At 46.0% G+C, this 60948-nt stretch overlaps 1 protein-coding gene across 1 annotated transcript; it reads left to right on the plus strand.

Annotated features, from left to right (window-relative positions):
• Nucleotides 1–18258: 18258 nt before the first annotated feature.
• On the plus strand, nucleotides 18259–57095 carry tfpil (tissue factor pathway inhibitor-like). Its single transcript, XM_067993785.1, has 7 exons — nucleotides 18259–18456; nucleotides 34449–34542; nucleotides 41995–42198; nucleotides 44309–44470; nucleotides 49761–49826; nucleotides 51903–51981; nucleotides 55131–57095. Exons 2-7 carry the CDS (start codon nucleotides 34470–34472, stop codon nucleotides 55189–55191), a joined length of 645 nt encoding a protein of 214 aa, XP_067849886.1. The 5' UTR covers nucleotides 18259–18456; nucleotides 34449–34469; the 3' UTR covers nucleotides 55192–57095.
• Nucleotides 57096–60948: the final 3853 nt, after the last annotated feature.

The following is a 60948-nucleotide window of genomic DNA, read 5'->3' on the forward strand; positions in this document are numbered from 1 at the left end:
AGTAGAGTCCCAATCTACTCAACCTCTCCTCATATGTCCGCCCCCTCATCCCCGGGATTAACCGAGTGAACCTTCTTTGTACTGCCTCGAGAGCAAGTATGTCTTTTCTTAAGTATGGAGACCAAAACTGTATGCAGTATTCCAGGTGCGGTCTCACCAATACCTTATATAACTGCAGCAATACCTCCTTGTTTTTATATTCTATCCCCCTAGCAATAAAAGCCAACATTCCGTTGGCTTTCTTGATCACCTGCTGCACCTGCATACCAACTTTTTGATTTTCTTGCACTAGGACCCCCAGATCCCTTTGTACTGCAGTACTTTCCAGTCTCTCGCCATTAAGAAAATAACTTGCTCTCTGATTTTTCCTGCCAAAGTGCATAACCTCACATTTTCCAATATTATATTGCATCTGCCAAATCTCCGCCCACTCACCCAGCCTGTCTATATCCCCTTGCAGGTTTTTTATGTCCTCCTCACTCTCTACTTTCCCTCCCATAACATGATGAGGGACCATCAAAAGCCATCAAGGATTCTTAAGGACTTTGTAAGAACTGTTTAAACAGACATGGAAGTGCCTCATTTAAGTGATGAAGACCATTGTAAGAGAGGGATATATTAGTGGAAGCTCGAAACCCCTCTCTCTCTTGCTTTTGCTCTTGTTCTGCCCTCTTGATTTGCAGCCTTGCTTTTGCTCTCTCTTGTTCTGCTCCTCTTGTTCTGCTCTCCTGCTTTTGCTGTCTCTAGTTCTTGCTTCTTATCTCTTTCCCAGCTCTCTCTCTCTCTCTTCCTCTTAGTTCCTTCTCTTTTTTTTTCTCACCCGAGCTCTCGAGGGAGGAGAGCAGCTTCCAGCGAAACCAACGATCCCTACGTGAGAGAACCGGTCAGCCAGACCTGCAAGTGCAAAGGATTGGTGAGCCTCGACCGTAGGTGTGTGTGTGTGATAGGTGTCTCCAGGGTCCCCACCATCCTCTTAGTTTAGCGGGATAAAGTACTGTAGTGGGTGTGTGTAACTCAATGTACTGTGTAGGACTGTTTTTATCGTTACTTTCTTCATGTTGACAGTATAATAAAACCAACATTCCAATTCAATTCAAACATTGAGTTTGTGTGTTCTCTGTGCTATCCGGCTAGGTGATCCATCACCGGGTGCGTTAGCATAAGTCCCGTTTTCCTGAACCCCCGATCCGTGAGGTATAAGTGTTCCTTGGCTAGATTGGGGACCAGATATCTGCACCAATCAATAGGGTGAGAACAACCCCAAAACACCCTACAGTGTGTTTCACTTTCTTTGTGTCATTCTCTCTGACTGTATAGGGTAAATTTTAACCTCAAGAATGGGTGGGTTGGGGAAGGGGTGGGAGGTTAAAATAACAACTTTTTGGAGCAGGACCGCATCTCAGCTCCAACTCGCCCACTTCGGGTTTAACCCAGACAGGTTTGTCTGTGTGTGGACAGAAGACACTAGGAAGTCCGGCCCCTACTTAAAGCCGGTGGGCTGATACTTAAAAGGACAATGTACCGCATTGAGATACTTGAGATACTTAATATTTAGTGTATTGGAAAATTGAAACGAATTTAACCGTACCTGTTTGGGTCTCTCATCGTTTCCAATTCACGTCAGGTGAAAGCAGGCGGGAAGGGCTGGATCCATGAGGTGAGTGCCTTTATTGCACTGCTTGTGGGCCTGGAGGAGCAGGAGTGCTTCATCCAGGCCCAACAAGCTCACCTGGCCGACAGGAACCCGCGACCGGCCGACCCCTCCCCAGTGGTTGACCCCCAAATACCTCTGGCTCTTCACCTGACCTCCTGCAACCTCTGATCTCCAAGTCCTGGCCCAGCCAATCTCCCGCCCAACCCCCTGATCTTCCCAGCGCCCCGATCTCCTCCCTGGCCCCGGATATTCCCGGACCCCCAATCTCCTCTCCGGCCCCCCGATCTCCTTCCCGGCCCCCCTATTTTCTTCCTGGCCCCCCGATCTCCTCCCAGGCCCACCAATCTTCTCCCCAGCCCCCCGATCTCCCTCCTGGATTCCTATTTTCTTCCCGGCCCTCCGATCTCCTGCCAGGCCCTCCCGATCTTCTTCCCGGCCCCAAATATCCTACTCTCCCCTCCCCGCGATCTTCATCCCGGCCCCCTGAAATCCTCCCCGGCCCATAATTCCTCTCTCCCTCTCTCTGATCCCTGGCTGCGGCCTGCTACCACAGGCCTTCTTGCCTGACAGCCAGCCAGCCTGTCAATCAGGTTGGCTGCCGGGTGCGAAACTGGAAGTAAAATTTATTGGCCTCATTAAGGTCACGGTCTCCGCCAACTTACCTTCCAGGTTTCGCACCCGAAAATCTTTCCCCTGCTCCCTTCCTGGCTTGAAGTGAAAATTCTGTCCTATGTGTCTATCTCCCCTTCTCTGTCTTTCTGTGTTTTATTTGTCTTTCTCCTTTATTTTTGTTTGCTGTTTCTATCTATGTTTCAATCTCCAAGTGTTTCAACAGTAGGGGCTTTCTTTCTCTTGGTCTCGGTGTATAATTATCTTTCTGGTTGTATTCTTGTGTGTGTCTGTTTTTTCATGGTTCTCTCTCTCTCTCTGTCTCTCTCTCTTTCACAGTGCTTTTGCTTCATCCTGATTTAAACCTCTCAAAAAATTTGACTCTTACATTTCCACAAAATAAACCAACAAGACCACTCAAATGTCAGTCTCTTCTTCCATTTAAAAACCTGGGTCATGTAGCTTTGATAAGGTGCTACCTAAAAGGTTGTTATGCAAGATAAGGGCTCATGGGGTTAGGGGTAACATATTAGCATGGATAGAGGATTGGTTAACGGACAGAGAAGAGAGAGTAGGGATAAATGGGTAATTTTCAGGTTGGCAGGCTGTAACTAGTGGGGTACCGCAAGGATCGGTGCTTGAGCCTCAGCTATTAACAATCTATATTACTTGGATGACGGGACCGAATGTAATGTATCCAAATTTGCTGACGATACAAAGCTAGATGGAAAAGTAAGCAGTCAGGACATTTGAGATCGATTTTATAATTGTGGCGGATTGGCAGCGGGGGGGTGAAGGTGTGCATGGCAAATCCGCATGAACAAAACTTACCATTTCCGACGCGATCGCATGTTTTTTTTTATTCGTTCATGGGATGTGGGCGTCGCTGGTGAGGCCGGCATTTATTGCCCATCCCTAATTGCCCCTGAGAAGGTGGTGGTGAGCCACCTTCTTGAACCACTGCAGTCTGTGTGGTGAGATAGACACATAGGTAGGCCTGGTGCCGCTCCTGGCATTCTCTTCTACACTCCTCATTGAACCAGGGTTGATCCCCTGGCTTGTTGGTAATGGTAGAGTGAGGAATATGCCAGGCCATGAGGTTACAGATTGTGCTGGAATACAATTTTGCTGCTGCTGATGGCCCACAGTGCCTCATGGATGCCCAGTTTTGAGCTGTTCGATCTGTTGTGAATCTATCCCATTTAGCATGGTGATAGTGCTGCACAACATGTTGGATGGTGTCCTCAGTGCGAAGACGGGACTTCATCTCCACGAGGACTGTGCGGTGGTTACTCCTACCAATACTGTCATGGACAGATGCATCTGCAACAGGTAGATTGGTGAGGACGAGGTGAAGTAGGTTTCTCCCTTAGGTGGGTTCGCTCACCACCTGCCGCCAGCTCGGTCAGTAGCGGTGCTACCGAGCCACTCTTGGTGATGGACATTGAAGTCCCCCACCCAGAGAACATTCTGTGCCCCTGCTTCCCTCAGTGCTTCCTCCAAGTGGTGCTCAACATGGAGGAGGACTGATTCATCAGCTGAGGGAGGGCGGTAGGTGGTAATCAGCAGGAGGTTTCCTTGCCCATGTTTGACCTGATGCCATGAGATTTCATGGGGTCCGGAGTCAATGTTGAGGACTCTCAGGGCCACTCCCTCCTGACTGTATATCACTGTACCGCCACCTCTGGTTGGTCTGTCCTGCCGGTGGGACAGGACATACCCAGGGATGGTGATGGAAGAGTCTGGGACGTTGGCTGAAAGGTATGATTCCGTGAGTATGGCTATGTCAGGCTGTTGCTTGACTAGTCTGTGGGACAGCTCTCCCAATTTTGGCACAAATCCCCAGATGTTCGTGAGGAGGACTTTGCAGAGTCGACTGGGCTTGGTTTGCCTTTGTCGTGTGCGGTGCCTAGTGGTCCGATGCCGGGTGGTCCGTCTGGTTTTATTCTTATTATGATGTTTTTTAGCGAGATTTTACAACTGAGTGGCTTGCGAGGCCATTTCAGAGGGCAATTAAGAATCAACCACATTGCTGTGGGTCTGGAGTCACATATAGGCCAGACCGGTTGATTGATGATGATCAACGAGCTCTCCAGGTTTCGCACCCGACCGCTAGCCTGATTGACAGGCTGGCTACCGTCAGGAGCTGCATTGCAAGGTGGGGGATGAGAAAGAGAGAGAGCGAGACGTCATCTGGAACTGGAACGAAAGACCGGGGTGGGGGGGGGGGATAATGGAAGATCCGGCGCTGGACTGGAAGATCGGGGGGGGGGGGTGGAGAGAGGAAGATCGGGGTTGGAGAGGTAACAAAGGAACATAGGAACAGGAGTAGGCCATTCAGCCCCTCGAGCCCGCTCCGCCATTTGATAAGATCATGGCTGATCTGTGATCTAACTCCATACACCTGCCTTTGGCCCATATCCCTTAATACCTTTGGTTGCCAAAAATCTATCTATCTCAGATTTAAATTTAGCAATTGAGCTAGTATCAATTGCCGTTTGTGGAAGAGACTTCCAAACTTCTACCACCCTTTGTGTGTAGAAATGTTTTCTAATCTCATTCCTAAAAGGACTGGCTCTAATTTTTAGACTGTGCCCCCTACTCCTAGAATCGCCAACCAGCGGAAATAGTTTCTCTCTATCCACCCTATCCGTTCCCCTTAATATCTTACAAACTTCGATCAGATCACCCCTTAACCTTCGAAACTCCAGAGAATACAACCCCAATTTGCGTAATCTCTCCTCGTAACTTAACCCTTGAAGTCCGGGTATCATTCTAGTAAACCTACGCTGCACTCCCTCCAAGGCCAATATGTCCTTCCGAAGGTGCAGTGCTCAGAACTGCTCACAGTACTCCAGGTGCGGTCTAACCAGGGTTTTGTATAGCTGCAGCATAACTTCTGCCCCCTTGTACTCTAGTCCTCTAGATATAAAAGCCAGCATTCCATTAGCCTTATTGATTATTTTCTGCACCTGTTCATGACACTTCAATGATCTATGTACCTGAACCCCTAAGTCCCTTTAGACATCCACTGTTTTTAACTTTTTACCATTTAGAAAGTACCCTGTTCTCTCCTTTTTTGATCCAAATTGGATGACCTCACATTTGTCTACATTGAATTCCATTTGCCACAGTTTTGCCCATTCACCTAATCTATCAATATCCCTTTGTAATTTTATGTTTTCATCTACACTGCTTACAATGCCACCAATCTTTGTGTCATCGGCAAACTTAGATATGAGACTTTCTATGCCTTCATCTAAGTCGTTAATAAATATTGTGAATAATTGAGGCCCCAAGACAGATCCCTGGGGGACTCCACTAGTCACATCCTGTCAATATGAGTATTTACCCATTATCCCTATTCTCTGTCGCCTTTCGCTCAGCCAACTTCCTAACCAAGTCCATACTTTTCCCTCGATTCCATAGGCTTCTATCTTAACTAACAGTCTCTTATGTGGGACTTTATCAAATGCCTTCTGGAAGTCCATATAAATAACATCCATTGACATTCCCCTGTCCACTACTTTAGTCACCTCTTCAAAAAATTCCATCAGGTTTGTCAGGCATGACCTACCTTTCACAAATCCATGCTGGCTCTCTCTGATTAACTGAAAATTTTCGAGGTGTTCAGTCACCCTATCCTTAATTACACCCTATCCTTAATTATAGACTCCAGCATTTTCCCCACAACAGATGTTAGGCTAACTGGTCTATAATTCCCTGGTTTCCCTCTCCCTCCTTTCTTAAAAAGCAGAGTGACATGTGCAATTTTCCAATCTAGAGGGACAGTTCCGAATCCAGAGAACTTTGAAAGATTATACTTAGGGCATCTGCAATGTGCTCACCTACTTCCTTTAAAAGCCTGGGATGGAAACCATCTGGTCCTGGGGATTTGTCACTCTTTCGTGCTATTATTTTCTTCATTACTGTTGCTTTACTTACGTTAATTTTATTGAATCCCTGTCTCCGATTCAATATTAGTTCTCTTGGGATTTCCGGTAGTCTATTTTCTTTTTCTACTGTAAATACTGACGCAAAGTAATTATTCAACATGTCCGCCATTTCCCCATTGACAATGACAATATCTCCACTTTCAGTTTTTAAGGGGTCAACACTGCTCCTGACCACCCTCTTTTTCCTAATATAACTATAAAAGTTCTCTGTATTGGTTTTGATATCCCTTGCGAGTTTCTTTTCATATTCTCTTTTTGTAGCTCTTACTGTCTGTTTTGTGACCCTTTGTTGATCTTTGTATCTTTCCCATTCGCCAGGATCTGTGCCATTTTTTGCCTTTTTGTATGCCCTTTCCTTGTGTCTTAAACTGTCTCTTACCTCTTTAGTTGTCCATGGCTGTTTTTTTTGGCAAGTAGAGTTCTTGTCCCTCAGGGGTATAAACCGGTTCTGTATCACGTTAAATGTTTCTTTAAACATTTCTCACTGATCATCAGTCGTTTTACCCATTAACAGATTTGCCCAGTTTACCGTGGACAGTCTCTGTCTCATCCCATTGAAATCGGCCTTACCCAAGTCTAAAATCTTAGCAGCTGATTCACTTTTTTCCCTTTCAAACACTACATTGAACTCGATCATGTTATGATCGCTATTGTATAGATGTTCACGCAGAGTTAAGCTATTAACTAAATCTGGTTCATTACTCATTACTAAATCTAGTATGGCTTGCCCCCTTGTTGCCTCTGGGATATACTGCTCTAGAAAACCATCCCGGACACACTCAAAAATTTACTACCTTTCTGACAGTTGCTAGTCTGCTTTTCCCAATCTATGTGAAGGTTAAAGTCCCCGATTAAGACCACCGTGCCTTTCTTACACACTTGTCTAATCTCTGCATTTATATAATCTAGCACTTTTGAGCTGCTGCCAGGGGTCCTATACACAATTCCCACTATAGTCTTAGATTCTTTCCTATTTCTCAATTCAACCCATAAGGGCAAGATTGGGGGGGGGGGGGGGCGGGGAGAGGGGAAGATCGGGGGGGAGAGGGGAAGATCGGGGGGGGGTGAAGAGGGGGACATCGGGAGAAGATCAGGGGTGCAGAGGGGGACATCGGGGGCTTGAAGAGGGGGACATCGGAGCGGGAGACATCGGACATCAGAGTCGGGTGCAAAGGTAGGTTTATTTAGTGTTTTTCCTTCCTTCCATGGTTTTTTATTTAATTTATTTCGTTTCTTGTTCCCTGATCCAGCCTTTCATGCCTGGTTTCACCAGGCGTGATTCAGAGGCGGTGGGCAAGACGCCCAGGTAAGTTACAAATTGTTCTAATGACTTTCTTTGTCACAGGTAAAGTGCCTTAAGTACCTCAATGAGGTACATTTGGCTCTTTAACTGCCATCCCGCCGAATTAATTGCCGGCGGGACATCTGCTTTCGGGTGGCCTGCGGGCACCCTGGGAAACTCGGTAGTCGGCAGGTTGGAGCCGGCTTCTGAACCCGAACGGGATTTCCACGATTTTCGGAGCCCCCCGCCCTTCTTGCACACGCAATTGCCTCCTAAAATCACCCCCGAAGAGTCTGCAAAGGGATATAGATAGGTTAAGTGAGTGGGCTAGAAGGTGGCAGATGGAGCATGATGTGGGGAAATGTGAGGTTATTCACTTTGGTAGGAAGAATAGAAAAACAGAATATTTTTACATGGTGAGAAACTATTAAATGTTAGTGTCCAGAGAGACTTGGGTGTCCTGGTACAAGAAACACAAAAAGTTAGCATGCAGGGACAGCAGGCAATTAGGAAGGCAAACGGTATGTTGGTCTTTATTGCAAGGGGGTTGGAGTACAAGAGTAAGGAAGTCTTGCTACAATTTTACAGGGCTTTGGTGAGACCTCACCTGGAGTACTGCGTACAGTTTTAGTCTCCTTATCTAAGGAAGGATATACTTGCTTTAGAGGCGGTGCAAAGGAGGTTCACTAGATTAATTCCTGGGATGAGAGGGTTGTCCTATGAAGAGGTTGAGTAGAATGGGCCTATACTCTCTGGAGTTTAAAAGAATGAGAGGTGATCTCATTGAAAGATATAAGATTCTGAGGCGGCTTGACAGGATAGATTCTGAGAGGTTGCTTCCTCTGACTGGAGAGTCTAGAATTAGAGGGCATAGTTGCAGGATAAGGGGTCGGCCATTTAAGACTGAGATGAGGAGGAATTTCTTCACTCAGAAGGTTGTGAATCTTTGGAATTCTCTACCCCAGAGGGCTGTGGATGCTCAGTCGTTGAGTATATTCAAGGCTGAGATAGATAGATTTTTGGACTCTAGGGGAATCAAGGGATATGGGAATCGGGCAGGAAAGTGGAGTTTTTTTTATTGGGATGTGGGCGTTGCTGGCAAGGCCAGCATTTATTGCCCTTCCCTAATTGCCCTTGAGAAGGTGGTGGTGAGCCACCTTCTTGAACCACTGCAGTCCGTGTGGTGAAGGTTCTCCCACAGTGCTGTTAGGTAGAGAGTTCCAGGATTTTGATCCAGCGACAATGAAGGAACGGCGATATATTTCCAAGTCAGGATGGGGTATGACTTGGAGGGGAACGTGCAGGTGGTGTTGTTCCCATGTGCCTGCTGCCCTTGTCCATCTAGGTGGTAGAAGTCGTGGGTTTGGGAGGTACTGTTGAAGAAGCTTTGGCGAGTTGCTGCAGTGCATCCTGTGGATGGTACACACTGCAGCCACGGTGCGCCGGTGGTGAAGGGAGTGAATGCTTCGGTGGTGGATGGGGTCCCAATCAGGAGTTGAGGCTGTAGATCAGGCATGATCTGATTGAATGGGGAAGCAGGCTTGCGGGGCCCGTATGGCCTACTCCTGCACCTATTTCTTATGTTCTTATGGTAGCTGAGGTAAAAAAATTCGAACAAAAAAAATTGGTAACCAAATTCCAAAAGTAAAATTATAGTAACAATTTTAAGTTGCTGTACACATCCTGCCTACAAAAACCTTGCTTCCTGTTATCACATTTTTGCCACCGGTTTACCATTGTAAATTCCTTTGTCCACATTTATTATGGAAACTTATCATACTGTAATTACACCCTCCTCCCATTGGTGGCACTGTGGTACCTCAGTTTTGCATCTCCCACATCCTCAGCTTGTACTGCAAAGAATCACCTTTGATCCAACCAATCTCTACTTCTCAGCTTCTCAAATTCCCCTAAGTTTTGCCATTTAACTATAAATAATATAAAATCAAAATCTATTATATAAAAATAAAGACAGAAGGTATATGACTTTAAAATGGGGACTGAATTAAATCTGCATGCCCTGATCCAACGATTGACTCTTCACCTAAAGACGAAACTTGACATTGACTTCCCGGGGTGGATTTTGATCTTTGGGCTGGCCGGCCGCCTATTCTGCCGGTGAAGAGACTGCCGCGATTCTGAGGCCCCGGCCTCATTTGAATTTGGCTGGCGAGCTCAGGAATGTCGACCAGCTGGGACGGCGGCAGAGGGCCGCAGGTAGGTGCGTGGAGGGGGTAGGAATGCAATGACGAGGTGGGGTGAGGTCAGCCTGGCCCGGCAGCGGCCCGCAGTATTTTTGTGTAGGCAGGAGGAGCACTCCTGCTACTTCTGGCTCCACAAAAAATCAATCTGTAAGATTTTTCTGGCCGCTTCCTGATCGGAATGCCAGCACAAATGGGCGGAGCGCTCGTATCATTAGCTCTGCCCATGTGTTCCGTAAAATTGCAATTGAGGTCCTAGCTGCGTCATTAAGATCCCAATTTGCATGGGAAAGAGGTCTGTCGCTTGTTTCAGACAGGTGCTTTGGCCAACAAGCGTTAGGTTTCTGTTAAAATTACAGCAGGCTGTAGGCCATTACCATCCCGTTAATGCCGCTTTTCCCAAGTAATAATCGGGCCCTATGTAAAATGCCACAGGAGGTTAACTAAGATTTATGAAATATTTATATTTATACAATATACATACACAAATATATATATGGATGCAGTATATTGTAATCCCCTTTCTCTTTTTCTTTTCCTGTTCCCTCTTTCTCTTTTCCCCTTTGGAAGACCGTACTTAAATACTGCCATGATTAGGCTGGTGAAATGACACTGTCCAGTGGTGACAAGGAATCGATACACTCCTAAATGAAACTTAACAGACTATTAGTGCAGTGAAATGTAGGTTCAGTTGATAGATTGAACAGAAAGCTGAGAGCATCAGTTCTCCCTTTGATTTTCTGCCATGTCCAAAGGATGGACGGGGCGAATGGGGAGGCTAGAATTAGGATATAAAAGGAGATAAGGTCATACCATCTCAATTTCTTCCTTAATATCTTGGTATTCATCTAATCACAATGAAGGCATAGCAACCAAAGGCAACCATGATGTGGCTATAATGGGGTTATAGTTACAGGCCTCTGTTTGTGTTACAGAGCCTTACAGGATTGTGTCCGCATTGTAAAATTGAGCATTGAGATCCAAACACTCAATCATAAATTTTGTGATCTGATTTATATGAACTTTTAAAAGGCCTCACCTACAGCAAGCAATAGCCTTATTAAAGGACTGAATTTTATGTCAAAACATTTTACTGTATACCCTGTGATCTTTGTGGGAACTGCGTTCTTGACCCATAAAGTGGATAAACATTTGAAAAGGGAAGAACAGAACCACGTGGAGAGGGCAGGGCAGTGAGATTAGTTTTACATTGCTCTAACAAAGAGTTGGTACAGGTGGGATGAATAGGCACCTTGTGTGTTGCAAAATTCTATGGTTGTATGGCTCTATAATTCTGCTTGCCCATATAAAACTAGCGCAGGAGGTAAGTGATATTTGGGCCTGTAAAAGTTGAACTCCTTTTCACACATCAATTTTGCCGACAGTTGCAATTTGATTTGCAGCAAGCACATTGCTGATGATGTGAATTCTTCAGTGGCATTTTTAGAATTGGAGGTGGAAGAAATGTGAGTTACAGCTAGTGCATCAGTCACTGATTAACAGCAAAATGTACTTAAATTACTGATTCAGTCCCTGCCCAACCAGTCCTGTGCAATTCGCAGTGTAATAGTGCTATATATACCACTTATTACATTTGTATCTTCTGTACCTCAATTACCACGCATGGCCATCATCTCATCTATTGCTATTTTAATATGCCGCTTTTAAAATTAATTCATTTAAGGTAAATCAAAATAGCAGGACTTGGATAACATCCAGGCTTGGGCTGACAAATGGAAGGTAACATTTGCGCTATATAAGTAGCAGGTAATGACCATCTCGAGCAAAAGAAAGTCCAGCCTCCTCCCCTTGACGTTCAATGGTACCACCAGCGTTGAGGTCCCCACCATCAACATGTTGGGGTCACTGCTGATTAGAAGCTTAAGTCGACCAGCCATATCAACACCACGGGAAAACTTTAACTGTGAAAAATGGGTGGGATTTGAAAATCACAACAATTTCAGACCTGCCCCCAACCCTCCTCCAACCCACCCATTTCCGGTTTTCACCAGGGTGGGACGAGGGAGGGGCAGCCAACTCGCTCTCAGGGGGTGGGTTCATGACCAAAACCTTTCAGGGAGGTTGTGGGCCTCCATTTTGAAAGGTTTTGCAATTTCAACCCCTGGGGGCCGGGATTCCCGGGCCTTCTCCTTCATTTAAAAAAAAATTTGTTCATGGAATGTGGGCGTCGCTGGCAAGGCCAGCATTTATTGCCCATCCCTAATTGCCCTTGAGAAAGTGGTGGTGAGCCACCTTCTTGAACCATTGCAGTCCATGTGGTGAAGGTTCTCTCACAGTGCTGTTAGGTAGGGAATTCCAGGACTTTGACCCAGCGACGATGAAGGAACGACGATATATTTCCAATTCGGGATGGTGTGTGACTTGGAGGGGAACGTGCAGGTGGTGTTGTTCCCATGTGCCTGCTGCCCTGTCCTTCTAGGTGGTAGAGGTCGTGGGTCTGGGAGGTGCTGTCAAAGAAGCCTTGGCAAGTTGCTGCAGTGCATCTTGTAGATTGTACATACTGCATCCACGGTGCGCCGGTGGTGAATATAGGAACATAGGAACAGGAGTAGGCCATTCAGCCCCTCGTGCCTGCTCCGCCATTTGATAAGATCATGGCTGATCTGTGATCTAACTCCATATACCTGCCTTTGGCCCATATCCCGTAATACCTTTGGTTGCCAAAAAGCTATCTATCTCACATTTAAATTTAGCAATTGAGCTAGTATCAATTGCCATTTGCGGAAGAGAGTTCCAAACTTCTACAACCCTTTGTGTGTAGAAATGTTTTCTAATCTCGCTCCTGAAAGGTCTGGCTCTAATTTTTAGACTGTGCCCCCACTCCTAAAATCTCCAACCAGCGGAAATAGTTTCTCTCTATCCTCCCTATCCATTCCCCTTGATATCTTATAAACTTCGATCAGATCACCCCTTAACCTTCGAAACTCTAGAGAATACAACCCCAATTTGTGTAATCTCTCCTCGTAACTTAACCCTTGAAGTCCGGGTATCATTCTAGTAAACGTACGCTGCACTCCTTCCAATGCCAATATGTCCTTCCGAAGGTGCGGTGCCCAGAACTGCTCACAGTACTCCAGGTGCGGTCTAACCAGGGTTTTGTATAGCTGCAGCATAACTTATGCCCCCTTGTACTCTAGTCCTCCAGATATAAAGGCCAACATTCCATTTGCCTTCTTGATTATTTTCTGCACCTGTTCATGACACATCAATGATCTATGTACCTGAACCCCTAAGTCCCTTTGGACATCCACTGTTTTTAACTTTTTACCATTTAGAAAGTACCCTGTTCTATCCTTTTTTGATCCAAATTGGATGACCTCACATTTGTCTACATTGAATTCCATTTGCCACAGTTTTGCCCATTCACCTAATCTATCTATATTGCTTTGTAATTTTATGTTTTCATCTACACTGCTTACGATGCCACCAATCTTTGTGTCATCGGCAAACTTAGATATGAGACTTTCTATGCCTTCATCTAAGTCGTTAATAAATATTGTGAAGGGAGTGAATGTTTAGGGTGGTGGATGGGGTGCCAATCAAGCGGGCTGCTTTGTCCTGGATGGTGTCGAGCTTCTTGAGTGTTGTTGGAGCTGCACTCATCCAGGCAAGTGGAGAGTATTCCATCACACTCCTGACTTGTGCCTTGGAGATGGTGGAAAGGCTTTGGAGAGTCAGGAGGTGAGTCACTCGCCACAGAATACCCAGCCTCTGACCTGCTCTTGTAGCCACAGTATTTATATGGCTGGTCCAGTTAAGTTTCTGGTCAATGGTGACCCCCAGGATGTTGATGGTGGGGGATTCGGCGATTGTAATGCCGTTGAATGTCAAGGGGAGGTGTTTAGTCTCTTTCTTGTTGGAGATGGTCATTGCCTGTCACTTGTCTGGCCTGAATGTTACTTGCCACTTATCAGCCCAAGCCTGGATGTTGTCCAGCTCTTGCTGCATGCGGGCACGGACTGTGTCATTATCTGAGGGGTTGCGAATGGAACTGAACACTGTGCAATCATCAGCAAACATCCCCATTTCTGACCTTATGATGGAGAGAAGATCATTGATGCAGCAGCAGAAGATGGTTGGACCTAGGACACTGCCCTGAGGATATCCTGCAGCAATGTCCTGGGGCTGAGATGATTGGCCTCCAACAACCACTACCATCTTCCTTTGTGCTAGGTATGACTCCAGCCACCGAAGAGTTTTACTAGGGCTCCTTGGTGCCACACTCGGTCAAATGCTGCCTTGTTGTCAAGGGCAGTCTCACCTCACGGATACCACGCGAAAGGAGGTGAGAATGCCTTTCTGGCACAGCTTGTGGGCCCGGAGGAGCAGGAGTACCTCCCCCAGACCCGATAAGCCTACCTGCAGTGACCCCCTCCTTTTCGCGCCCCCCCCCCTCCCCGATCGCCCCCCCGAACGATCGTGGACCCCCGCGATGACCTTGACCCCCCCCCCTGCACAATAATCGCAGCCCACCGCGATGACCCCCGATCCCCCCCCCAACGATCGTGGACTGCCGCGATGACCCCTGATCCCGACCGCCCCCACACCCCACCTTAGTGCCTGACCCCTGGTGACTGACCCCCGATCCCTCTCCCCATGACTGACTTCTCAGATGAATGACTCACCCCCCCCCCCGTGACCCCTATGCTCATCGATGGCCCCGTGCCCATTGATGCCCTCAGGTGCCCCATGCCCCCATGTCCACCCATGCCATTGTGCCCACCCATGCTCCCTCCCCATCCATACAATCAAAGACTTACATTTTCACATCCTCTTCCTTGCTCTGCTCCCGTCCGACTAAGGCCAGCCTGTCAATCAGGCATCAACGATCCCAAAATACTTAACAGAGAGATGATATTTGGAGTTTCTCTGAGCAACTTGGACAAGGCAGAAAGGCTGATGTATGGTGAATCACTGATGACGCATGCTATGGTTCTGACTGGCTTCTCTGAAAAGGATGAAAATGAAGGTGACTTTGAAAAGTGGAGAGTGGAAAATTCATGGGGAGAGGAAAGTGGAAACAAAGGTTACCTGGTTTTATCGGTAATTGACAAAAAAGAAATAAAAAATGCCCTTATGTCAAAATCGTAAGGATGTCCAGGAAACCCTACTTCCATGTTTCCCCTCCACGATTCAACCCCCCGCCCCGCCCCCCCCAACTCCCGGCTCCGGGTCAAAATTCTGGCCCAGGTCTACAAGAGCAGGGAAGAGGCTGCAATAAGTGGCTCACCTCCTGACCCCTCCACCATCTACAAGGCTCATGTCAGGATTGCAATGGAAAATTCACCACTCGCTTGGATGGGTGCAACTGCAACAACACTCAGAAACTCGGCACTATCCAGCACACAAAAGTTCACTTGATCAGTGCCCCTACTAGACTCAATATCCACCCCCTCCACCACTGGTGCACTTTGGCTGCAGTATGTATGATCAACAGACGCATTGCACCAACTCACCAAGGTTACTTCAACAGCATCTCCACTCTATGGCCTTTACCACTGAGAAGGACAAGAGTAGAAAAGTTGTGGGGACACCATCATCTATAAGCTCCCCTCCAAGTCACATACCATCCTGACTTGAACATATTTCATCATTCTTTCATCATCACCCGATGTAGTCATCCTCTCTGCACAAAGACGCAGCAGTGTAGGAAGCCTCGATGAATCATATTAAAGTTCGGGGCTCACAGCATTGGGTACCCCCAGCTCTATACCGTGCCATGTGATGCGACCTCAGCAGCTATTGTGCCGGTATCTCAAAAACAGGGCTAATTGGTGGCATGCAGCCAAAAATAACTTCCCAGTTCAGCTGTAGTGACTTTTCGTAGATACTTAATAAAGATCCAAAAAATGAAATTTCTCCCATTCTCCTAATGTACTTTTAGGACATAACCCAAGGATCAAAATAAATACCAAAATGGTCGACTGGAAACAATGAGAAAACTTTGAAAAGGGAATTGGAAATACACTTGAAAAGTGAAAATTTGCATGGAAAGAGCGGGGGAATGAGAGTAGTTGGATAGTTCTTTCAAAGAGCTGGCACAGGCACGACGGGCCGAATGGCCTCCTTCTGTGCTGTGCTATAAAACGGGCGCTACATGGCCTCCTAAGGACTCAAAATGGCATCCAGAATGCGTGCGCACACTTCAAGCGTGACGTGCGCCGGACACCAACTTGGTACAAGCGTTTGCGCACGGGCAGATAATGAACACCGGCAACATGTAAGGTAGGGAGAATATGCGGTAGATCAATGTGCAAAACTGATTTAAAGGGACAGATTTGATTTTGTAACTCAACGCTCCAGTCAACGCACTGCCTTAACCTCGCACAGCTGAACAGGTCGTAAAAATAGCCTGGAGGACCCCCCCACCCCCACCGCAACCAGCACTATTTAAAGGGATCATGCATGAGTTACAGGTTAGTTGCTGGATTATTGCTTCTGGCTGCTGATACATTTGTACCTGTTTTTGGAGGTCTCCTATACTTGAATACTAAGACTAGGGGACATAGCCTGAAAAATAGAACCAGGAATTTCAGGAGTGAAGTTAGGAAACGCTTCTGCATGCAAAGGGTGGTAGATGTTAGGAACGCTCTTCTGCAAATGGCAGTTGATGCTAGCTCAATTGATAGATTTTTGTTAACCAAGGGTATTAAGGGATATGGGGCTAAGGCGGGTTTATGGAGTTGGGTCACAGATCAACCATGATCTCACTGAATGGTGGAACAGGCTCGACAAGCTAAATGGCCTGCTCCTGTGCCTATCATCCTATGTTCCTGTAATAAAGTTTCAATACTCTACAGGGAGTGGGCTGGCTGGCTGACAGGCAACAGTAACGGCACTGGTAGAGTGGTAGAGGTGGGACAGGAATGCTGTGATCCTGAGAGAGGACGGCAGGTTCATGGTCCATGGAGCCACTGCCACTTGCTGCCTCCTGTTATGCGCCACTTCCCCTGCAAGAAAGCAGGACGTGTGCCAGTGAGTGTCCTGCAAGATGTTTGGGTGATGTGCCAGTCATGGTTGAATAGCTGCCAGTGTGTGTGACCTGTGAGTTGTGGGTGTGCGGCTTGCAACAGTGGTAATATGTGAGGGTGAGAGGAAGCATCTGATCAGAAGAGTTGAGTAGTGATTGAAAGAGTTTGTTGGTATGTGGGAGATGGGGGGTGTAGTGCGTGGAGCAGTGGATGTGGCTAGTGGTGCAGTTGGTAGGAGATGCCAGTTGACAGTTGACCTCACTCACCTTGACCACTCGTGTCAAAGCATTGAACTTCTTCCTGCACTGCATCCATGTTTGTGGTGCTATGTGCCTGGCAATGACGTCGTCCCCTACTGCCTCCCACTGCCTCGGGAGCATATGTCTGGAGGGCCTCTTACCCCCCCTGCGGATGTAGGATGCCCCTCCTTCTGTCCACCTCTTGCACCAAGGTCTCTAGTGCAACATCAGAGAACCTTGGTGCACACACTCTCGCAGGCCTGGTACAAACTCAGATGGGCAGATTGGTGAAGTCTGGTGTGTAGATTGGAGGATGTGGGGTTTAGTAGTGTGCAACCTTTATTCAATATTTTAACATTATTCAACAGTTTGTAAACATAGGGGCAGGACCTGCATCTGTGTTTTACGTGTGTGATGTCTGATCTCAGTTCAGACTTTGCACGGACCCGTATCTTATATTTTGCAAATTAGAGATGCAGGCTGCCTTTAAGTGGTGCTAGCTGCTCGCAATATCAGGGCCCTCTGCTGGTGAGCAGCCACTCAACAATGCAGCTAGGCCTGGCTGCTCACAGCTATCAGGTAAATCACCAGGCAGCACGAATGTTACGTGCTGCCTGCATCTCAGCGACCGGGCGTGGGTAAATTGGCACCGCGATCCCCACGCCCGGTTTCGGGAGTTATCCAATATAACTCTCAATGATTCAAATCTCTGCTGATCAGAACAACTGAGGTGTTATAAATAAAAAGAGATGAGCAATACATTCCTGTGCAAGTTTCTACCTTAAACAATTCTGCTAATCATTGTAATACTGAAAAAGTTTCACTCCACACCCCATGGTGTGTCATGCTGACTTATTGTAAACTCAATGACGTTGATCACATACACATGTGTACATATTGTAAGATGTCTTGGATGAGATTTTACTGAGGTGACAATTCCCCTTGTGTATGAACAAAGAAAAATGCAATGAAAATTCAACATAAATTTTTTAATTGTGTTTTTGAAAGAAATGTATTTGGCTTGTTGCTTTATATTTACCATTATAACATATTCAAAGTTACTGTTACAATGCTGTAGCAGTGTTTAATCAGTAGGCCCAAACAGAATTACAAGCAGGTAGAATCTTGTTACATGGCTTATACAAAACTGGAAGATTCAAATGGTATCAAAACCTCAACAGAAAAGCTTGCAGCTTATAAACCAGTACAAGCTCATAAACTTATGAGAGGGAACCAAAGATCCTGGGACCCAATCGACTGCATTAAGTGCAGCGGAGCAGGAATCCCCCTGCACCCGTAACCTCCGCTCCTGACCCTGCCAGAGTATCAGGCCTTCGCCTGCCCCAGTGGAAATTCCCTTTGGCTGCTCTTCTGGGCGGAGACCTGACACTTCTAGGTCCTGCCTGACTTTCTGCTCCCTCCGCTGCTCTCCTGATTGTTTTATGCCGGGTGTGAGTTTCAGGCCCCAAGAAGATGTCAATTGAACACACAGTGATAGTGCAGCACAACATTTAAAGACAAAGGTATGTAAACAATAATTGCCTCAAAACTCAAAGATAGGGAATACAAAGCAGTGTTGTCTGAAATACTTCCAGTGGTTGGGAAAATAGAGTTCACTAATAAAATTAAGGATGTAAATGAATAGCTGGCAATGTGCTATCAAAACAACAATGCCACCTTCATGATTAACCGGAAACACTATTGTAATAAAAGAGATTGGTACAGGAGAGACAGGGCACACCTTAATCAAACAGAAATAAAGAGGCAGCAGTGGAAAATCATTTAAACGACAGAGGTGGGGGTGAGCAGGGAGATAACTGGATCTCCGGTGGGATGGATTAGTAGGGTAGAAGGTAATCAGCAGGTAGGAAAGGACACAGTTACCCTGAGGGACACGCATGTACAGGAGCTCAGGCATATTCTGACATTGAGGGACATAAAAGAAAGCAAATCTACATTGAGACGTTTATGTGTGAATGCTAGCAGCGTTAGAAATAATGGGCTCGATTTTAGGGTCGGTTTACCTGCGGGTTTCCAGCGGGGGGGCCCCGAAAATCCCGATCTCCGATCACGTGACCGGATTCGGACGAAATCCCGGCAACTTCCGGGTACCGCGCTGACGTGCGGGGCTGCGCGCGAAAGCCCCGCTGGTGGGAATCCCGCAGGCAATTAAAGCCAGCGGGGTTCCACTTGAGAGTACTTACCTTGCTCGTTGTGGTCAGTTAATGAGCTGAAGCAGCTGTCAAAAGAGGAAGTGTGGGATTTTACGTTCAAAGCAGTCAGTTTCCCACACTGGGGGAAACAGGACCCTTCAAACCAGGCATGTTGCAGCCAGCAGCCTGTGGCAGGTGCCAAGGTGCGCTCCACGGGGGAGAGCCCTCACCCACGCAGGAGGCCACCGCGTCACATAGGGCAACCCCTGCCCTCCACCAACCCCCGCCAAGCCAGAGGACAGACCGACACGAAACCGCAGCCCCAGTCCGAGGACCCACCCACCTACCCTGCACAACCCCTCAGACCAACACCTGCCAGATGGGTGGTGCGTTGACATCGTCGGAGGACGAACAGGATGACCAGCCCCAGCAGCCTCGCAGTCCACGCCGTCCGCCTCGGAGAGGTGGGGCCCCCCAACACGGTGCTGCGGCACACTCACCTGCACAGCAGGAGGGAGGGCAACCGCAGAGAGAGATGCGTCGCAGGAGGCACTACCCTCCGCACAGGGTGTACAGAGCGAGGCTCAGCTTCATGGACCTCTCCGAGGAGCAGTGCATACGGAGGCTCAGAGTCAATCGCCAGGTAGTCGCCGACATCTGCAGCCTCCTTAACGACGAGCTGCTCCCTGATGGACCAAGCAGCATCTTCTTACCTGTCGCCGTCAAAGTCACCACTGCCCTCAACTTCTTCGCATCCGGTTCCTTCCAGGGTGCCACCGGGGACATCACCGGGGTCTGTCAGTCCTCTGCACACAAGTGCATAAGGCAGGTCACCGATGGGTTGTTCCGCAGGGCCTCCCACTACATCAACTTCGCCATGGACGAGCGCAGCCAGATGGAGAGGGCGGTTGGATTCCATGCCATGGCCGGCTTCCCACGGGTGCAGGGTGTAATCGACTGCACCCACATCGCAATACGGGCACCTCCGCATGAGCCAGGGCTGTTCATCAACAGGAAGGGGTATCACTCCATGAACGCCCAGCTCATCTGTGACCACCGCCAGAGATTCCTACACGTGTGCGCCAGATACCCCGGCAGCTGCCACGATGCCTTCGTCCTCAGGGAGTCCGCCGTCCCGCCCATCCTGCAGGCACCCAACGCCGGCAACGGCTGGCTCCTCGGCGACAAGGGGTATCCCCTCCACACGTGGCTCATGACACCTCTGAGGAACCCCATCACCGAGCCGGAGCGTCGGTACAATGACAGCCACACTGCTACCAGGTCTACAATTGAGCAGACCATAGGGCTTCTCAAGATGCGCTTCAGGTGCCTTGATCGTTCTGGGGGAGCGCTCCAATACGCACCATTCAGAGTGGGACGAATCATAGTTGTCTGCTGTGCCCTGCACAACATGGCCCAACAGAGAGGGGTGCCGCTTGAGGAGGCCCAATCCACACCCGCCACCCACATTGAGGAAGGCGAGGGCGAGGAGGAGGAGGAGGAGGAGGAGGCGGAGGAGGAGGAGGCGGAGGAGGAGGACGCGCCCGAGGATGTTGGACGACCCACGCGCCGAGCCGCGACTCACCGGGATGGTCGCCGGGCCAGGGACGCACTCATACGTCAACGGTTCTCCTAGAGTCAGACACTGCGAGGCGCTCGCATCTCCTCACCTGCACATGCGAGCGGCCATACCAGCCCCCTCCACTGAAGAGTGCTGCCAGTAATCCTGCACCCACAGCAGTGTGCCCAATGGGTGGCAGCAGGTGTTCGCCGTCATGATGGCCTCCACGGAACGCAACTATTGCACAAGCCGCGGAAGAATGGACGAGAGGTGGCAGGAGTGGTGAGAATAGACTATTTAATATCTGGAATGTGACATCATTTAAGAAACAAAGTACAAAATAATAAACACCCTGGTGTATTCCCTTTGTGATTATAAGGCCTTTGCAATTCTTCTCCGGGAACCCCTACGTGGTGCTACCCCTGTGGCTCCAGCAGAGGTAGTGGCAGGTTGCTCGTCTTCTTGCCTTGACCGGGTAGATGCTTTTGGCGGACGGCCCCTGGGTTTCGGTGCCCGTGAGGGCACCTCCACAGACTGCTCCTCCTGCACCGGGGCAGGGGCAGACTCGGCCACCTGGAGAGGAGGCACCATTGCGGGTACTGGTTGAGAGGTGGGCGACGGGTGGGACGTGGGGACGCCTTGAGAGGCGTCCCCGCTTCCATGTCCCCGGTCACCATCATCCCTCTCTTGGCCTCGGCCCACATCACCCCTTCCACCCTGCTGGACGGCAGTTTGGATGGCATGTGTGAGGCCTTGCAAGGCCACCCCTAGTGTATCCCTCAGCCTGTTGGTGGCGTCGGAATGTTGCTCACCCTGAATCCGTACAGACGTTGTGAGGGCCTGCAAGGACTCGAAGTGGAGCTGTGCGTGACGCTCGAGGGAGGCCAGCCTGTCCTCCACCGCAGACAGTCCCGCACCTACCTGCGACACTGTGTCGCCGGTACCCTCCTGTGCCTGCGCCACTAATGCCCACATGCAGGAGGTGGACTCCTCCATCGCCTGCGCTATTGTGGACAATGCGCGCGGCACCTCTGCCAGCACCTCAGCAATTAGCTGGTGGCCCTCGACGACTCTCCTTTTCTCTGGTGGCCCCCTGGGTTCAGCATCTGGGTCCGGCTGAGCAGAGCCTGGAGATGAGTGCTCCCTCCGTCGCGGACCCTCCGCGGCTGCCCCTGCCACCAGGGTCTGCTCATGCTCACTCGTGCGCAGTGACTCACCAAGTGCTACCCCAACTAGTTGGCGAGGGGGACCCACCGAGGTGCGTGTCTCTGCGCTGGTGGATGGTTGGCTCTGATGTGACGATGCACCCTCAGAGACCGCCATGTCCTCTGAGGAATCGCCCTCCACGCTCGCTTGACCCAAAGACGGACCTGCAAGAGAACAGAGGGCACTATGAGGCATGTGGACCAACTTGACAGTGCGCCTGATGGCAGGTGATGAGATGGTAACTCGCGATCATGGGTGTTGAGTGTCAGCTTTCCCTTACCGGCCGTTTCGGCAGCGACACACTCGCCATCGGCCACCGACAGGCAATGTCGCGTGCGGGCGAGGTCGAGCGCCTCCACCTCTGCGTCGGTGAGCTCCACCACTTGCGGCGGGCCACCTCCGGTGCGTGCCCTTTCGCGGTTGTTCTTGCTCCTCTTCTCCTGTGAAGGCAAAACACAGATGTGTGAGTGGGTGCGTATTGCATCGTGAGACGCATCGAGCATCGGTGTGGTTGGGTTGAGCGTGGCGCGGAACGGATGGGAGGACGCGTGAGCCACGTGCCCATCCCATTGCATGGGGATTGGGGTGTGTGGTAGTGTTCGGGTGGGGTCAGGGACGGTGGGTACTTGCGTGCACGGCGAGGATGGTGAATGAGTGGCTGTGAGGATTGCTGATGGAGCGCAGTGGTGGCTGTGCAGGAGGGGGTTGTGATCTGCTTGGCGTGATGGTGGGGACGGGATGTGGGAGGGTGCGTTGGTGTACTCACCTTGCCAGACCTAGTCAGGTCATTGAAGCGCTTGCGGCACTGCTCCCAAGTCCTTGGGGTGTTGCCCCTGCTGCTCACCTCCGCCGCCACCTCTGCCCATGCCTTCCTGGTTGCGGCGGCAGGGAACTTGCGCCCATCCTCAGTGAAGAGTGTTTCCCTCCTCCTCCTCACGCCCTCCAGCATCAGCTGCAGTGCCAGATCTGAAAAACGGGGCGCAGCCTTTCCCCTTTGTTGAGCCATTCTCCCAGACCTCTTGCTTGCAGCAGGAGGGGCTTTGGGAGACTGCCCCTTTAACTGGAGCTCCTACATCGCGTCGACGGTACTGCGCATGCGCAGCCGGCCGGCACGCAGCTGGGGAGCGGAGAACCCGGAAGCAGGGCTTAATGGGTCCAATTATCCCGCGATCGCGTGGGGGACGCACACAATTACCCGTCCGCGTTTTCCACGCTCCCGGAGGACCACCCGCTGGGAACCCGCAGGCCTGCTAAATTCGAGCCCATGGGGCTCGATTTTAGGAGCGTGTTTCCGGCGGGTTCCCAGCGGGGTGGCCCCGAAAATCCCGATCTCCGGTCACGTGACCGGATCGCGACGAAATCCCGGCCACTTCCGGGTACCGCGCTGACGTGCGGGGCTGCGCGCGCAAGCCCCGCTGGTGGGAATCCCGCAGGCAATTAAAGCCAGCGGGGTTCCACTTGAGAGTACTTACCTTGCTCGTTGTGGTCAGTTAATGAGCTGAAGCAGCTGTCAAAAGAGGAAGTGTGGGATTTTCGGTTCAAGGCAGTGAGTTTCCCACACTGGGGGAAACAGTCTCCCTCCAACCAGGTGTGTTGCAGCCAGCAGCCTGTGGCAGGTGCCAAGGTGCGCTCCACGGGGGAGAGCCCTCACCGACGCAGGAGGCCACCGCGTCACATAGGGCAACCCCTGCCCTCCACCACCCCCCGCCAAGCCAGAGGACAGACCGACACGAAACCGCAGCCCCAGTCCGAGGAACCACACACCTACCCTGCACAACCCCTCAGACCAACACCTGCCAGTTGGGTGGTGTGTGGAGACCCTCGGAGGACGAAGAGCATGACCAGCACCAGCAGCCTCGCAGTCCACGCCGTCCGCCGCAGGGACGTGGATCCCCCCAACACGGTGTTGTTGCACGCCCACCTGCACAGCAGGAGGGAGGGCTACCGCAGAGAGAGACGCGTCGCAGAGGGCACTACCCTCGCCACAGGGTCCACAGACCGAGGCGCAGCTCCCCGGACCTCTCCGAGCAGCAGTGCACAGGGAGGCGCAGATTCGCTCGACATGTAGTCGTGGAGATCTGCAGCCTCTTTCATGCCGAGCTGCTCCTGGCTGGCCCCAGCACCAACTGCTTACCTGTCGCTGGCAAAGTCACCACTGCCCTCCACACCTTCTCCTCCGCATCCTTCCAGGGTGCAGCCGGCTACACCGCCGATGTCTCTCAGTCGTCTGCGCGGACGAGCCCTGCAAATACACCTGCACCTACTCTGCAGTAACACGATGGGTGGCATCAGTGGTGGGTCCTCATAGTGATACCTAGGAGCGGGCATTATTGGACACAACGGACAGGATTCGCGGAGACATGGCAGTGGTGGTGTCAATATAATGTATGCTGTTTGTTGCTCTGAAATTCAATATGGGTAACAGCCATGACAAACCCTCAGACACCCTTGTGCACCCCCTTCATGCTGACGACACGTTTGCCTTACGCTGCCTACTGCACATATGTGATGCATGCCCTGTGGCTGCAGCACAGGTGGTGGCAGGTTGAGTGAGGCTGGCCGTGAGGGAGATGCACGAGAGGGTGAGTATGGGATGGAGCAATGAGATTGTATGAGGAGTGGGTTGCGTGTTAGTGGCAGGGTGAGTACTGGCGAGGTGAGTAGGTGGAGGTAAGATGAGGATGGGGTGTGAGTGGGTATGAAGGGTGATGTGACAGAATAGTGTTGGCGGTGCCGAAGGAGATGTGGGGTGGGGGCAGTGTTGTGGCAGACGGAGTGTAGGGGAAAGACTTCGTGTTCTCACTGCGGCTGACCTACTGCGGTCATTGCAGCGCCTCCTGCACTGTATGCAGGTGGGCGATATGTTGGTGGCGCAGGTGACCCCCTCTGCCACCTCGAGCCAGGCCTTCTTGGTGGCAGAGGCAGGCCGCTTCCTCCCGCCCGCCGGGGGGAAGATCTGTGTCCTCCCCCTCCTCCTCACCCCATCTGATGATACCTGGGGTGAGGCATCATTAAATTGGGAGCAGCCTTCCCCCTGGGCTGCTCCATGCTGCAATTTGTCCCATTGGTTGCAGCATCTGTCAGTGGAGGACTGCCCCTTTAACTAGAGAGCCTCCAGCTGACAGATCGTACTGCGCATGCGCAGCCCGACCGACGCGCAGGCCAGCGCCGTGGACCCCGGAGGAGCAGGTAATTGATTCCTATTAGTGGGTTGCCTGCTACGATCGCGCGGGCAACCCACTAATTTCGCCGAGCGTGTTGACCATGCTCCCGGAGGACCACCCGCTGGGAACCCGCAGGCCTGCTAAATTCGAGCCCATGGCTGCAAGATGACAAAGGCTGGGACCTGAATATTCAAGGGTACTTGACATTTCGGAAGGACAGGAAGTTAGGAAAAGGTGGAGGGGTAGCTCTGTTAATTAAGGATGACATGAGTATAATAGAGAGAAATGACCTTAGTTCTAAAGAGCAAGATGTAGGGCTCGATTTTCGCACCCCCGAGCGGGTGCGTTCATGGCGGGGGGGCTGCGAAAATCGGGGATTCCCGGGGTGGGTCCGGAGCCCGGCTCCAACCCGCCCACTTCCGGGTACCCCAGTAACGTGCTGATATGCATGTGGGACTTGAAGTAATTAACCAGGTACTTCAGGTCGTTTACAGACCTGATTGACCTGATATTTTAGGAGGGGTGGGATTTTCAGATCAACTGGGACTGTTTCCCATACTGGGGGAAACACTCCCAGTTGAAATGGACATGTTGCAGCCATCAGCCTGTGGCAGCTGCAAAGGTCCATTTGACAGGTGTGGGGGGGAGACCCTCACACATTGCAGGAGGCCACTCTGTCACTTGGGACAAAGTTTGGCCTCCACCACCCTCCTCCTAACAATAAAATTCACAAACTTGCACACTTACCCCGGTGTCCAGACACATTTACCTACCTTGCGGACCCCCTCAAATGTACATCTTCCGGGTGGGGGCCGCCGTAGCTGCAATCATGACCTCCTCGGAGGGCGAACAGCATCACCAGCCTCGCCGTCCACGCCGTCCACCTCTGACACGTGGAGCTCCACAACAGAGTGCTGTGACACATCCACCTGCACAGCAGGAGGGAGGGCAACGGCAGAGAGAGATGCGTCGCAGAGGGCACTACCCTCGCCACAGGGTCTACAGACCGAGGCTCAGCTTCCTGGACCTCTCTGAGCAGCAGTGCACATGGAGGATCAGAGTCACTCGACATGTAGTCGTGGACATCTGCAGCCTCCTTCATGCTGAGCTGCTCCCGGCTGGCCCGAGCACCATCTTCTTACCTGTCGCTGTCAAAGTCACCACTGCCCTCAACAACTTCTCCTTCGCATCCTTCCAGTGTGCCACCGGGGACATCGCCGACGTCTCTCAGTCGTCTGCACAAAAGAGCCCTGCAAATACACCTACACCCACTCTGCAGTGACACAATGGGTGGCATCAGTTGTGGGTCTTCATTGAGATCCTCAGGAAAGGGCATTATTGCACAAACCAGACAAGATTCGCAAAGACATGGCAGCAGTGGTGACAATATAATATGTTATGTGAATTGATCAGAAATTAAATATAAGTAAAAACCATGACAAACCCTCAAACACTCTTGTGCATCCCCTTCATGCTCACGACACGTTTGCCTTACGCTTCCTACTGCACATATGTGTTGCATGCCCTGTGGCTGCAGCACAGGTAGTGGCAGGTTAGGTGAGGCTGACCATGAAAGAGATGCATGAGAGGGGAGTATGAGACAGAGCCATGAGACTGTATGAGGATTGGGTTGAGTGGTAGTGGTGGGATGAGTACTGGCGAGGTGAGTAAGTGCAGGTAAGATGAGGATGAGCTTTGAGTGGGTGTGAGGAGTGATGTGATAGAGTAGTGTTGGCAGTGCAGAAGGAGATGTGGGGTGGGGCCGGTGATGTGGCAGACGGAATGTAGGGGAATGAGTAAGTGTACTCACTTTGGCTGACCTACTTAGGTCATTGAAGCATCTCCTGCACTGTATGCAGATGCGCGATATGTTGGTGGTGCAGGAGACCTCCTCTGCCACCTCGGGCCAGGCCTTCTTGGTGGCAGAGGAGGTCACCTGCCCGCCTGCTGGGGGGAAGATCTCTGTCCTCCCCCTCCTCCTCACCCCATCCAATAAGACCTGGAGTAAGGCATCATTAAACCTGGGAGCAGCCTTCCCCCTGGGCTGCTCCATGCTGTAATTTTTCCTATTTTCTGCAACATCAGTCAGTGGAGGACTGCCCCTTTAAATAGGGCTCCTCCAGCTGACAGCCCGCTGCGCAGCTTTCCAGCACAAAACCTGGAAGCAAAGTTAAGTGCCTGCAATTAGGTTGCGATTGCGTGCGGAGCACCCCGATTTCACTGGGCGCGTTACCCACGCGCCCAGTCGATATCCCGCTGCCAACCTGTCGCCCTCCTAATATCGGGCCCATAGAATCAGTTTGGGTAGAGATAAGAAATAGTAAAGGCAAGAAGTCACTTGTGGGAGTAGTTTATAGGCCCCGTAACATTAACCATGCTGTAGGATAGGGTACACAGGAAGAAATAATGAGGGCTTGTGGGAAAGGAGCAGCGATAATCATAGGTGATTTCAATCTACATATAGATTGGAAGAATTTGATTGGCAAAGGTAGCCTGGAAGATGAGTTCATAGAGTGCTTTCGGGACAGTTTCTTAGAGCAGCACGTTCTAGAGCCAACCAGAGAGCAGGCTATTCTAGATCTGGTAATGTGTAATGAGACAGGATTAATTAATGATCTCACTGTAAAGGAGCCTCTGGTAGCAGTAATCACAACATGATTGAATTTCACATTCAGTTTGAGGGAGAGAAGAGCAAGTCCAAGACTAGTGTTTTAAACTTAAATAAGGGAAATTATGAGGGCATGAAGACAGAGCTGGCTAAAGTGAACTGAAAAATTAGGTTAAGGGATAGGTCAGTAGAGATGCAGTGGCAGTCATTTAATGAGATATTTCATAACACTCAGCAACGATACATTACAGTGAGAAAGAAAGACTGGGGGAAGGACATACCATCCGTGGCTAACTAAGGAAGTTAAAGATAGTATCAAATTGAAAGAAAAAGCATACAATTCCGCGAAGATTAGTGGCAGGTCAGAAGATTGGACAGAATATAAAAAACAGCAAAGAATGACTAAAAGAATAATAAGGAGGGAGAAATTAGAGTATGAGAGAAAGCTAACTAGAAATATAAAAACAGATAGTAAGAGTTTCTACAGGTACTTAAAAAGGAAAAGAGTAAGTAAAGTGAGTGTTGGTCCTCTAGAGAGTGAGTCTGGGGAATTAATAATGGAGAATAAGGAAATGACAGATGAATTGAGCAGATATTTTGGGCCCGATTTTACCAGGGGTGCGGGTTCTCGGCGGGTGGGCGGTGAAATTAGTGGGTTTCCCGCGCGATTGTAGCAGGCAACACACTAATTGGAGCCACTTAACTGCACCTCCGGGTTCCACGCTGCTGATCTGCGCGTCGGGCGGACTGCGCATGCGCAGTACGATCTGTCAGCTGGAGGCGCTCTATTTAAAGGGGCAGTCCTCCACTGACAGATGCTGCAACAAATTTGAAAACTTACAGCATGGAGCAGCCCAGGGGGAAGGCTGCTCCAAGTTTAATGATGCCTCACCCCAGGTATCAATACATGGGGTGAGGAGGAGGGCGAAGACAGAGATCTTCCACCCGGCGGGCGGGAGGAAGCGGCCTGCCTCTGCCACCAAGAAGGCCTGGCTCGAGGTGGCAGAGGAGGTCACCAGCGCCATCAACGTATCGCCCACCTGCATACAGTGCAGGAGGCGCTCCAATGACATCAGTAGGTCAGCCACAGTGAGAACACGTAGTCTTTCCCCTACACACCGTCTGCCACAACACTGCCCCCACCCCACATCTCCTTTGGCACTGCCAACACTACTCTGTCACATCACCCCTCATACCCACTCAAACCCCATCCCCATCTTACCTGCACCTACTCACCTCGCGAGTACTCACCCCGCTACTACCACGCAACCCAACCCTCATACAATCTCATGGCTCTATCCCATACTCACCCTCTCGTGCATCTCTCTCATGGCCAGCCTCACTCAACCTGCCACGATCTGTGCTGCAGCAACAGGGCATGCATCACATATGTGCAGTAGGCAGCGTAAGGCAAACGTGCCGTGAGCATGAAGGGGATGCACAAGGGTGTTTGAGGGTTTGTCATGGGTGTTACCCATATTGAATATCAGAACAACTCACAGCACACATTATATTGGCACCACTACTGCCATGTCTTCGCGAATCCTGTCTGTTTTGCGCAATAATGCCCGCTCCTGTGTATCACTATGCGGACCCACCACTGATGCCACCCATTGTCACCGCAGAGTGGGTGTAGGTGTATTTGTAGGGCTCTTCTGCGCAGAGGACTGAGAGACGTCGGCGATGTCCCCGGTTGCACCCTGGAAGGCTGCAGAGGAGAAGTTCGTGAGGGCAGTGGCGACAGGTAGGAGGATGGTGCATGGGCCAGCCGGGAGCAGCTCGGCATGAAAGAGGCTGCAGATGTCCACGGCTACATGGCGAGTGACTCTGAGCCTCTGTGTGCACTGCTGCTCAGAGAGGTCCAGGAGGCTGAGCCTCGGTCTGTGGAACGTGTGGCGAGGGTAGTGCCCTCTGCGACGCATCTCTCTCTGCGGTAGCCCTCCCTCCTGCTGTACAGGTGGATGTGTCACAGCACTGTGTTGTGGAGCTCCACGTGTCAGAGGTGGATGGGGTGGATGGCGAGGCTGGTGAGGCTGGTGATACTGTTCGCCCTCCGAGGAGGTCATGACTGCAGCTACGGCGGCCGCCATCCGCAAGATGTACATCTGAGGGGGTCTGCAAGGTAGGTACATGTCTCCGGACCCCGGGGTAAGTGTGCAGGTTGGTGACTTTGACCGTCAGGAGGAGGGTGGTGGAGGCCAAACTTTGTCCCAAGTGACAGAGTGGCCTCCTGCAATGGGTGAGGGTCTCCCCCCCCCCCCCCCACCTGTCAAATGGACCTTTGCAGCTGCCACAGGCTGACAGCTCAACACGTCCATTCGACCTGGGAGTTTTTCCCCCAGTGTGTGAAACAGTCCCATGTTTATCCAAAATCACACACAGTCCCTTAATCAGGTCAGTTCATGACCTGAACAAGCAAAGTAAATACTCTCAAGTGGCATCCCGCTGGCTTTAATTGCCTGCGGGATTCCCACCAGCGGGGGCTGCGCGCGCACGCCGGCGCGTCAGCGTGGAACCCGGAAGTGTGCGGGATCGAGGCGCGATCCGGTCCCGCTGCTCCATTTCGGGATTTTCGAGGCCCCCCCGCCGAGAACGCACCCGAGAGCGGGTGCTAAAATCGGCCCCTTTGTGTCCGTCTTCACTGTAGAAGATACAAATAACATGCCAGAAATAATTGTGAATCAAGAGGTGAAAGGGAGGGAGGAACTTAAAACATTTACAATCACCAGGGAAAGGGTTTTGAAAAAACTATTAGAACTGAAAGCTGACAAGTCCCCAGGTCCAGACGGGCTTCATCCTAGGTCTTAAAAGAAGTGGTTGCAGAGATAGTAGATGCATTGGTATTAATTTTCCAAAATTCCCTAGATTCTGGAAGGGTCCCATCAGATTGGAAAATAGCAAATGTAACTCCTCTATTTAAGAAAGGAGGGAACTACAGGCTAGTTAGCTTAACATTTATCATAGGGAAAATGCTAGAATCTATTATTAAGGCGGTTATAGCAGGCACTTAGAAAATCTCAATGCAATCAGGCAGAGTCAACACGGCTTTGTGAAAGGGAAATCGTGTTTGACTAATTTATTAGAGTTCTTTGAGGAAGTAACAAGCAACGTGGATAAAGGGGATCCTGTGGATGTGGTGTACTTGGATTTCCAGAAGGCTTTTGACAAGGTGCCACATCAAAGGCTACTACACAAAATAAGAGCCCATGGTGTAGGGGGTAACATATTAGCATGGATAAAGGATTGGTTAGCTAACAGGAAACAGAGAGTAGGCATAAATGGGTCATTTTCAGGTTGGCAAGATGTAACGAGTGGAGTGCCACAGGGATCAGTGCTGGGGCCTCAACTATTTACAATCTATATCAATGACTTGGATGAAGGGACCGAATGTATGGTTGCTAAATTTGCTGATGACACAAAGGTAGGTAGGAAAGTAAGTTGTGAAGAGGACAAAAGGAGTCTGCAAAGGGATATAGATAGATGAGTGAGTGGGCTAAAATTTGGCAGATGGAGTATAATGTGGGAAAATGTGAACTTGTCCACTTTGGCAGGAGGAATAGAAAAGCAGTATATTATTTAAATGGAGAGAGATTGCAGAACTCTGAGGTACAGAGGGATCTGGGTGTCCTAGTACATGAATCACAAAAAGTTAGTATGCAGGTATAGCAAGTGATTAGGAAGGCAAATGGAATGTTGTCATTTATTGCAAGGGGAATGGAATATAAAACATTTTGCTACAGTTGTACAGGGCATTGGTGAGGCCACACCTGGAATACTGTGGGCAGTTTTGGTCTCTTTATTTAAGAAAGGATATAATTGCGTTAGAGGCAGTTCAGAGAAGGTTCACTTGACTGATTCCTGGGATGAGGGGGTTATCTTATGAGGAAAGGTTGGACAAGTTGGGCCTGTATACATTGGAGTTTGGAAGAATGAGAGGTGATCTTATTGAAACATATAAGATCCTGAGGGGACTAGAAGGGGTAGATGCTGAGGGGATGTTTCCCCTTGTGGGAGAGACTAGACCTAGTGGCCATAGTTTAAAAATACAGCGTCTCCCATTTTAGACAGAGATGAGGAGAAATTTTTTCTCTCAGAGGGTCGTGAGTCTGTGGAACTCCCTTCCCCAGAGCGCGGTGGAGGCAGGGTCATTGAATATTTTTAAGGCTGAGTTGACAAGGGAGTCAAAGGTTATAGTAGGTAGATGGGAAAGTAGGGTTGAGGTCACAATCAGATCAGCCATGATCTTATCAAATGGCAGAGCAGGCTCGAGGGGCCGAATGGCCGACTCCTGCTATTAGTTCGTATGTTTTTATGTTCATATGTATTGTGGTTCAAATATCAGAAACATGACAAAATCCTGAGAATGAAAATTAATTTAATATTAAGAGATATAGATGCCTGGAATTTCTGCCAAGTTTCTGCCAACCTTCTGTCGAAATTACGGCGGGTGATCAGGATCCCTCGCAGAAATTCTACCCAAAAATGTTCAGAAACGACAGAAAATACAGAAAATGAAGCGGTGTAGTCATATATGTCAGGGACAACTGGAAAGTAAATGAAGCTGATCCTGTGTGAGGGGGTAAGCTACCGAAAGAACATTTTTGAATAGAAATATCTAACGTGAAAAAAATCCAAGTTAATACTAGGGGTATTCTGCAGACCACCAGGTCAACACAAGAAGGACAGTTTGCTCTACAGAGAGCTACAAAGGATGTCAGAAAACAGGAAAGTCATCTTAATGGGAGATTTCAATCAACCCAATATAAATTGGGAAAGCCCAAGTGATCTAGAGTCAGAGTTGGTAAACATCATCAATGACTGCTTCGTGGCTCACTGCATAAAGGAAGCCACGAGAGGCAGTACTCATCTTTATCTGATATTTGTAAATGACCTAATAATGTTCAGGTAATGGGAGTCATAGCACCCAGGGGACAGCGACCACAAAACGATCAAGGCTAATATGATCTGGGACCCAATTAAACCGAAGACCAAGAACAAGTTTTACAACTTTACAAGAGCTAAATTGAAAGAGATAAGGAAAGATTTAAAACAAATGGATTGGAGGAGGATGTTTAACAACATTTAGCTACATAATTAAATAAATTTAAAACAGAAATAGACAGTTTCCTAGAAGTAAAGGGAATTAGGGGTTACGGGGAGCGGGCAGGAAATTGGACATGAATTTAGATTTGAGGTTAGGATCAGATCAGCCATGATCCTATTGAATGGCGGAGCAGGCTCGAGGGGCCGATTGGCCTACTCCTGCTCCTATTTCTTATGTTCTTATGTTCTTATGTAACATTTCAGTAGAAGACAAATGGAACACCTGTAAAAGAATAAAACTGGACGTGCAAGACAAGTGCATATCTAGGATCAGCAAGCTCAGACTGAACATGTGTCACCTAGAAGTAAAGGTGAAATAAAGAGAAAAAAAATGACCTCTACAAATTCTACAGAAGATAGGAGGAAGGGGCTCACTGGAATGAATATAAGATCAGGCAGAAACAAGTTGAAAGAGTAATTGGAGCGGCAAAAAAATACCTAGAAAAAAGTATAGCTGCAGAGACAAAATATAAAAGTAAAAAAACTATTTCAATATTACAAAGCAAGACACTGTCAGAGAAGAGGTGAGAACACTAAAAGATACAAATAGGTTTGAAACTGAGAATAACTGAACTGAAAATATTCTGAGCAATTACTTCCTCCATCTATTCACAGGGGAAGACAAACAATATGTCCTCTGAAAACAAGAATACAAAAACAAAATTCAGGACTTTAATATAAATGAGATTGAAGCCTTGAACAATCAGAAACTGTACAATGTTTTGCTCAGACCACACCTTGAGTATTGTATCCAGTTCTGGTCCCTGAGAAACAAGGGAGAGACAATCAAGTGCTGAGGCAGTGAAGAGAAATGCCACAAGTCTGATCCCTAATGTTAGGGTCTAAGTTATAATGAAAGACTGGCGAAATTTTTCAGCCTGGCAAAAAGACATCTGAGAAATGACCTTATAGAAGTATATGATATAGTTAAGAGAATGGAAAAGGTTAATCCAGAACACTACTTTAAATTAAACAGTGAGAGTAGGACAAAGGGACACAGTTTCAAATTAGCAAGAGATAACATTAGGACTGATATCAGGAAGTTCCCCTGCATGCAGAGAGTGATCAACACTTGGAATCCAATTCTGGGCAAAGTCGTGGAGGCAAAAACATTTAAGGAAGAACTAGATGTAACAATGGAGGGATGAATTAAAATGGTCTGAAAGGCCTTCCTTATTTACAAATATGGTGCGATCTTGTGAAACTAATAAAATAATTATGAGAAATATAATTATGCGTATTTGTGTTAGTCATAATGGGGCACTAAAACAGTGCACTGAAACCAGCTTACAAGTTGTAAAGCAGATAGGATGATGACCAAACTAATGGTTTGCGGTGATCTTTTCTCTACCAGCACCAGGAATTCAGACTGGCATTGGGGCCATTACTCAACACTTTTGGGTCTGCACTTCAGCGGATGTTGGTGCAGCACCTGTGGTCACAAAGGTGTAGTATATAACAGGGGTAGAAGTTTAATTTGCAAGTGACACCAAACTCAGATCAATAGTTGCTTGGTTACTATCTGTAAGTGTCGTCATACATCAGTTTTATTGCAAGAGAGTCCAAAGGGTTGGTTTTGTTGAAACTGCCATTAAATCATAAAATATGTTATAAAGTCGATAGGCTAAAGGCGGTTAGCAAATTGTGTACAAGTATTCGTGGATTCGTTAGACACTGAGCTCACAACTTCTGCTCAAGTTCTTGACAATTTGTATTCCAGCTGAGATTCCAAAGCGCAAAGATGAGGAGGATAGCTATATTTTTGGGTATCTGCATTGCTGCCTTTAATTTGAGTGTTACAGCTGGAAATAAAAGTAAGTAAAAGTGTTCTTTTATAATTAATTTATATATATATATGGTTTCATTAGAGGAAGAATGTAACTGTTTAAAAATAAACTTTAATTTTCAGTTTAAAAATTTAAAATTGCCTTTAAGTTACCACTTCAGTCATGATACTACCTCTTGATTTGTCAGGTCATACGATTATAGTTCGAGTCAAATTATTCACAACTTAATAATAAAATAATAATACTTGTATTGATATAACGCCTTAAAATATCTCAATGTCCTGCACATTATGAATTTTTGTTGGACTGCAGTGAATGTTGCTTTGTAGGCAAACTATCTGTGTACTTGAAGGACATTACACAGATCTGTAATGGCGGACACATATTAGCCGTTTGTAAGGAGGTGACTGTGGTGGTGGAGCTTGTTCGATTGAGGAGGGCCGAAGGGCATAATTTTTTATTCTGTGTGAGCAATATTTGTGTTATTGTGTTTTTCTTATCTAAAAAAAGATATATTCTTGTTAATTATAATTTGATAAGTAGAATCAACACTTAAAACCAGTTTATCTGGTCATTATCTCACTACTGTTTGTAGGGGCTTGCAGTGTGCAAATTGGTTGCCGCTTTTCCTACATTACAACAGTGACTACACTTCAAAAGTACTTCATTAGTTGTAAATCGCTTTGGGACGTCCTGAGGTCGTGAAAGGCGCTATATAAATGCAAGGTCTTTCTTTTTTTTCTTTTCAGATGGCACTAATAATGCATTTAAAAATAAAGCCAAACTACATGTTAAATCATTAAATAAATTACAATTAAACTTGCAACTATGTGTAGAAAATAACAATACAATAAATGGTAATTAACCTTCTCTTAGCCAATTAACCAATTCTCAGACATCTAGATGAAGTACTATTCATGGTACAATGCTCTCTGGTGTTTGAACAGAATTACCCAACCCTAGGATAACAGCAAGAATGAGATTTGAATCATGAAATAAAATGGAAATATTGTACTTTTGAGAAAAAGGTAAATAGCTTCTATGGATCTAAGAAGTGAAAGATTAGTTTAGCCTTCACTGAAAGGCTAAGAAGAGATTTAGTAAGTTATGATAAATTATGAATGGTTTTTGTTACAGTGAATAGCAAAAGATTAATTATTCTGGGTGGAGAGTCAGTAAAGAGGGGTCATCTATTTTAAACTGTCACTAAGAGGGTGAGTAGAAAGGTTAGGAAAAATGAGTGTTGTTGGAACATGCAATGCTTTGCCATAGTGAATGTTTGAAGCAGAGACCATTGCATCTTTTAAGGGAAAATTGGATAAATGTTTGAAGCAAAGGAAGATACAGGACTATAGGGAGAGAGCTGGACAGTGGGATTAGTTTTGGATTGCTCTAGCAAAGAGCCAGCACAGAAATAATGGACCAAATAGTCTCCTTCTGGGCTAGAAACTTCTATGGTTCTAAATAATCAGGGCAAGCATCTTGGTCCACTGCCTGGATCGAGAAATAGACAAATCAAAGTAGAATCCTATTTTTTAGGACATTTATCCAGTAATTGCTTCTCCATTTTTCTTCCCATCAGTCTTGTTAGGCATGCATCACTTTTGATCAAGAGTGTGAGCAGCCAACCTTTTGTAGGCCTTTGCCAGTGTTGTTCTAAACTGGTCGGCAAGCAAGAGGCAAAAATGGCCCAGGAAAGATACATTTTCTTCTTTCCCTGTGAGGAGTCACCTTGCCTCAGCTCCCCACAGAAAATATGACCAACATTGGGAACCCAAAAAAGAACAAAATTAAACCTGTGTATCATCACTCCATGACACTGCATGTTGGGGCTCTGCCCAACCCATAACCCTCAGACATTTGGAGCTTTTAAATTAAATCTTCCAATTAAAATAAGAAACACAATTTTATAACTTAAAAAAACAACAATTAGGTTTCACTTAAATTTGTTTGGCTTCAGGGAAACACAGACACATTATAATAAAGTGATATTATTGCACTTCAACCATTACGAGAACATTTTTTGTTATGAGAGTAAGGCTCTTTATCTTGTTTCTTCCCCCCTCTTATTTGATATTCCTGGGCCCTGTCATCCTCCATTCACTGAGCTACCATGGAACCATTGAAGTTTACAGCACAAAAGGAGGCTATTTAGTTAAGCTTGTCTGTGTCAGCTCTTTGCGAGAGCAATCCAAAACTAATCCCACGGTCATGCCCTCCCCTATAGCTGTGTAATCTCCTCTGCATCAAATATTTATTCGACTTTGCCTTAAAAAAAGCTATGGCTTCTGTCTCAATTGTTCCCTGTGGCAAAGCATTCCATGCTCCCACAACCCTCTGCGTAAAGGTTTTTCTCCTAACTATTTTCCTGACTCACCTAGTCATAGTTTTAAATTGATCAATCCTCGCCATTGACTTCCCATCCAGACAAAATAGTCTTTCAGTATTCACTCTTCAAAACAGTTTTATTGCCGGGGAGGGGTTGGGGGTAGAACAGGGCAGCCCAGTCACTTCATCAGAGAGGGGAGGGCAAGAATGTGTTGGGTGAGACACACCAATCTGTTCCTGCGCACGTCTTTCACCCAGTCTCATAGTAGCATTGGAAGAAATCTTGGGCAGGTTGCCTACTCATCCTCTTGGTCAGCATGCACATGGTACAGGAAGTTAGGAATATCAAATAAGAGGGGGAAGAAACGAGATAAAGAGCCTTACTCTCATAACAAAAAACGTTCGTGTAATGGTTGAAGTGCAATAATAAGTATTTATACTGTTCTAGATGGTTTTAAAAGCAACATTAGCCTAAAAGTTTTCTAACTGCTAAAAAAACAAAATGAAACTTTTGTGGTCTATTATTTTTATTCCTACTTTTTTCTCAAACCTATTATAAAATCAATAATGTAAAAAAAACACCAGCTCCAAGTAAAATCAGGAGTAGCAAGAAAGGGAAGCTAAATACTGCCACAGACAGGATGAATTTTGCATGCGCACAAGCACGCCATTATTTTCAGTGGAGCAAGAAAATGGCGAAACAAATCCTTTCTCTGATTGATTCACTCCTCTTGAAAAAGTACTCTTTAAAAAAATCATTTCTAAAATAACTTTCTTGATATGATTAAATGGGATTTACTATAAAATCACTGGACAGTAACAAGTTTCAATATCTTGACTAAGTTCTGTAAGACAACATTTTTGTCCAAAACTCAATAACCATATACCATGAATTACAGAATTATTTCACAGATTATAGTTTAGCTCCTTAACACCTTCATGGATATTCTTTTGAGGGAATTTGTTATCTTTTCTCATTATCTAACATCAACATCCACGTTAAAATTTACACAATACTCATTTTCTTAAAAATGATTTACAGACACAAAGATTTATTCATTGTGAAAAAGTCAAGAAAAGGTGAAAACCAGCTAGGGACATGAAAAATAATGAGCACTGCATGACAGTTTATAAATGGACAATTCTACAGAAGAATAATTTGTCCAGGTCCAAATTAATTCCCTATATTTACTACAGGAATTAATGTATGAATGGCAAATTTGTTCACAGGCCAAGCTGGGTTTTAAGAGATTTCATTAATTTGAATCAAAGTGTAGGCTTATGGTCATGTGATGATTAACAATAAAATTCAAAAGCTTTGTTAGCTGTGAAATATTTGAGAGCTGAAATTTATCCTGTCTACATTTTTAGAAAAAAAAAGTTGACGCACATACAAAACAGAATTGACAAGAGGACTATTACCTCTTTAATCACTTTGAAAAATACTTTGATAAAACATTAATCTAAAAGGTTTTAGATGGGTAAAATGAAACTATGGTGGTGTAATTGTTCTAAGAAGCGAAAGGGACAATCCAAGCTTGGTGGAGATACAGTGTTTTTTTTGTCTTTTGTTAGGTAAAGAGAACCATCACCCTTGTAAAATTGTTGGTCAGAGGGTAGAATCTGTGTGGAGGGATTGAGAGTACACCTCATTTGACCTATCATTTCAAGGACCTGGATTTGAATCTAGCCTAGGCTGATGAGACAAAATCTCATTTATTTGCTACCTGTAAGAATCCTTGGGGTAGATCTTGACTTAATGGAAATAAAAATCAGGAGAGTTGTAAAACAAGCTGCCGACTCGCTATCACCCATTTTACACTAGCACACAAAGACAAGATCTACCCATTATGTGCAAGCAGTAACAAACCAGCTCCTAGTGACTATGAGCCCATAGCACACGACTATCCCTAATTTGGCGATGTCACTCAGAGAGGCCACAGATTGGTTGGTGTGGAGAAAATGTCATATTGTTGCAAGTTACATATGCTCACCTGAGATTGGTTGGCAGAGTAGTTGGACCTTTACTCTACATCTAAATAATTGCCTTAAGAGGAGGTGGAAAGACATGTAGACCCACAACTAGATGACAAAAGAGTTCCGACCTTGATGAAATACTTCACTACAAAGTTTTTATTCCCCAAAAGCCAAACCAAAGGAGCAAAAACAATAATTAAATAATTATTTGTGCTTACTGCATTCATGATAGAGTTCAAGAATCGTGCCAATGCGAACATCGAGTGCTTGTATAACTATTTGGGTGTATTTTATGAATTATGCAAATGACTCCAAACCCAAATTCCCAACATGTGGTTCTGATACATGAAACTCTGCACAGTTACATGTAAATGAGGCTGCTTTGCAACAAGGGACTGGAATTAAATTAATCAATTCAACATAATTTCTCTCTATCGAGGGTGGAAATTCACAACCACCTGAAAAAGAGAATTTATTTTCTTTGTTCTTGGGATTTGAAAGAAGCTGGCCAGGTCACATTTATTGTCCATCCCTAGTTGCCACAGGAAAAGAAAGAAAAAAAAGAAAGACTTGCATTTATATAGCACCTTTCATGACCTCAGGATGTCCCAAAGTGCTTAATAGCCAATGAAGTACTTTTGAAGTGTAGTCACTGTTGTAATGTAGAAAACGCAACAGACAATTTGCACATGGCAATGTCCCACAAACAGCAATGTGATCATGACAGGATAATCTGTTTAAGTGATGTTGATTGAGGGATAAATATTGGCCAGGATACCAGGGAGAAGTCTCCTGCTCTTTTTCAAAATAGTGCCATGGGATCTTTTACGCCCACATGAGAGGAGACTGGGTTTGAAGTCTCACCCGAAAGACGGCACCTCTGACTGTGCAGCACTTTCTCAGTACTGCACTGAAGTGTTAGCCTAGATCTTGTGCTCAAGTCTCTGGAATGGAACTTGAACCGACACTTTCTGACTCAGAGGTGAGAGTGCAACCACTGAACCACAGCTAACACTGTGGGGTGGTGGGAATCCTACTCCGTGAACAATGCAGTCCTTGTGGTGATTGCGATCCCACAATGGTTTGGATAGGAAATTCTAGCATATCGGCCCAGTAAAGATGACGAAATTGTGATATATGGCCGAGTCAGGATGGTGTTTGACTTGGAGGGAAACTGAGAGATGATGGTGTTCCTTCTCTGTTCATCTCAATGGTAGAGATGGCAGGGCAGAGAGGTAACCCTGGTGAGTTGGTGCAGTGTATCCTCTAGATGTTACATACTGCAGCCACAGTGCATCAATGATGGAGGGGGTAGATATTGAGTCCAGTAATATTACACTTCAACACATGTATTATACCATCATTACAGAGGCTACAGTCTGGATTCTCTTGTTTGGGACAGAGCAGCAGGGGACAGGACTTCCGTCTGCCCCACCGCCCCAACCCCAACCCAATTCTCTGGGTCAGGGGTCAGTAGTGATGTAGGATGAGCTCACAGCAGGATTCCCACTGCCGAGAGCCCACCGCTACCACCCAGCAACATTATGTGGTGCTGCAACATGACTCCCACAGGAGCATCTAACGCAGTGGAACATCAGTTAAAAGGGCAGAAATGTCCTGATGAGGAATTTTGGCCACTGTTTTTTAGGCCTCAGTCAAGACCATGGCCTACAAAGACAGGTGTTTGGGCCAAATTTGAGGCATGGGGGACTGGGAATTTAACTTAGGTCAATGAGGACAGTGATGATGGATGAGTTGGACAGGATAGGATACGGGCAGCAGAGTTTTGGATGAGCTGAAGTTTATGGAGGGTGGAGGATTGGGAGACCAGCCAGAAGAGTATTGGAATAGTCGCACCAGTGAGATTTTTGGTGGCAGGTGAGATGAGATGAGGTAAGAGTGGAGGTGGGCAATGTTATGTAGGTTGATTTTGTGACGGAGATGATATGGGGGTCAGAAACTGAATTTTCCGTCATACAAGACATTGGGGTTGCAAACAGACTGGTTCGTCCTGAGATAGTGACCAGGGAGGGGGATGGAGTTGGTGGAGAGGGTGCAGAATATGTGGCAGGGGCCAAAGATGATGGCTTGAGTCATTCCAATGTTTAGCTGAAGGAAATTACAATATATCCAAGATTGAATGTCAGACAAGTAGTCTGAAAGCACAGAGCAGTGAAGGTGGCGGAGCAGGCACGAGGGGCTGAATGGCCTACTCCTGTTCCTATGTTCCTATGTAACTAGTGAAAAGATATATCTAGGAATCATTAACCTATAGGTGGAAGCTGATCCCATGCCTACAGATGATGTTGTCAAGAGGCTGCATGTAGATGAGGAAGAACGGGGCTCCAAGAATAGTCCTTGGGGGATTTTTGAAGTATCGATGCAAGAGTGGGAAGAAAAGCCATTGCTAGAGATAGGAATGCTTTGCCTTTCTCTATCGCTGGCTAGGTAAGAGTGAACTGGACAATAGAGGAGAGGCATGCGCAAAAGATGGTGTGATCAACCATGTCAAAGGCTGCAGAGAGGTCGAGGAGATAGAGACTGGATAATGCATCATGGTTACAGTCAAAGAATGGCATTCACGATGGTGTCAAAGACTGCAGAGAGACCAAGGAGGAAAGACTGGATTAAGCTTCAGAGAATGGAATTTGAGATTTTGGCTTGGGTTGTTTCGATGCTGAAGGAGGGATGGAAACCTAATTGGAGAGCTTTAAACGGGGAGTTCCTGGAGAGATAGGTATGATCTGAGAGACAACAATGTGTTCAAGGACATTGGAGGGGAAAGCGAGGTTGGAGATGGGGCAATAACTAGTGAGGGCAGATGGGTCGAGGGTGGTTTTTTTTGAGGAGGCAGTGAAGACTGTGGTTTTGAAAGAGGGGGACCAGAGCCTAAGAAGAGGGAACCATGCACAATGTCAGCTAGTGTGATGGGCAGGAAGGGAAATTGGGTGGTCAGCAGTATAGAGGGAATGGAGTTGAGGGAGCAGGAATTTGGAGAGGAAATGGGGCGCTTGTGGGAGAAACTATAGAGAGATGGAGGTGTAGAGCTTTGTTTTGGGTCAAGATAAGGCACTATATAAGTTCTTCCTTTCAATTAGTGTTAATTTGAATCCAAGAAGTGACTAACTGTAGCTATGAGCTCCTAACAAATCATTCTATTTTTTCTGACCACAGATGAAGCCTGTGTGGAATCAATGCAGATGGGGGATGAGACAAATCCTAAATTAAAGAGCATTCAGTGGTTCTATGACTCAAATGCCAACCACTGCCAACCATTTCTCTACAGTGGGGGAGGAGGCAATAACAACAGATTTGTGAATGAGACACACTGTTTGAAAACCTGCTCTAATAATTATTTTTCAATATTTCCGGAGGGAGGTAAGTTCATCATATACAGTGACTGTAATTTTTTTTATTTAGAATTGCTATTTTTTAAAGTTTAAATTTTAAGGAAAAGGGATAAGTAGAAAATAGTGCTCACTTCAGCAGTATGCTTATTTGAAAAAAGTGATATACAGATAGATAAAATTTAACATTGTTTATAAAGTTGCTGACTATTTTAGTCAGTCTTTAAACTTTTTGAAAAAATTAAGATAATTTTCCTTGAGAGTTAAGCCAGAATACAGTTTCATTACTGTAACTATGTATTTTATCAATTTTTGATGCTATATCAAAATATCACAAGATTAGAAGGGTAAAAAATGTGTTGCTTTTCAATTCTAACATCTGAATTAGAGATTGTTTGTAAAATACGTGTCAAAAGTCAAAATTGTTGGGATGAATTAAAATAGGAAATATATATTCAAAACATAAAACAGTATTGATAGGATCCTGGTCCCAAGCAGCCCAAGTAACCATAGTACTCCCATATCAGAGATGAAGACACCAAACAATGAGTTACCAGATTGAGGCTATGTGAAAAGGATTGGAAATGCTGGACCACAAACAATCTTGCCAACAAATTAGAAGCACAGGACGTTGGGAGAGATATAAAACGGGCTGCCAGTTCGCTATCACCCGTATTACACTATTGCACAAAGTCAAATTACCTCCATTGGGTTTAAAATAGGATTATCCCTGAACATAATATGATTGAGAATGTTTTTTGCAAAGCCTAGCTTGTTAAAAAAAACTTCATAACATATACAAGATATTTCGGGGTTAAATTTCATTTAGGTTGTTTCCACGGCGGACGATCGGAAGAACTCCCACGGAAATTCAACCCCTTTATCGTCATATGTTTTTGAACATTATAGGGTAGAAATTATGATCAGTGCTGTTCTACACAAACTTGTAACAAATACTTCTCTGTGCTATTTTAATGCAGTTGTTAATCTGAAATGGCCACCATTAAAATTGAATAGATTTGGTACAAACGTGCTAAATGTTCATATGGGTGCGTTAAGCATCAACTGTATTTTCAATCCTATATATTTCTGTAAATCCTAAATTCATATATCGGTATTTTTATCTTTCCACCTCTGATGTTAGATGCACAAATGTATTATTCCATCTGTGTAGCTTCACATGCCCATTACCTGATCTCAAGGACTTACGCGTATCATCGCAAATCTCCCCCACATAGGGGTAAAATTAAAGCTCCCTTTCACTCCCCAAGACGGACACAAGGCTCCATGCTCTTTGTAATGGCCCAGCCTTGAGATCTCCTGATAACTTGTAGTCTCAGTCCGATGCCCCAGGATCAGACATGTTCCTGCATCACTTAAACACAGCCAATAGTCCAGTTCCAGGATGTGCAGAGCTCACAAAGTTAAACGGAGCTGAAGAGGTTCTGTTACTTTTCTTACATGCACCCTTGTTGGAAAGATAGCTTGTGGTGCTGTGCAGCCTGTAAGAGGGGAGGGAAAAGAAACCAAATTTATCGGCATGAAGTCCAGGATCTGTTTTAAAGTGCACACCCATGATTTCCCGACACATGCTCCCAGTACGTAAGCTCCATGCTGGGAATATGCGTTCAGAAAATCAGCCCTGTTATAGAATCATAGAATCATAGAAGTTACAACATGGAAACAGGCCCTTCGGCCCAACATGTCCATGTCGCCCAGTTTATGTAGATATAATAGAGGGGCAGAATGAATTATATATATGCATGGGTACCTTATTAGTTCTGACCTTGAATGTAAAGTTTTGTGGATTTGTCATTCATGCACATACAACCTAAAACAAACTTGGAACCACATAGCTTCCTGTTACTCACTCCCAAGCATTTTACAATAGGATCAGGAATATAGATCCCCCCCACCCCTGCTGGACGTGCCAGTGACTGCTAAAAAAAATGATAACAATAGCTTCCACCACCAAAGTTTTCATTTTTAATTATTTTTTAGGATCCACTATTCTCTGTTTTTTAAAAAAAATCTGATGACTCAAATAATCCTCAGTTTATGGCAAAACAAAAATGGGGGCAGGACCAGGTGAAATTCTCTTTCCAGTCAGCAAAATAGGCATGTTTCACTTTTTTTGGCAGATGTAGCATGTAAACTGGAGAAAAAACGAGGGGATTGCCGTGCCATGATACTGAGGTGGTACTATGATGAGAACAACGGTGACTGCGAAACATTCCTCTACAGTGGATGCCATGGTAATGGAAACCAATTTGAAGACAAGAAGACCTGTCGGAATCTATGCGGTAAAAACTCATATTTCGATTTTGGCATCTTAAGTTGTTTAGAACATCGTTAAAGCTGGCGATTGCATACATATGATTTATTTTCCAACTAAACACTAAAGCATAAGCAGATTAAATTATTTTGAACATTTTTAGGGTGTTCTGTACATGCTCTGATTGACTACCAGCAGCAAATTTCATTCAGTGCTGAAGGGTGAATATTGGTACTAATGCACATTGATTAATATATAGTAAGTTTAAAGAATTGCAGTGGTCCATTAAAACCTTTATAGCCACAGCACTCATCTGACAACCACATACAAGCATTGTTTGAGGCGGGGTTGAATGTGCAGACTGGCTGATATCCTGAGAGAGGCCAGCACATAGTGCTTCCATTGCACCGCTGCCGCTCCCTTGGGGTTTGGCCTCACCACTTCCACTGATCTGCGCGAGAGCAGACTGCAGAAGATGACCGACCCCTTCAAAGCCCCTATCCATTCAATTCGCCAATCTCTCCATTGTGGAGTCCAGAGCCTGCATGGCAGCCATTTGAGCTTCCACCAATGCTGCAAAGCGTGCTGGCATGGACTCCTGTTGAGAGGGCCTGACTGTAGCATCCCTGGAGGTGGCCACACTATCCAGGGTAGACTGCAGAGTGGTGATGTCATGCAAGATGATGCCATGGAGGCTGGGTGCAGACTCCTCCACACTCTCAGCCGTAGTGGTGGAACTCCTTGGCACACCTTCCAATACCTCGTACAGCTCTTTGTGTGAGGCCAGCTGTACTCTTCTTATGGCTGGGTCCTCATAGTCCTCATCACTGTCATCCTCAGCTTGGAGAGGGCCTTGGCCTCCAGCGAAGTCTATCCTGGGCTCTCCCTACAACATTAGCTGCTGCTACCCACTGGTGCTGGGTATTTCTCCACGTGCAGATCCCTCTAGCCCACGCAGACTGCCAATGTCTGAGCTGGTGCCTGGGAGGGGTGGAGCGCCTACTGGTGCATCCTCAGGAGGAATGTCCTCCTCCGAGGTCTGTTACCCTAGAAGAAAGAGAAAAGGGGGAAGAGTTAGGATGGGAGAGGGAAGTATACACGATCAGATGACAGTCTTGAGAATGCGGGCTGAAGTTGCTAAGCTTGCTGCATCTGTACTGAGTTGAATGAAGGAGTACAAGTAATATACATAGACACCCTGCTTGGGTACACCACCGGCCTCTCCTTCCCTGCCTGGGCCAGTGACGTTCAAGGTATCTTGATCTGCCTCCACCCACCATGTTCCTCTGTCTGGCATTATGCGCAGTCTTGACCTGCGGAAAGAGAGGGTGAGAGTTGGTGAGTGGCTGTTGAGAAGGTACTTGGAGATGGTGTGTTAAGAGGTGTAGAAGAAGCAACATGGAATGAGGATGGGGAGGTGATGAATGAAAAGGGATGTGTGTGTAATGTGAAGTGAGGAAGGAGTAGTGGGAGTAGTTGGTGGTTGTGCAAGCGGTAGTATGTGAGCAGTGAATGTGTGTGGTGTGAAGAGAAGAAAGGAAGAGGTGAGTGTGTTTGGAATGAGTAAGAGAGGTGTTGCATATTGTGATGTGATGGAGGGGAGGTAATAATTGAGAATGGTGAGGGAGAGGTGAGAGGATTTTTGTGAGTTGCTGGTGAGAAACGTGGAGAGGTGAAGAGGTTTACTCACCCTTGCTGCTCCTGTGAGGTCATTAAACCTCTTTCCATGTTGAACCCAGATCCTGGGGGTGATGCTGTTGTTGCTTACCCTATCAGCCACCTGAGTCCAGGTCTGCTTGATAAAGAGGCCTTGAGGATGTGCCAGCAGATGTTTAGAAAGAGTACCTCCCTCCTGTCCTCACTTCCTCCACTAGGTCCTCCAGAGTGGTATCAGGAAAGCAGGGAGTGACCCTTTGACTTATCTCTACAGCCAACAAGCCTTCCACACTGGTTGAGTCACTTCAAGGGTTGCATCCCCACTCTAAATATAGTCAGGAAACGTGCCAGAAATTGCACACCTCACGTTGGTGGACTGCCCGATTCTGCAGGTGATGGGGGGGGCAGCCCGTCCTTCAAATGCAAATGAGGCCCAGGAGTTAAAATGACCCGGGCCTTATACCAACAATGTCATGGGGGCTTGCCACCTACCCCGCTCCACCCGCCCGCCCCACCTCACTCCCTGCCCACCCGATTCCCTCTCCCGCCCCATGGTAAAATCTGGACTATTGAGTTTGCATGAAAAGCAAATACCCTGAGCTGATACAAAGTTATACTAAAACCTTGTATAATCAAATAAATATTGATCCATATATGTCTTTTTTCAAAAGGAACAAAAATCTGGAGTTACAAAATACTATACATTTGTAGATGTTTTATGAAACATTATAATTATTTCCAAGTCCAAGCCAAGTACCTAATAATTTGCTTCCCTTCCTGTGTGATAATGCCTAGCCTCTTGCTCATCACCTTGGTACGGTTGATATTCAAGACACACAGTACAGTTAATTGCAGGCCGACCCACTTCCCTGGTCTTGTAAATTTTATCCAGGACTCCAAACAGTTTTGGCCATTTTATGCGGTTTTGTTAAGGTGTGATATACAAACTGAATACTCAAATTGGGCAGAACTGTTCATTTTGTATATTATATGATTTAAATGCCCTCTTTATTTTTAACATCTGGAATTTGGAACTGGTGCAATTATTTTTGTATTAAGTCTATTTATCTTTTCTAAATTAAAGCCAATAGGTGTCTCTACAGGTTAGAGTTTAAGGGCGGTAAATTGGGTGTGTAAAGTAGGGAGAAAATGGCTTCAATCAGTGTGTAACGCTGATTTAAAGTGATAGACACCATCTTGGGACTTAACGCTCAACACAACGCACATTCTTAACCCCGACCATCTGAACATGTCTTAAAGTGCCTGGAGGACCCGCCACGTGCATTATTTAAAAGGACCATGCAGGATTGACAGGTTCATGGCTGGATTATTGCTTCTGGCTGCCGAGACATTTGTATCTGTTTTTGGAGGTCTCCTACACTTGAATACTAGGACGCAGGGATATAGCCTAACATTTAGAGCCAGGACGTGCAGGAGTGAAGTTAGGAAATGCTTCTACATGCAAAGGTTGGGAGAAGCTTGGGAAGCTCTTCTGCAAACAGCAGTTGATGCTAGCTCTCTTGTGAATTCTAAATCTGAAATTGATAGATTTTGGTGAATCAAGGGTATTAAGGGATTGGGGCTAAGGCGGGTGGAGTGAGGTCACAGGTCCACCATGATCTCCTTGAATGGCAGAACAGGCTCGAGGGGCTAAAGGCCACTGCCACTTGCTGCCTACTGTTATGCACCACCTTCTTCTGCAAGAAAGCGGGACGTGTGGCTGGGTGATGTGTCTGTCATGTACGAATAGCTGCCAGTGCGTGTGGCCTGTGAGTTGTGGGTAGGCGGCTTGCAACAGTGGTAATGTGTAAGGGTGAGAGGAAGCATTTGGTTGGAAGATTTGAGTACTGATGGAAAGAGTTTGTTGATATGTGGGTGATGGGGGGTGTAGTGCATGGAGCAGTGGATGTGGCTAGTGGTGCAGTTGGTAGGAGATGCCAGTTGACAGTTGACCTCACTCACCTTGACCACTCATGTCAAAGCATTGAACTGCTTCCTGCACTGCATCGATCTTCATGAGGCTGTGCGCCTGGCATTGACTTCATCCCCTACTGCCTCCCACTGCCTTTTGGATATATGTCTGAAGGGCCTCTTGTCCCCCTCCCCCCCCCCCCACCCCACTGCGGATATAGGATGTCGCACTTTCTTTCCAGCTCTTGCACTCTTTAGTGCATCAGCAGAGAACCTTGGTGCATGCACTCTCGCAGGCCTGTTACCAACTCAGATCGGCAGATTGGTGAGGTCTGGCACGCAGATTGGTGGATGTGGGATTTAGTAGTGCGCAATCTTTATTCAATGTTTTAACATAATTTATCAGTGTGTGAACATAGGGACGGGACCTGCAACTGTGCTTTACTTGTGCGATGTCTGATCTCTGTTCAGACTCTGTGCAGACAGTAAACTGTTATTTTCAGCAAATAACAGGTACCAGCTACCTATAAGAGATTTCTAACAGGCAGCCTGCCTTTAAGAGTTTGAAGCTCCCTCTGCTGGTGGAAAGTGCAAATTGCATTGAATCCGAGTTCAGCGCTGATTTCCAATGCAGATTGCAGGTAAGTCCTCAGGCGTGACAAAAGTCTCATCCTGCCTGCGCAGGAGCCATTGGGCGCAGGGTAATAGCGGATCTTGCTACCCCAGCCCAAAAACAGGTCCTATCCAATTTTTCCCCCACAAGCCTATGCAGTAACATGATTGAGAAAATATGAGGTCAATTTTCCTCTTCCCTGCGCCTAGGGAATCAACGTTCCCCAAGAGCAGGGAAGAGGAAAAAGGAGCGAAGACCAGTTGTGTCAGGTCTCTACCCCTGATATGCTGCCTCAGCGCTTCCCCACTGGATATAACTGAGATTGCGTCTGTAGTTTCTATTATAATGAGGTATGAAGAGGACGTCCTGGCCTCTGACCTCATTCTTCCTCCAGCTATGAACTTTGGGCACCTCAGCGGGGTGGAGTGGGGGGGGGGGGGCAGTGGGTAGGGGCCTCCTGAAGAGACAATGGCTTGTCCCCCGGATCACCATGGACTGCAGGATCTGTAGGGCGGGCTGAAGATTTCTTAGGCAAGTGTATAAATTTCTTCTTACCCCAGCCCCAGGTCAATCTCAAGGCCTCAGGACCTTCAGGTTGTGGCTCTCCAGCAGCTGCCGATGGTGGTGGGCAGGGGTGTAGCTGCAGGCCTCTCAGGGCTTAGTGCCACACAATATGCTACTAAGTCATACTGGTCAAAAGGCTCCAGGTCTGATGGTGCTGAGCTGATTGATCTCAGTGGCTGCAGCATTTGGGCTCTACAATTGGTTCCTGCTCCTGATCACTATCTTGTGGACCCACCACGTGCTTGAAATAGTGTGCGTATGCACGAGCACATGCATGTGAGTGTGTGCATGCATGCATACATGTATCAAAGAGTATCATCCTCAGCTGTGATGTCTCCTATGGTTGATTAGCCTGCTAACAGTCACCGCCTAGGCCTTCACATGAAGAATGACCACTTTAGCAAAGTAATAAAGGACTCCCAATGTCCAATCAGCTGTACCTCAGTAAAAGTCAGCATTATCAGGAGAGGAGAACAGTAAAGTAGAGAAAATTGGAAGAAAAGTACAAGTGAAGAGAAACATACTTTACAAGTGCTCTTAATTGTGAAATTAACACTTTCTCTTTTTTCCTTAGCTCCAAGTGGGCAAGGACGACGCTTTTCAGGAGAAGAAGAAGATGAAACCGGACAAAGAGATGAAGGTATTGTTACTTAAACTGAAAAATGTTCATATTAGAGTGTAGCAAAGTATCATTCCAGTGATTGGATAAGAGGAAATCTTTAAAAAAAATTAAATTGACCGCAATTGTGTTCAGGGCAAAAGAGGCAGAACTGGCAGGATTTCTGGAGTCAGTGACAACGTCCCGCCACTCCCACCTCCTCTTCGGCAATGCGGGGGGAGGGGGTGGGGGGGAGTTGGGAGCAAGAAGTGCCGGCACCTCCCTCCCTGAGAATTTTTTCATGTTAAAAAAGGAGCAGTGACCTGCCAGAATCGGGTTCCTTCCCAAATTCCAAGTCCTCCACCCAGCTTATGTCATTGTAGCATCCTCCCAGTCCACAAATTTCAGGCCCTATATCTTTGCAAAATTTATGAGAATGCAATTTTCCTAAGAATTTATGAGTGAAAGAATAAAGGTTGTAAATAATTCAGATCAATCTTTGGAATTAAGCACAACAATCCCGTACAAATTTCCCTACAAAATTCTGTACCAGGTGTGATTTTGGCGTTGCATTCCTATGTAGCCTTGTTCTCTAAACTACATATTTTTACTCAAAAAAAGGATCCAAAATATTACAGAAGATCCAATGAACAGATGTTTCAGAATGATCCTGGGACTAAAAGGGTTAAATTATGAGGACAGGTTGCATAAACTTGGCTTATATTCCTTTGACTGTAGGAGATTGAGGAGTTATCTAATCGAGGTGTTTAAAATGATAACAGGATTCAATAGGGTAGATATGAGAGAAACTATTTCCTCTGGTGGGGGAATCCAAGGGGACATAATTTTAAAATTAGAGCTCGGCCATTCAGGAGTGAAATCAGGAAGCACATCTTCACACAAAAGGGTAGTAGAAATCTGGAACTCTCTCCCCTAAAGGCTGTGGATGCGGGGACAATTGAAGCTTTCAAGACTGAGATTGATAGATTTTTATTAAGTAAGGGTATCAAGGGATATGGAGCAAAGGTGGGAAAATGGGCTTGAGGTATAGATCAGCCATGATTTAATTGAATGGTAGAACAGGCTTGAGGGACTGAATGGCCTACTCCTGTTACTATGTTCCTATGTTTTATTCAGTACAGAAGAATGCTTGCCTTAATTGTTTTTCCCACCCAGACCATTAGGATTCATTAAGAGATGAAAAATAAATGTGTTGGTTAGTGTAACATAGGTATAGTTGGTCCTTCATGTAAATAATATTCCCAGCTTGTTTTCCTCACTGGGTGACATCTGTTTTCCTCTTGAGGTTTAATGATAAAACTGATTTTTTGAAAACAAGGCAGACTATCAGCAGAGTAGAAGGAAACTCAACTATTGCTGACACATTCCCTGCCACTCACACGTGCACAGCAATGAAACGTCCTCTTGCCGCTCTACTGAGATGAAATGGCAGTTGCTAAATGCTTTAATTCATACTTAATTGATTATGTTGTTTGGTAATTTTATCTTCTCATTTTTAATTTTTTTTTTACATCTCATAAAGAGGACTGACCTTTCTTGAGGCATTTCTCCCCAATAAAAAACGATAATTGTGAACATCAACACCAGATTTCTGTTTTCCATAAAGAAAGACTTGCATTTCTGCCAGGCCTTTCATGACCTCTTGATGTTCTAAAGTGTTTTACAGTCAATGAAGTACTTTTGAAGTGTAGTCATTGTTGTAATGTAGGAAATGTGGCAGCCAATTTGTGCACAGCAAGGTTCCACAAATAGCAATGTGATCTGTTTTTTTAGTGATGTTGGTTGAGACATAAATGTTGGGAGAACTCCCCTGCTTTTCTTCGAAATAGTGCCATGGGATCTTTTACAGGGCAGAAGGGGCCTCGGTTTAACGTCTCATCCAAAAGATGGCACCTCCGATCCTGCAGCACTCCCTCAGTACTGCACTGGAGGTTTGATTCATTTTTGTTTTATTTGCCCTCTTTCTTCCTGTAGTATAGCCTTTGTATCCATCAATAAGCAAAAGGGGGATTTGTGCAGTGATTTCTTTCACGCCTCACTGATGATGTACAATGGTGGAAATAACTCTCCTTAAACTTGTATTATTTCACTTTCCAGGTGATACTGTTGCAATTGTGTTCGGATGTCTTTTTGGTATTGCTGTCATTGGCTGTGTGGCTGTATTTGTGATTCAGAGGTATGTCAATCTAATCAAGACCTAATAACATCAATTATGTGTAAATTATAGAATCATAGAATAGAAAGTTATGGGACAGAAGGAGGCCATTCGGCCCATTGTGTCCGTGCCGGCCGAAAAAGAGCTATCCAACTTAATCCCACTTTCCAGCGCTTGCACTTCAAGTGCACATCCAGATACTTTTTAAATCAGTTGAGGGTTTCTGCCTCTACCACCCTTTCAGGCAGAGAGTTCCAGACCCCCACCACCCTCTGGGTGAAAAAAAATTCTCCTCAGCTCCCCTCTAATCTTTCTACCAATTACTTTAAATCTGTGCCTCCTGGTCACTGACCCCTCTGCTAAGGGAAATAGGTCCTCCCTATCCACTCTGTCTAATCCCGTCTTAATTTTATATATCTCAATTAAATCTCCCCTCAGCCTCCTTTGTTCCAAAGAAAACAGCCCCAGCCTATCCAATCTTTTCTCATAGCTAAAATTCTCCAGTCCTGGCAACATCCTCGTAAATCTCCTCTGTGCCCTCTCTAGTGCAATCACATCTTTCCTGTAATGTGGTGACCAGAACTGTATGTAGTACTCAAGCTGTGGCCTAACTAATGTTTTATACAGTTCTAGCATAACCTCCCTGCTCTTATATTCTATGCCTCGGCTAATAAAGGAAAGTATCCTTATCTACCTGTGCTGCTACCTTCAGGGATCTGTGGACATGCACTCCAAGGTCCCTTTGTTCCTCTACACCTCTCAGTATCCTCCCATTTATTGTGTACTCCCTTGCCTTGTTTGCCCTCCCCAAATGCATTACCTCACACTTCTCTGGATTGAATTCCATTTGCCACTTTTCTGCCACCTGACCAGTCCATTGATATCTTCCTGCAGTTTACAGCTTTCCTCCTCACTATCAACCCCATGGCCAATTTTTGTATCATCTGCAAACTTCTTGATCAAGCCCCCCACATTCAAGTCCAAATCATTAATATACACCACAAAAAGCAAGGAACCTTGCGGGACCCCACTGGAAACAGCCTTCCGGACTCAAAAACACCCATCAACCATTACCCTTTGCTTCCTGCCACTGAGCCAATTTTGGATCCAACTAGCCACTCTCCCTCGGATCCCATAGGCTTTTACTTTTTTGACCAGTCTGCCATATGGGACCTTGTCAAAAGCCTTGCTAAAATCCATGTACACTACATCAAATGCGTTACCCTCATCGACCCTCCTTGTTACCTGCTCAAAAAATTCAATCAAATTAGTCAGAAACGACCTTCCCTTAACAAATCCATGCTGACTGTCCTTGATTAACCTGTGCCTTTCTAAATGACGATTTTGCTGTCCCTCAGAATCGATTCCAATAATTTTCCCATCGCCGAGGTTAGACTGACTGGCCTGTAATTACTCGGTCTATCTCTTTCTCCCTTTTTAAACAACGGTACAACGTTAGCAGTCCTCCAATCCACCGGCACCACGCCTGTAGCCAGGGAGGATTGGAAAATGATGGTCAGAGCTTCCGCTATTTCCTCCCTTGCTTCTCTTAGCAGCCTGGGATACATTTCATCCGGGCTTGGTGATTTATCGACTTTCAAAGATGCTAAACCCCTTAATACTTCCTCTCTCACTATATTTATCCCATCCAATATTTCACACTCCTCCTCCTTAACTACAATCTCTGCATCGTCCCCCGCTTTTGTGAAGACAGACGCAAAGTATTCATTAAGAACCATACCCACATCTTCCGCCTCCACACATAGGTTATCTTTTTGGTCTCTAATAGGCCCTACTCTTTCCTTAGTTATCCTCTTGCCCTTTATGTATTCATAAAGCATTTTTGGGTTTTCCTTAATTTTACTAGCCAGTATTTTTTCATGCCCTCTCTTTGCTTTCCTAATTTCCTTTTTAATTTCACCCCTGCACTTTCTATACTCCTCTAGGTTTTCTGCAGTATTGAGCTCTTGGTGTCTGACATAAGCTTCCCTTTTTTGCCTTATCCTACCCTGTATGCTCCTTGTCATCCAGGAGGCTCTAGATATGGCAGTCCCACACCTTTTCTTTGTGAGAACATGTTTACTCTGAACCCTTTGAATCTCCCCTTTGAATGCCTCCCACTGCTCCGACACTGATTTACCTTCAAACAGCTGTTTCCAGTCAACTTTTGTTAAATCACTTCTCAGCTTAGTAAAATTGGCCTTTCCCCAATTTAGAACTTTTACTCCTGTTCTATCTCTGTCCTTTTCTATAACTATGCTAAATCTAACTGAATTATGATCACTACCACCAAAATGCTCTCCTACTGATACTCCTTCCACCTGCCCAGCTTCATTCCCGAAAACTAAATGCAGAACTGCCACCCCTCTTGTTGGATGTAAGCAATTAAAAATACAATTTCCTTATCCATTCTAGAAATAGCAATTACGGAGCAATGAATTCCTTGCATTCCAATATGCCTTATTACATCATCTGCCTCTGGCCAAGATTAATTGGTTGAATAATAAGTGCGTAAGAAAACATGGAATGAGAAAAGGTTATTTGCACATTATGGGGGGGGGGTAAAACGGGGGTAAAGTGGGTGCAAGAGGCCCAGCAGGGAAGGAAAATTGGATCAGACCTGAAAACACCAAGGGAGAGAAATTTATGAAATTTATAACTTTTAGGAGACAGCTCTTCACTAGCATATATCCAGGCAGGCACAGAGATCTTTCCTAAACATGACATTTAAAGTTCCAATCAGGCAGGAGCTAGGCAATGTAAACAGGGTTCTGTCTGGCTAGGAACTGAACTATTAGCTGCAGTGCAAATCTGCCCATAAATGCCTGGAAGTGAGTTTAAGGGTGCAAATCAATATAAGGATTTGATATTCCTTTTTGCTCTACTTTTAGTGCACTGTTTAACATATTTTTGTCAAGTTCCTGCATGTGGCATTATAGATGTTTTTAATACGCTTGAAATTAACTAGTTAATGACTTTGTTCAAATAGTGTAGACAGGAATTTGATGTGAACACATTAATTAATCAGTGTGCTAAAATTAGCAGAGGAATTTCAACCCCTCAATGTTCAAGTTCATAGACAACATCAGAACTCATTTGAAATGTAACTCGCTGCCGAGTGTCTATTATTCCACGTATATGACTCATTAAACATTCCTTGTTTTCATTAGGAAAAAGCATAAAAGCTGGAGAAGCAAATCAAAAGGAACAACTGAAGTAGAGATGCAGTAAAGCACTGCACAGTCCGCCAAGATCAGAAAGAAATAGCTGTTTCCTGAGGGGTTATTGCCATTTGTTGGAAAGATTCGTTGAATTTCTTTATTTTAGATAATGATTTTGTACATTGACTTTTTTAAACCTGGCAAACATAGAATGTTTTATGTCAAATACTCCGTAAATCTACCTGCGCTTCTCTTTCATAAATGCAAAGGACATAATTCATCATCTGTGTTAATACCAGTGGAGAATCCTACTATATTGCTTATAACCATATATACATATATATATATATATATGTGTGTGTGTACTAAGATGGCTAACTGTACATTGGCTAAGTGAGGAACAAATTGGAACTTGATTACATATGCTTATATCTGGATTTTTGCCAGAAATTTGACTAAATAAGGTTTATACTTTTGAATTTGACTGTACTTTGATGTTTAAGACTTGATTATTTTGTGAGAAAAAGAAAATTGCAACCTGGAACTAATTCTTATGGAGAATATTGTTTGACAAAAACACAGTGAAAAATATTAAGAAACATAATAAACACAAAGTGAAGAGCAAGTATCCCTATTTGTTTAGGACAGTATTAAAATTATGAGTACATTTAACTAAAATAACTTTTAAAAGATCTTTAGTTTGTGCCAATGACAGAAGTTAACCACAAAGCAATTCTCCACATATAGTAGGGTTATGAAACCAGTATGACCTGTATGGTAGCTACCTTTGAACATACTTAAATCTAAACTGGGTGTGCTATATAAATACCTTTGGCTTTTTGGAATATTAAAACATCCTGTGGAAGAAATCATGTCAATGTGTTAATAATGAAACCTGCCTTACACAATACAATCTTTTATACTGTAGTCATAAGTCAGATTTTGTACTGTGTAATACAATCTGATCACTCCTTCCTTGTTGTTACATTAAATAGCATTCCTGTGTCTCTTTAAACCATGTGAACAGACAGGAGCACTGATTTTGATCCTACTGCTTTTGAACATTCAGGCAGAAGAACATGGGCCCAATTTCCAAATATTCATTGATATAGCTATAACTGCATTTATGCATTTATTGGGAATTTTCACCAAGCTTTAGCATCTTTACTAACTACTCCTGTTTTATTATGGGAAGATAAGTGCCAAATACTGGTTGGCAGGTGGGGGCCCAGGCAAGTCATCCGCCTGCGCCTCCCCTCCTCCCACACAGTTAACTGCCAGCTTTGAGATTATGTCTGGGAGTTCCTGGACTATCTCAGAAGTTCCACCCATTACATCCTCCTTCGGCCCAGCAGAAGTCACACCTGCTGAGAGTAGATGTTGGTTCTATGCTGAGCCATCCCAAGGCTCCAAAAATGTTTTTCCACAAAAAGTTGGGCAGGATTAATCACCTTAGACCTCAGGAAGCAATATAACTTCTGGCCTTAAAGGGATGCCACATTAGACACAGCTCCACTTGAGCAGCAGAATAATGCATTGTGCATTTTCTAAAGCTTGAAAAATCTTCAGTTAAGAATACAGCATAACAGGAGCTATGAGGTTGAAATGGTTTTATATATGGTGCCATTTCTTTGTACAAAGCCTGATATAAGCCCCAAAAGTACAAATTCCTTCTGGTTATGTAGACCTAGTGGAATAAAATAATACACAAGCATAGGAGCCATATATAGTAAAATTATTCTGTAAATAGCCTTGTGGAGTTTCATATTATTTGAAAATTGGGCCCTTCAATGTTCTTCCAATATTTAACTAATTCAACTGTGAGTTAGTTGTACACTTGAATTTGTCAAAATGCAAATGCCATTTAATTTTTAAAGGGATTTAGAATTTCATCTATGATCATTGTATGTTTTTGCAAAGAATATTGTGCTGAATGTTATGTATTTGACATATCAAATTTGAAAATAAAACTGATACAACACTGCCTATTATTTCATAAGCCATCATACTTGTATGATTTTATACTTTATTCTATCTTTCTTTATCCATATAGGTTTGACATGTTTAGCTGTTGGTTTTGTCCAATATTATTTGCATACAGCTGGTGTATCATGTCTTGACTGTATTTAAATTTGTAATATCACGTCGAAGGACAAAGACCAGTCGTAGATCCATACAGGACTCCACAGTTCACTGTGCGTAGCTCTCCTATTTTATAAATACTGAGCACAAACATGGTTCAAATCATCTAATGGTAGCACTATGTGTCAAAGACAGATTTATCTACTTATACAAACATCACAGACTTGCGATTAAATGATGTTTCTATTATGCTTATGAATAAAAATCAGGAAAAATCTATTAACATGATTAAAACTTAATTTGTAAGCAATTATATTTATTCAGAATCAAATGGAATCAGGTGTAGATGCTTACAAAATAAATGGTCTGTCATCTTTAATCATATGTAAATGTCAAACTAATTCCACTAGTTTTAAATTTTTACTATTGCATCATAATAACATCTATCACATACTATACATTCGAAATAATGTAATATTAGGGTTTGTCTCATTTGAGACAAAGAATTTCTACATATTTCATAGGAATATATAGCTTGACAATATTGCAACAAGTTTAAAGGTGCTTTTATATTATACGAGGCCTGTTCCAGTACTGCCTCCAGAACTTAGTAAGACCAGTAGCCCAGAAGACCCATCAAAAATGTGCCTCCCTTCAGGGAAAACTCTGGAATTCCCAGGCCTGAAAGCCAGAAGTCCACCAGCTCTGCGATCTAATGAGCGACCACCTGTCCAGGAGCACTTGCCTTTCCAGGAGCTCTACGACCTTGCAGCATGCCGATCTTAGCTTCTCCGATCTGATGGCGGGCCTATTTTTTTCTGGACACCTTTCCTAATGAGGCAGGAGTTGTCGTTACATCACTCCCATCTCCTTAAAATACAATTTGATTGCATGCCCCTGCTCCAAGCACAAGCACTTCCTTAGGCGAAACCCAGGAAATCACAGGATAACACAAAAGAACCGAGCCCCTGATGTCACAGTCTTCATTCCTTTTTCCTCTGCTTTGCACTCAACAACTAAACATTCCTGGGTTTAACGCAGAGGAAAATCGGCCCCAGTATGTACATCTGTGGAATAACTAATGAACTGGAAGTTTATTTATAAAACTATACCAGTGTAATATATTTGGATTTTATGTAATATATTAAGATTTTCAAAAGGCCTTCAACAAGGTAGACTCATGATTAAGGTCAGAGCACATGGAGTCAGGGCAGGTAGCAGATCAGATAGCAAGTTCGCTACAAAACAGAGAGTAGGGGTTAAAGGTAACTATTCAGACTGGCAAAAGCTGGGAAGTAGTGTTCCACAAGAATCGGTGCTGGGACAATTGTTGTTCATCATTTACATTAACGATTTGGATTTAGGAATTGGAAGTACAATTTCAAAATTTGCAGCTGACACCAAATTGAGGGATATAGTTAATACAAAGGAAGAATGCGTCAAAATGCAAGAAGACATTAATAAACTTGCAGAATGGGCGAATAATTGGCAAGTGAATTTCAATATCGATAAGTGTGAGGTGATGCATTTTGGTAGGAAGAATAAGGAGGCCACATACTGCTTGGATAATAAGACTCTATGGGGGTAGTGGAGCAAAGGGATCTAGGGATACAGATACACAAATCACTAAAAGTAGCAACCAGGTTAATAAGGCCATAAAAAAAGCAAAATAAGCACTGGGGTTCATTTCTAGAGGGATAGAGGGATAGAGAAGTTATGTTAAACTTGTATAGAACCTTGATTGGACCACACTTGGAATACAGTGCACAGTTCTGGTCTCCATACTGTAGAAGGGATACAGAGGCACCGGAGAGGGTGCAAAAAAGATTCACAAGGATGATACTGGAACTGAGAGAATATACTTATTAGGAAAGGCTGAATAGACTGGAGCTCTTTTCTCTAGGAAAGAGAAGGCTGACCCGATTGAGGTCTTTAAGATAATGAAATGGTTTGATAGGGTAGATGTTGAGAAAATGTTTCCACTTGTGAGAGAGTCCAAAACTAGAGATCATAAATATAAATAGTCGCTAATAAATCCAATAGGGCATTCAGGAGAAACTTCTTTACCCAAAGAGTGGTAAGAATGTGGAACGTGCTACCACAAGGAATAGTTGAGGCAAATAGCAAAAATGTATTTAAGGGGAAGCTAGATAAGCACATGAGGGAGAAAGGAATAGAAGAGTATGCTGACAGGGTTAGATGAAGTAGGGAGGGAGGAGGTTCTGAGCTGTAAATTCGATGTAACTTGATGTAAGTAGTCTGCAGCAACTAGCCAAGTTATTTGATCTGGTAACTAATCAGATAAAACATGGAAGGTTACCTTCCATGCTCTTTCTGGCCAGGATGATGCAGTTGTTTAAAAGTTCAAGTCTGGTATCCAAGAGATTGACTATAAAATCTAATTTGATTGATAGGTCTGTCATTGCAAAATATTTTTCACAGTGGGTCAGCTTGGAATAATTGAATGCTATGGGCCCGATATTACCATGGCGGCGGGGGGGGTCTATTGGGCGCGTGGGTAACGCGCCTGGTGAAATCAGTCTGTTCCGCGCGCAATTACAGGATAATTGGAGCCACTTACCTTTGCTTCCGGGTTTCCCGCTGGTAAGGTGCGCGTCGGGCGGACTGCGCATGCGCAGTAAGGTCTGTCAGCTGGAGGAGCTCTATTTAAAGGGGCAGTCCACCAATGCTCCTCCTGCAGCAAACAACAAATGCGACACCATGGAGCACTCCAGAGGGAAGACTGCCCCAAGGTTCTCAGACTCCTCACTCCAGCTGCTGCTGGATGGGGTGAGGAGGAGGAGGGAAACATTGTTCCCATCTGATGGGAGGAAGTGCCCTCCCTCCACCACGAGGAAGGCATGGTTGGAGGTGGCAGAGGAGGTCAGCAGCTGCGGCAACGTTGCACGAACCTGGGTCCAGTGCCACAAGAGATTTAATGATCTAACCAGGTCAGGCAAAGTGAGTATACTTACGCATTCTCCCACACTCCGTCTTCCACATCACCTCCACCACCACACAACCCCTTCTGCACTGCCACCACAACGCTCTCGCATCACTCCTCACACCCACTCAACCATCATCCTCACCTTGCCTGCACGTACTCACCGCCCCGTCCCCATTCGAACACTACCACGCACCCCAATCCTCATACAATATCATGGCCATGTTGCACACGCACCCTCCCATCCATCTCCCTCACGCTCAATCCACCCACACCAATGCATGCAGCGGCTCACCATGCAACCATCACTCAATCACGCCTCTGTGTTTTGCCTTGAAAGGAGAAGAGATGCCAGAACGTCTGGGAGAGGGCACAGACTGGAGGGGGCCCGGCACACCAGGTGGTCCTAACGGACGCGGAGCAGCAGGCATTAGAGATCAGCCGCACGCTGGAGTGCCTGTCCGTGGCGGATGCCGAGGCTGGGATTGCACAAGCGGCCGGTGACAGAAAGCTAACACTCAGTACTCATGATAGCAAATGATCTTAGCATCACTTGGCATCTGCAGCACCTCAACATCTGTCCACATGCCTAGTATTGCTTTTTGTTCTCTTGCAGGGCCGTCTGCGAGCGCCGTGAGCATGGAGGGCGATTTCTCAGAGGACCTGCCGGTCTCTGAGGGTCCATCGTCACATCTGAGCCATGCATCCACCAGCGCAGATACACACACCTCGGTGGGTCCCCGTCCTCACTTAGTTGGGCTTGCACATGGTGAATCACCACGCACATGTGAGCATGAGCAG

Source organism: Heptranchias perlo, chromosome 1 (assembly GCF_035084215.1).
Source record: "Heptranchias perlo isolate sHepPer1 chromosome 1, sHepPer1.hap1, whole genome shotgun sequence".
Classification (NCBI taxonomy): Eukaryota; Metazoa; Chordata; class Chondrichthyes; order Hexanchiformes; family Hexanchidae; genus Heptranchias; species Heptranchias perlo.

Bases quoted from the DNA above. Each gene is read 5' to 3' on its own strand.
- tfpil (XM_067993785.1), top strand. From the start codon at position 34,470: ATGAGGAGGATAGCTATATTTTTGGGTATCTGCATTGCTGCCTTTAAT. The intron at 42,199-44,308 runs GTAAGTTCATCA...TTTTTTTGGCAG, and splicing joins TTCAATATTTCCGGAGGGAG to ATGTAGCATGTAAACTGGAG. The intron at 44,471-49,760 runs GTAAAAACTCAT...TTTTTTCCTTAG, and splicing joins GACCTGTCGGAATCTATGCG to CTCCAAGTGGGCAAGGACGA.